We start from the raw sequence: 72,089 nt of genomic DNA, 5'->3' as shown, positions 1-72,089 counted from the left end.
GCACGCATAACAAAAAAATTAAGTGGAAACTTTCAAGCGGGGCGAGAAAACGTTGAATGTAAAACCGCAACACCGTACGTAGAGAACCGAGCTGAGCGGGTCTTCACAGCCCAATAGAGTGGAAGAAAATTTTTAGCTGATAGGGGGCGCGAGAGTGGCACCAGCTGCGTCAGCATCAGCTACATGGCGGAGGCCTAGGAGCGTTTTTTGGAAAGGTTTATAGTCGAGCAATAGAGTTGCGTGAACTGCCGGTGCGGCACAGCACGGGAGCTCGGCCGTTCGGCCGCTGCCCAGAGCGATGAGCGAAGATTGTGGAATCACGACTGCGGAAGCGGCGTCTATCGCCGGAGTTCAGTCAGCGAGCAAAGTGAGCAAACGAGAAAGCCAGCAGATAAGAAAAAACGAGCCTGCGCACTGCGCCGTTCTCTGCAGCAGGTGGCGCGCCGTCAGGCAGCGCGGCGATGGGATTCGGTCTAGAGTTCCTGTTAAAACATTTTCATATTCCTGCGCATGGGCGCTGCCATCTTGGAATCACGTGACGGGGCAGCGATGAGGTTACGTCAACTTGCTGCCCCACTCTGCCCTCCGCGCCTTGGCGGATGCGTTGTATTCATGTTTTTCGTCGCCTTTCACCGCCCTTTCCCGCTTTTCTTCGGAAGCGGTAGTCCGATACGTCCACTCGATGACTAAGAGATCACGAGGGTTCAAATGTCTTTATGACCACTGAGATTTGTTTACTAATAGTAGCGGAACATTCTCAGTAAGTAGCGCGTATATTTATATCGCGCATGTAGGATAGGAAGGCGTCAGGAATAGTCAGCACAAGGAGACCATCCGTATTTCCTGAAAATATCGTTCTTTGTATTCATAATATATCGAAAACAATTTCCTTTGATTATGTGAGAAAACCCGCGGAGGAGATAGGCAACGAACGCTCCGCTTGTATTTTATCTGGGGCTAGAAGTATGTCAACTTCAGGCGATTTGCTTGTTCATGATATCAAGCTTACATGTGTTTGATGTTCTCATGCATTTTTTTTTTCGGAACGTAAACATTTAGTTGGTCGGTTCACCTCTGAAGTTTAGGGTATTGCAAAAATTGCTTGCTGCCATTTCGACAGCATCTTCAGTGATTTATTGATTATATTTAGATAAGCATTGTCATCCACTTTCTTTATTTTAACACAATGATTCGGTGTTCGCGCGTAAGCAACTGCCACAGACACTTAACAGTACCAAGTATTAAAGTAGCGTGCACAAAGACATAACATATTGTTCTATTTGCAAATCCAGAGCGCGGTTCGGGTTCGGCGCATGCGCAATAATAACAACACGTTTTTTAGTTGTTTTTCTGCATACGCTGCTTTAATTTTTGCAGTATCTGAACTCCGCAATATGTGACGCCCCCTCCGCCCCCCCCCCCCAAAAAAAAAAAAATAAATAAAAATAAAAGAGCCGTCTGCATGACAATTAGATTGTCATGGGCAATCGGTATGTCCAGGATTGTCGATGGCGAATAGGGGTTTACATTTGGTAGCTCACGTCACTAAAATTTACAAAGCGAATTTCTTCAAACAACTAAATATTTTTTGTCACAGGTCAGTCAAATAGTGTGTAGCGCTAGAATTCAGCCAAACGTTCTGAGGTATTTCTCCTCCTGCACCTTTCAATCTTATTTGTCCAATCTTACGGAAGACAAATGCAAGACTTAATTTGATGGGCCTTTCACTTAAACTATATCCTGAGTAAGCAAGCGTTCATATAAAAATAATTTATTTCCTAGGGCCAATATTGCTAAATGCTGCTTATGAGTACTTTAGCAGGGTTGATAATTTACGAACTTTCCGAGTCGGCCTGTCAAAACATGGTCGTGTACTGAATTTAAAAAAAAGGGGCCGATACGATACTACTTTTTTTTATCAGTTATCTGCATCCTTACACGATACGTTTTTAGCCTGCGAAGTTCACTAAAGTTTGGGTGCCCACGAAAACCAAGCAGTGAGCAGTTAACTCGCCAGCTCATTTGTTCTAGCCGATTCAGTACACTGCTAATCAAGCTGTTAATAGGCTTCTTTACATTCACGTGTTAGTCTCTTCATTAGTTTGTTTTTCTGGAGACTGGTGTCTTCGGGTACGGCCGTAGACGATGGCAATCTGCCCTGCACATTAGTCAGGCTTTTCGCAACTGACGATAATCAGTTGCATCCAAGGAGCTGGTAAAAAAAGCCCGCAATTTAGGGTTACACCTCGTTGTTCTCAAAGTGGCTTAATACCACTGTTTCATTGGTGGTGTACACCAAGCAAAATATCGTAGCACAAAATTAAGCAAAAGCAACGTAAAACAGCAACATAGCAGCGTTCACATTGAAACCGAAACCAACCAAATTGAACCAACCTAATGGGGCCGAAAGGTGAACGCCATCTATTCACCGAAAAAAGACTACAAAAATGAATGGGTCTATACGCCCCCCTACGGGAGTCAGGGTTGCGCGTTATTTCCCGTCGTGCCGTGTTTCCTGAACGGCCTGTTGATCCTGCTCCTCACGTGACTGAATCCGGCGAATAGAGGCGCCGCGCGTTCGAGGCACGCGCACGCTCAAAATCAGGGGAATATACGCCGAGGCGCGTGCAACCTCCACTTTCCTGCGCGGCATTTGATCCGGCTCCTCACGTGATCGGATCTCGGCGAATAGCGGCGCGGCGACACGTGGAAAGCAGACACGCAGCTCTGGCTCCGTGGGGAGCCGATACAGGAAATCTAATTCGGTCTAAATCCACCTAATCGACCCCATAAGTGATGGCGTCAAAACATGGCGCTCCGCTCCAAACAGACCGTTGCTAGGGCCGCTGTTTACGAACAGATACAGAGGGGCTCGACGTGAGGTTAGGAATTGTCCGATAAAAAAGTAGATATTTTTTGTAAGCACTCATCTTGTCAATATTGTCACGGATGACAAGTGACGAGGCGGTGAATGACCGAGTAAACTGAACGTTTAATGGGGGGCGTGGAACCGGCGTCATGTTGGTGCCGCGATTGACAAGCACTTTTCTGCTGACGCAGGCTTTTTGCATCGCTGCGCCGGACTGGGCCTGCTACCACGAGTCGTCCTCTGACGAATTCTACGACGACAACAACTACGAGAATGAAGTGTGCTCAGCATTCGGTTTTGGCAAAAACGATATCGTCCGCTACGAACAATGGAGTGCTCCGAGTGCTGCTCTTGGGGACTACCGTCTACATAAGTCAGCAGGCACCATTTCGGCGCTGGGGCTTGGAACCGGCGTCATGTTGGTGCCGCGATTAACAAGCACTTTTCTGCTGACGCAGGTTGGTTTCTGTCCTGCACGTTTTTATGTCTATGCCTTGGCGGTTCCACCCCATGAGCTGCATGCATCAATGAGTGCTTGTCGAACGACGACCAACTGTGTCAGGCGGCGTTTTCTGTTACTCAGAAATTACGCGTTTTACTTTTTGCTTTTACTTCTTTGCGGCGATATTGAATTGAACCCTGGCCCTCAGGTGCAGCTAAAGGGACTGCTGGATGGGCAATAGCCTCTAATGGCCAAATTAAATCAAATCGAAGCAAACCAGGCATCGGCCGATTCCAGACTGAATGACGTGTGCAACCGTATAGGATCAGTGGAAGCGAAAATTGATAAACTTGACAATATACAGACTGTTCTTCAAGAGTATAAAAAAAAATGTGACGCACAACTTACGCAGATACAAGCTCTGTCATCCCGGGTAGAAACTCTCGAAAATCGTAGCTGCCGCAGTAATCTGATTTTTTATGGATTCCCTGAATCAAATGCGAAAGAAACCGCCGCTGCTTGTGAAGAACTTGTTACGAACCTGTGCCACACTCGTTTAGGTGTAGATGATATTCTTATCGAAAAGGCATACCGGCTAGGCAAGCAGTCTACTGATCGTAACCGACCAATCTTTGCAAGTTTTCGTTTTCTGAAAGATAAGGAAAGAATCATGTTTAATGCTCGCAAACTAAAAGGTAAAAATTTAAGCATCTCGGAAGACCTCTCCGAATCTGTTCGTGTTGTAAGAAAGCAATTATGGGAATACACGAAGGCTCACCGTCGACCGGATAGCAAAGTTGTGCTAAAACATGACTGCTTGCTCCTAGACGGGGTCAAATTCACTTGGGATGATGAGGCAAAGCTGGTGATTCAGCATTGACTACCTAATAACCGCAAAGAATGTCCAATAAACATAACCCTTGTCAACTGTAGAAGTGTGAAAAATAAAGTAGATGAGCTACGGCAGCTTGTAAACATGACTCAGTCACAGGTTGTAATCGGGACGGAGTCGTGGCTGGACGAAAACGTTCTCGATCGAGAGGTTTTCCCTGACAATTACTTATGTTATAGAAAAGATAGAAATTCCCACGGAGGGGGTATTTTTATTCTTGTTCATGAAAGTATTGCTTCCGAAGAAATGCCGATTGCAACTGAAAACGTTGAAAACGTTTGGTGCGAACTTTCCTTGGGTAATGGTGAACGGCTGGCCGTTGGTGCCTTTTACAGGCCACCAGGTACACAGCCGAGCGTTTTATGTTCACTGTCTGAAATTGTTTCTACTATTAGATGCGCTAAAATTATAATTGGAGGTGACTTTAATTTACCTGCAATTAACTGGAAGGCGAATAGTCACAGGACTGGTGCAGGAGGAGAATTATACAACGAGTTTTTCAGTCTTATGGACCTGTGTTCACTTGAACAGCACGTTCTTGAGCCAACGCGAGACGATAAAACAGGCCACATTCTTGATTTACTTTTATCCAATACGCCAGACATTATCTCAAATACGCAAGTCATGACTGGCATCAGCGATCATAAAGTAGTTGTGGCAGATGTTAACCTTGCAAATACCAATGTCGGTCGGTCAAAACCGCGGAAGGTGTTTTTATACAACAAAGCAGATTATGATAGCATGTCAGCTGCACTTGATTCGTATTTTACAACCTTTGAAACGTTGGCTGAGGAACTGAGTATCGAGGATCTCTGGCGTGTTTTTAAGAACAAAATAACTGAATTAACGAACTGCTTTGTTCCTTCTGCTATGCTTACTTCGAAGCGTGCACGTGACAAACCTTGGGTATCTCGCCAGCTCCGTAGCCTTATTCAAAAGAAGCGAAGGGCGTTCCTCAAGTACCGTCGCACTCAACTTGCAGCCCATCTTGCCAAGCTGAGCGAACTAACTGCACACGTAAAAACCAGCATTCATACAGCCAAACAACAATATTTCCAGGCATTTGAAGAGAGGGTGAAGAATAATCCAAAGGAGTTCTGGAGATGCGTGCGCAGCAATGCCAAAAGTGATATCTCCGTTCCGCCGCTTGATCACGATGACAGTGTTGTACAAAGTGATACCGATAAGGCCCAGCTTTTGAATTCATTTTTTTATTCCGTGTTTAACCCGCCTGCACAGCGGGATGTTTCTTTCGATGCGCCCTTCGTGACTAATGAGATGCCTCCGATCACACTCCAAGTGGAAGGGATTAGAAAGCTTTTAAATGAACTTGATGTAAGCAAGGCAACAGGCCCCGACAACATTTCTCCTTGTATTCTGAGGTCATGCTCTGGTGTAGTCTGCCTGTATTTTTATGTTCTTTTTGAAAAATCTTTAGATACATCATCATTGCCGTCAGATTGGAAGCTTGGTCGGGTGGTCCCGATACACAAGGGTGGCCCAAGGAACGTGGTCACAAATTACCGTCCGATTTCACTAACTAGCATCGCTTGTAAGGTAATTGAGCACGTTTTATATACAGGCATAATCCATCATGTAAATGCCTCGGGAATACTACATTCCTCCCAGCACGGCTTTCGTCAAGGCTACTCGTGTGTGACACAGATAACAGAGTTTGTACATGAATTGGCAGGTGCTCTTGATGGCCGTGATAGCGTTGACTGCATTTTTCTTGATTTCAGCAAGGCGTTTGAAGTTGTCTCCCATGACTTGTTAATTGCGAAACTTCACGGATATAAAATTGATAAGAAAGTGGTATATTGGATACGCGAATATTTGTCTCTCCGTAAACAATATGTTGTGCTAAATGGTTGCCAGTCCGAATTTGCTGACGTGACATCAGGAGTCCCGCAAGGGTCCGTCCTTGGGCCGCTGTTGTTTATGCTGTACTTGAATGATATCGTGGGTGTTGTGTCATCACCAATGCGTCTCTTTGCAGACGATTGTGTTGTTTATCGAAAAATACGAGCGAGTGATGACGTCGACATTCTACAGGCAGACATAAATGCAATTACCCATTGGTGCAAACTGTGGGAAATGAATATTAATTTTAAGAAAACTGTCCACATCCCATTTACGAGACGGCGTGTTCCGTCCCTCAGTACTTATACCATTAATGACGAGCCACTCACTGTTGAATACGAATACAAATATCTTGGTGTATTCCTAACCTCGACCCTAAGTTGGAATAAGCACATTGACTATACTGTCCCTAAAGCCTCGAGAATGCTTGGCTTTCTCGCTCGTAATTTTAAGCCTGTACCACGTTCCTTAAAAGAAAGACTTTATTTTTCGCATGTCCGCTCAATTTTAGAATATGCCTGCACTATATGGGATCCTCACACTGCTGTCCAGATAATCAAACTTGAAAAAGTACAAAACCGGGCTGCCCGTTTTGTTTTAAACAATTACGACAGGCGACTTAGTATGACTCGTGCGAAACAGAGCCTATGATGGAAGGAGTTAAGCTTTAGAAGGAAGAACCTTCGACTGAAATTTTTTAATAACATATTTCACTGTAGGACTGGGATAGATAGAAATGCCTACCTTCACCCGCCAGATTACATATCGCAACGAAAGGATCATGTGTATAAGGTCGAGGAATTCCGCTGTAAAAGTGACGTCTAAATGAACTCTATTTTTCCTAAAACAATACGGGATTGGAACGGTTTGCCAGCCTCGTTGGTCAACATTGTTCCTAACGACATGTTTTAGTCAACACTAACCTCGTAGTGTCTAGTTAGTAGTTGAGTAACGTTCGTAGTGTTTAGTAGACCGCATTTTTATTTTTTATGTAGCCTGCACTTTGTTGTGATACTGAAAGATTTATGGCTTGTGAATATTGCTCTTTTAACTTTTATATAACTATTCGTGTTCTTCATTTCCAACTTCTCCCCTCCCCCCCTACTGTAATGCCCCATGGCGCTGTAGGTATCTGAATAAATAAATAAAAAATGGGGCGAACTTGTGCCCGAAAATAAAAGGAAAAAGAAAGATATTAATAGAGCGTCGCGGGCGTCGAAGGCGGCGAAGCAGCACGATCGAACGCTGAGGTGAAAAACTGACTCCGTCTCGCCACGCGGAGTTCCTTATGTACATGCGTGAGCTTCTGGAATAACCGGCGTAGAATGTTCGACACGTAGAATTCTTCGGACCTCGAACAAGCCCCCCAACACGATTCTCGAATTTACCAGAAAACTAAATTGCAAGAATAAACAAAAGGACGCGTGACTCCTGGGAATCGAACCCTGACTTCCCGCGTGGGAGGCACGCGCGATAACCGTTAGGCCACGACCACGCTGCCTACTTGGCGCGCGGCAATATCTAATCACGAAGACTTTTTCTATGGTCTCTGTGCCATAAAGCGATGACAAAATCCGACAACAACGATTCGCAAAAGATTTTGCCTTGCTAACAGACGACTGAATGGCTTCGGGGGTTCAGTGGCTCTCTACGAGGGAGTCCACGGGGTGTGCAGCCAAGACGAGGACGAAGGAGGACAGGACGCAAACGATGCACAACTTCCAACCGATTTTTATTGAAACGCGTTGTGGTATTTGTAGTCAAACCTAATCACAAAACAACACAAAGAACCATCACGGAGCATGTTCAGGGTACAGTATTATCTTGCTCCCAGGTAAGCAAGTACATTTTCAGATAGAGCTATCCAAGGCTTAGCGATACACGTTTCGCCTGAGGATTTACTAGCTTCTACAATTTCACGTGTTATGATAGCCTCGCCTCTTTTAATTCTAATGCATCCATCAAATAGTGGACCACAACCGCATGCCCTGCAGTGCATGTCAAGGAACCCATTGCTGTGTTTTTGCATATTGCTACAGTGCTCGGGAACCCATCATTTAGACATCGCCCCGTCTGCCCGACGTACTGCACGTCACAAGACAGCGAATTTCCATATACCATGAAATGCGTCGCAGACGAAAATATTTGTTCAGTGCTTCTTTTCGCATCCGTTTTTGGAAGCCACGTCAAGTTTTGTTAGTTTCCACAATTTCATGAGCGTATTGGGCGCGGAAAACACTACCTTTACACCTGATTGTAAAGCCATTTTCTTCGAATTGTGCGACGCTTTGTGAATATACGATATAACAAAAACTTTTTCTTTCCGTATCGACTGCTGGCTTTCATTTTTTTCCTTTGAGACAGCGATTTCCGAGAAGGCTTCCAGCAGCCGCAAAAAAAAAAAAAAGTGCTTGGAGTACCCAGCTGCGGCCAACCGCTTTGCGTGCTGCTCAAGACCAGGAAAGGTCAAATGCTCAATGGAATGTTTGAATGCATTCTTAAGACAGAGGCTAACAATACTTATTTTGATCAGCTTAGAGTTGGCTGAATGAAGAGCATGCAGCGGCTTATGCGCACGCGGAAGTCATCGTCAAGATATAAAAACCTGAAGTAAAGAAAATGTATAGTGTTCTTGACCGCAATCTCATCCGTGGCGGCGAGCGTGCAGAGGCATTACTTAAAAGTGGTCATGGTTTTCGCAGTCTGTGCTTCAAAAGCGTTGGTATCGGAACGAGTAAAAATTATGAAATCACCTAAGTATCTGAATCTTCCTTTACTTTGAACCCTTAAAATCGGCTGCTAAGAGTGCTATCAAGTTGTGCTAAAATATATCGCTGAGGACTGGGGCGATGCACTACCCGATACATATGCCCTGTTTTTGCAAGTAATGCTTGCCATCATAGTGAATCAAAGTTTCCAAAGATAACAAACCGAGGACTTCTAAAGAGCCACTTCTAGGAATCCCCAATTTATTTTCAAAGGCTACAACTCAATGCATTGTCATGTTTGGCATGGTGGCCTTTCAAGTATATGTCGGGGATTTTTAGCAGTGGTTTTTCAGAAGTACTCAAATATATTGTATAATTGAGTTTTTACGACACCTTGCTCTTTTAAGCAACCGAAAAATGGTGACCCGGACGCACGGTCTAAGATACATTTAGGTAATGTCTCTCTGCCTGACGCTGGGATCACATTATGTTCGGCGCACAGAGCGCTTCACTCGCACAGGGAGAAATGGTGCCCAATTATGGAATCCCTCCCAAACAGAGCGCTCTGGTTGTTGCTTCCAGCAGTGGTCCCCCCCCCCCTCCCCCCCCCCCCCCCCCCCCGCCCCAGTCCCTCGCTTACCACGTTTTGTTTACTTCACCGCCGCCACGCCTCCACCAAGTCGCCAGAGTGCGTAAAACTGTGTTCAGACGCGATGGTGGTACCTCTGATCGACACTGCACCAAAGCAAGACACAAGGCCAGCCACAAGCCGCGCACGACCACCACCCTATGAAAAAGGCGAGCACTCTAAGCCGCCGACACCGTGGGTCCCGAGGGGGGACCTCATACCCACGATGCTCATACCCACGAGGGGGATGCTCATACCCACGACCCACGAAACACGATCGTGTCACTCCTTCTTCACGGGAAGAGCGGCGAGAGTCATCGCTTAAATGTATTTCTTCCACCGTGCCCGGGCGTGATTTGAACACGCCAGCTTCTCGAGATTGTACATTTTTATATACGATCTTCAGAACCTCTCGCAAGATGCAACCGCAAGAACGAACTAACTTGGACAGAACCAGCCACTGCACAATTATCGGCCATCAAAAAGGCACTCTCGACAGCAATGCTGTTCGCTCACTCTGACATTTATCATGGTTGACGCATCCGAGACCGCAGCAGGTGAAGTTCTACTAGAGTTAGAAGACGACCAAGGGCGTCCAGTGTCGTTCCTCTGAAAACTATATTCGCCAGCAGAAACAAGATACAGTACATTCTGTAGAGAGCTACTTGGACTGTTTCTTGCTGTAAAACAGTTCCGCCGTTTCCTGGCTGGTAGACAATTTGTATTTGGACGAATTACGAGCTTTTTGAGATACGCGTTTGAATCTGACAACTTCAACCATACCTTACGAGACTTACGTCATATTTCCTTCGTGTCCGAAGTAACAACAAACAAACAACTCGTATCGTGCAAAGACAACCCCGTCGCTGTTGCGTTAGCTCGTATGCACATAAACAAGTTCTCTTCAACTCGACAAGTAGACTTTGCAGTTCTCACTCGAGCCAAACAGGGAAACTGTGCACATCTAAAACATCCCTCACCCTTTAAGACGTCAACGTTCCTGACAGCAACAGAACGAACGGTTGCGACGTTTTTACGGGCACCACGGCGACCATACATCTCTACGGAAATCCCACACACTATGTTTCACGCACTGCACACGCTGCCACAGGCTTGTACACGCGCTCCCCAGCGTTTAGTCACATTACGCTGTGTGTGGCCTGGCATCAACGCAGGTGTGAGGCGTCGGTCGCAATCGTGCCCTCAGTGTAAAAAATTGAAAGTCCATCAAAGCACGATCACACCTCACGGCATTTTTCACGAACCTGACACTCGCTTTAGCTATGCACATCAGGACGTCCTGGGACCATAACCATCATCGCAGGGTTTCCAGCAGTGGCGTAGCCAGGACTTTTTTACGGGGGGAGGTCCAGTGAGCGAAAAAGACGCCGGAGACGCCGTGTCTGTGCCCCTGCTTTCTCAACGGTGGTGGATGTTCATTCCGCGCGTTCGTGGTTTCGCTAAGCGTGCTGCGGACAGTGTGTGTGTGTGTCTTTCTGGTGCACCTGCTCGGTTTTATTTGTTGAACTACCCCACATCCAGGAAGTTACGCGGCGACATTGGGAGTACTTTGAGAGAGATTTTTTGCGGCAAACAACTCAATTGTTCCTATTTGGTCTGATGGCTTTTGTCTGCAGCTGCGCAAATTGGTTCACTTGTGTCGATCCCGTGAAATTATGACATTGATCTTTCAGGCCTATATGAACTAGCTATGTTTTAGTTTGTTAGCGAATAGTCCAGCATTTGTTAAACATACACCACCCACAATTCACAGGCTTCTTCCTTTATGCCTTCCGTTGGCGTACGAAAAAATGCACGGTAAGTTCCGCTTAATTGTGGCAAATCAAGTGATTTCTGGTGAATTCTGGCTTTACTGGAAGAGAAGAGAGCCCCATAATTCAGTAAAATAATTTTTTACTGGAAATAAAATTCCAGTAAAAAATCTTTTTCAATAGGCAGTTATGACATTATTCAATAATTTTTAGACAGAAAAATTCACCACGCGTGAATCATGACGAATATGAACTCGGGCCTATTCACACAAAGCAGAAATCTAATGAGGATGATAGGACATGTATTGGTAATACAGAATACAAGTCACACAAAGAGTTAAGCGCAATACATATGAGAAAGCAAAATACTTTTAACGCCGTGCTGAATCAACCTGAAACTGGGGTAGAGAAAACGCATCGAAACGTACGTTTTGATTTTTCTTAACCCGGTCTCCATGAGACTGGGATAGAGAAGACACATCAAAACCTTGAAGAGACAAAAAATTTGAGACGTCTTTCTGTCTATTTTATTTGTCGTCAACATTTTGATCCTTCTTCTCAACCCTGTCTTCCTGAGACTGGGGTAGAGAAGACACGTCAAAACATAGAAGAGACAGAAAATTTGAGACATCGTCCTGTCTATTTTCTGTCTCATGTACGTTTTTCTGTTTGTCCTCAGCCCTCCACCTGCCCCGCCTGCACGCTTACGGTATTTTCCCTTTTAACGCAGTTACACACATATGAAAGTGTGAACTCAGAAGTGTGATGCCGGTGGTGACAATGGGCAATACATATTGGTCTCAACTTTCAGTGGGAATCGACACGGATTCAAAGTGTTTGGTAAGCGTCGCGACGCCATTACTTTGCATGCTCTTATTCTTGCGCCAGTCACCCCGGGTCTGCTGGAAACGGGCCGCTGTCCCGGTGTTTCTGAAAGGACCGCGGCCAGCCGTGTGCAGGTGAGAATGCCTCCGCCAGCCGGATGTGGTCAGCGAACCGTGTTTTGAAAACCCCTGAACTAAACCGTTATAGGGTGATTTCAGATAAGATCGACCAAAGGGTGGCTGGTCGACATTTTTAAATCAACTGATGTTTTTATATGACATTGTCTAGTGTCTGGTATAAACGAATCCACACTTAGTTTTGACCAGAAAAAAAATTTGGAGACAAGAAAAATCGTAAGGCAGGGAGAGGTGGACAGTTGCAATAACGCGCACTGATGGAGGGGGCAAGTTTGAAAGTGAATAATTAAAACAATAAAATTAGGAGAATTTTAAAACTTTTTACAAACAAACTATGGGTACAACTTGCTTGTAATATAAAGTAATAATATTTATTAAAAATTTATTTAGTTTTCTAAAAATTGCCAAACATGCCTGCTCGAACGAACAATGGCAAACTTTGGAAATCTGTATCTCATGAAATAATTTAATCATTATTACATAACTTGCAGACATTATTTTACTAATATATGGCTATTATTGAAAAAATAAATAAGGTATCTGAGTGACACAATAGTTACAATATATTTAGGCGAACATGGGAAAAAAATCAAACAAAGAAAAATTCAATGCGAATAAAAAAAAAACACCACCTTCGATTTTTTTTTAATTTGGGTACCCTGTTATACTCTATTTTGACATTCATTTCTATTAAAAACATGTGGCATCATTGCACTGTGAAAGAAGAAACAACTCCCCAAAGTAGGGTCCTTTTTCAAAGCGTATACACTTAGCAGTGTCCTATACAAGAAGTGACTCTGAGTTCCAGTTTCATGAAACTTGCACAAATCTTTTATATTCATTTATTCAGATGAGGTTTTTGATAAAAAGAGCGATCGGTCACACAGTAAAAGGGAGGAGAAACTATATACAGCATTTTACATAAGCGTACGAAGTGGTATCATATTAGAGACTAATGATTTGAGAAAAGATGATGCAGTGTGAAGTTGTACCTTCCGGTACATTTTACATCTAGAGTAAAATAAATAACTTTACTTCCACACACAAAAACAAAGATATAATAGTAAGGTATTTAGGTTGGCTGTGTATTTACGATTACAAACAATTTCAGGTGACGGATGCCATAGTGCCTAACTGGAGCAGCTTCGATGCTCTCGGTGTATGAATGAATCGTGGCAAGCCGATATATTTTATCCTGCTCGAGGATAACATTTTGGGATTTTTTTTTTATAGTGATCAGATAAAAATTATTAGTAACCACCAACAAAAACAGTAGGTTAAATACCCCGTGAAGAAAAATGTGATAAATAAGATGTCCCTGCATTCAAAATGAGCAGTCCTTGGGAAATCAAATTCGGCACTTTACGCTAAGGTTTTCCTCGCTGTACCCATTTAATAAAGTTGCTTCCAAGCAAATCCGACTGTCCGCGCTACATATACGTCACAGGTCCCTTCTGTTGATGACTTGCTGAGCCGCCACGGGTGCCAAGACTGAATGCCAGGGAAGGCGCGCACCGTCAGCCACTCTTTTTTTTTTTTGTTCACGATACCGAACAACCTCATTTTCGTCCAGATATACAAGATGCACGCCTTTCAGTTTCTTTGATAGAACGCTCACCATTGTCCTGGCCGTCTGAATTGCGCTTACTGAACGTTCTCTCAGGTTGTTCAGCGTGGCCTGGTGCTTCACGAGTCCGCCAACTCCGTCACATGCATTTTTCCCATGTCCAGATGCAGAAAATAACCACTGGGCTTGTGGGCAATCGTCCTTTGCAAATTGGTGAAGCTGGTAGCGATTCTTGAAATGACTGGCGGCGCCGTCACTTACGTACGTCACGTACGAGTATACCGCAACGTTGTCTTCAACCCACTCCTTCACTTTTTCTAGAGCCAAGCAAGCGTGAGCGGCGTCGTGACACAGGTCCTCACTGATGATGGCAAAGCTGTTTGTAGATTTTCTTGTCGTGACTACAACATGTAAATATCGAAACTTGTTTTTTTTTTTTTCAGTGATATGCTTGCACTTCATCAGGAAGCACGATGGTCCAGTTTTCAGCAAAGTCAAAATGAAAGACAATGCTCCCGCGTTGCATGCACTGTTTTTCATCGTAGATCGCTTTACCTTGCGTTTGCCGGATATGGTTGTGAAGTACCCAACTTCCAACCGTCACTTGGGTGACTTTTAGGAAAGTCTCAGGTTCCAAAGTTTTTTTCAGAAGGTCGCCGGACTCCCATGTTGCAAGCACAATCTCTTCATCCTCCGGGATATCAAGTTCCTGGAGTGCAAGAAACTGGCCTTTTGGGCAGTGATCACAGTCTCCTTGAAGGCACGGTTCTGTTGCTGGGTCGCACAGAAATGCCGAGTTCATTTCACCAGTGTTGAATGTTGAGCCTGTAACGTTCTCTAGAGCGGCAATACAGAGATAATAATTGGCGCAGCGCACACAAACGCACACTTCCTGGTGTGGAATATATTGGACCCATCTAGGGCGCAACGAATAAAATTTCGTTAGCCCAACGCCGGAATCGGGATGCTTGTCTTTGTATATACGGAAGGCCTCTCGTATTGAGCGTGTCATGAAGCGCTTTGGCACGAACGTTTTCTCTCCGTTGAGCATGACAGAGATGACGTCCTTCTGGTTGGGACTTTGGCGCGAACATTGTAGCTCGTCTTTCGTGAAGTACTCTAGGGCAGCAGACAGGTTCTCAGGGCTCACCTTGCACCTCGTGTAAGGATCCGGCTCATACCACACGCCATGCTTTTCCTTGAGTTTTCGGGATTTACTGATGAGGTACATTGAGGCCTGTGGAATCATCTTTTGAACCTCATTCTTCATCAGTGTTGACGGCAGGAGTGTAAGCAGTTGACAACGTTCCCGGAGAGAGGTGGCGGTTTCAAAGGCCTGCCGAAAGTTGTCCACCCACTCAGTGCATGTGGAGCATGTTGGTTCGGACGACCCCGATGGTGCGTCCCTGTCGTACGCAATACGTAGCCTTGAGCGTATATTCTTGACAGCAACCTGCTCCAGTTCTGTCTGCTTTCTCTTGACATAGGCAGGCCTGTCCCGACTTCTTACGACGCTTGGTTGTCTCAGCGGCGACACATCTGTAGGTAGTATGCTGCGATTTAGATCTTCAATTGCTTCTTCAGCTGGCACAAATATGTCAGGGCACTGCTCTGAGCTTCGCATCGAGATCTCCTTAGTGATGTGCATGAAGCAATGGTAGCACAGGTAGTCCGTCGCACTCACTTTGGTGGAACAGTCAGGCGGAAGAATTTGCTTCAACGAGTTTAGGTCCAAGCCGCCAACACTTCGAAAATTCCGCTGCTTTGGTATAGTCTTTTTGTGTTTGCAAAAGTAATCTGCACAAAACACTCGTTCGGAGCTCCAGGACGTCTTCATAATGTATACATAAATAATAGAAATTAAACCCCAACTGATGGCATATAATTGCCAAGTGAAAGAACTACTGGGTGCACAAGTGACAAGTCCGAGGCTGAGGAGCTCACTCACTGCAAACGTACTATCGGGGAAAAATGAAACGCGAACAGAGGAGCGCGTGGCTCGCGGTACAGGCTGCGCCGCCTGGAAGCGAGCCTAGGGGCGAGGGTGCGTGGCCTACTCCGATGTGTTCACGCCCTTCGATTGGCGCTCGCCAAGCTTCAGCAGTGCGCCTCTTAGTGCGCTGAAAGCTATCACCGCTATCTTTGCTGGCTCAGCGCGTGCGGTGCAAAGAAGCTCGCCGCACTCGCCGAGCAGGCAAAGATAGCGGTGACAGCTTTCAGCGCACTGAGAGGCGCACTGCCGAAGCTGGGGGAGCGCCAATCGAGGGGCGTGAAGACATCGAAGTAGGCCACGCACCCTCGCCCGTAGGTTCACTTCCAGGCGGCGCAGCCTGTACCGCGAGCCACGCGCTCCTCTGTTCGCATTTCATTTTTCCCCGATAGTACATTTGAAAAGAGAGGTCACAACTGAGGCTGTCGGCAAAGCTTGATCCACGTCAAAGGAAGAAAGAGGGAAAGTCTCCAGACGAAAAATTGTGGTCAGCGGCCTTCGAAAAAGACTTTCCGGAATCGCACTGTCGTCCCTCCACGAGCTGATATGAAAGCACCCGAGCTTCTACCACGTGGTTCATGACACAGCCTGAGCCATGTCGGCGACCGGTTCGCGAGGGGTTGGCGGTGGGGTTACGTTGATGGTCACTCGGATTAGCCCTTGCTGTACTGAGCTACCGCCTGCAGTGCCTTATCGCCGGCTGGTGTCAACAACGAGAACACACACACCCTGTCTACACCAAAACTACAAGCGTTCACCGCACACGCGTCGCCGCCGCTTTTAAGCTTTTGTGAAATTGCTTTCTTTTGCCGCGGAGAACCGCCGTATCTTAACTACGCGCCTGAAATCCTTCCAGGCGGGCGTACACAATATCAAGCGTTTCGAGAAATGCCCGTGGAGTAGAACTATGGGAAAATTCGGAGCCCGCGATGTCGATATCGTCGCCGTTGTGTTAGTACGCCGTCGCGTACTGCAGTCCCCCGTTGGGGGAGGGGGGGGGGCGGTCTTACTACGATAACATGGCGACAGCGTTTACACTCTATGTATTTACGCGAGGCTCGAGTATTTGGGGATAATGCTGCCGGTTGGTGTGCCACTTTGTGCCTGATATTATCGCCCGTGACGCCAGCGAGTGAGATGGCGACAGGCATGACTGCTCAGTAAACAGGCGTCGGCGGCCATGTTTTGCTGGTTGAAGCGAACCCCCTTGTCCTTGACAGCAAGCGGGGAAATGCGAAAAAAAGATTGTATCGGCTGTTTTGCCAGAACTAGCGACGACTGTCGTCTGCGGTTTCCGGCAACTATTTTGCCATAATCGTGAGCTTAGCGAGGAAATGATTTTTGCTAGCCACAGAACACTACCACGCAGAAAGGGAATGCTTGAACATGTTTTTGTTCTGGATATATATCAGGGATATATATGAGAGAGAGAGAGAGAGAGATGAAGGTAGAGCAGAAGAGGGAATAGCATATAGTGTCGCAGGAGAATAAAGTAAACAAAGTTCCTAGTGGTCGATGGCTGCATGATCTTTTCTCGGATCACTAGTCCGTAATATGATACCTCTTTGTACACAGTAGTTTCTCCTTAATTTAAGTATGTGAACGATTTTTTTAGTTATCATTGGCCTCATCTGAATATAAATATATAAAAGATGTCTGTTGGTTTCATGAAACTGGAACTCAGAGTCAGTTCTTGTATAAAACACTGCTAAGTGTAGGCTTTGAAAAAGGACCCTACTTTGGGGAGTTGTATCTTCTTTCTCAATAAAATGATGCAACATGTTTTTAATGGAAATGAATGCCGAAATAGAGTATAACAGGTTACCTAAATTTAAAAAAAATCGAGGGTGGTGTTTTTTTTTATTCGCATCGGAATTTTTCTTTGTTTGATTTTTTTTCCATGTTTGACTAAATATATCCTAACTATTGTATCACACAGATACCTTAGTTATTTTTTAAATATTAGCTATATATTAGTAGAACAATATCTGCAAATTATATCATAATGATTAAATTATTTCATGAGATACAGACCTCCAAAGTTTGCCGTTTGTCGTTCGAGCAGGCATGTTTGTCAATTTTTAGAAAAATAAATAAATTTTAAATAAATATGATTACATTATATTACAAGCAAGCTATACCCATAGTTTGCGCCTAAAACATATTAGAGTTCTCCTAATGTTATCGCTTTAGTTATTCACTCTCAAACGGGCCCCCTCCTTCAGTGCGCGTTAATGCAACTGTCCACCACCTCATGCCTTACGATTTTTCCTGTCCCCAACTATTTTTTCTAGTCAAAACTAAGTTTGGATTCGTTCATACCAGACACTAGACAATAACATATAAAAACATCAGTTGATTTGAAAATGTCGACTAGCCATCCTTTGGTCGATCTTATCTGAAATCACCCTATACCAAAGAAGTCGTGGGGATCCGTCAACTTTGCGTCCAAAGCAATTTCTAAACCCCTCTGACATCTCAATGCCGAAACGTTTGGTGTGGGTATCAAAATAGCACAATACATATTCAAAGGTGACTTTCAATTGTTTAGAAGTGGGTGGTAACATCGGAATCTGAAACCGTATTTTCGCTGCATCCAAACAACTTCATAGTTCAAATGACGTCACACAAGCGCTTTGTATTTGAGGATGAAGGCGGAAGTTCTTGCATCAGCATAAGGGCGTTTAAGTCGCATAAAAGCGCATTTAACACGGACACGCAGCACTTGTGTTTTTCCCAGTTTGGAATCAAAAAACAACCTAGGAGGTCCTTGCCGATATTGAGAGCAATGAATTCACTCTTTCTCATATTCGTATACACCATTGCCTTGCTATACGGTAAGTGAGGAAAACGCCATTAATTAGTGAAGTGATATCCGTTTACTAATCAAGCAGAAAGCAGTGGCGACAAAACATATATTTCTGACTCAAGTCTTACCTTTGCGCTAAGTCTCTCTCAGCATGTGCGTAGAGATAGCGCATGTCTTTTATTTCTTGATTACATAAGCTAATGCGGAGTCACTCAGTTGGAACTAAGCTTAGAATTTCTCACGTTGGTGCTTTCATTGCTTGTCGGGGGGCGTCTATTGACATTAACTTGTTCAAAAAGTAAGTCGGGATTAAAGCCTGGTCAAATATCTATCGTTGCTTCTCTTCATTGTTCCCTTCAAAAAGTTGTGTTCAAACTAAGCTGATTGATATTGATCTGTACAACAATATATTTTGAGAAATGCTCGGAAAAAAAAGTAAAGCAATACAAGTCTATAAGCGTGTGTGAAAAAACTCCTGCAAGACAACTGCATTTCGAAATGGACAGTCAGTGATTAAAAAGGATCATGAACTTCTCTGTCTTTTTACCAATAAAATAACACCCCTCAGAGGCTCCGATACAAACTGACGTGTCTAGGGATATGTAGTTGCCTTTTGCCACCGTCTGGAATTACTTAGTCTTGAAATAAACTTATATTTTTAATAGAACGATGAACCCGCTGTAAATATGCCTGTGTTTCAAATTAAGCCTCATCAGCATATATCTTCACTGAAGAGCACCGGGATTTTGTATACCAATATAAAAACATCAGTTTTACGTTTAGCCTGGAATAGTGTTTTGCACGAATTAGCAGAGTATTAGTTTATGCATAAAAATTCAGGCTTGGTATTCTTTGTACATGTGATAGCTAGTAACGGACATTTCTTTAATACAAAAGATTTTCCTTTGTTTCGCTCTTTCATGTCCAAGTCTAGAATTCACTTCCGTGGTGCTAGAACTAAACCATTCCTCACTCCCGTGGAGAATACGGTTGGCTAGTCACTAAGGCTCATGGCTTTCCTTTGCCTTACCTCTGTCCGTAGACATCTGCAGTGAGCATGGTGAATGTATATTGAAGGTGACGCGATAATCATTCGATTCAACTGTTGATTAGACTACATTGGTTAGAGGTGAATGCTAACATTTGAACCTTGGATTCGCTCTTAACCCTCTGCCGTTAACCGTTAAAGGGGCACTCAAGTGGTTTTTCAGGAAGCTACTTTTTGGTGCGATGGCTTTAAGAAAGTTTAAGTGAATGAGTATCTTCAGTTTTGAAACGCAGAACCGCCTATTAATCACGCAGGAATAAACTACGTGCGGACTCTTTTCTGTTCCTGCGCCGACCAATGAAATTATCGTATGTCTGAACACTTTGGCGGCCTTTGTAAAGTTTCGCTAAAGAAACAATATTCAGTTCATTCAGATAGGTTTTGCATGATAATTTCACAATACGTGAAATAGTTCGTTTAAAATACGCGATACTGCAATTATCGTTTCACAAACAAGGGACTACGTTTCCTCCTTGCCTTCCTCCGCAGAGGGTGAATTTCTCCTTCCCTCGGGATGCGCGGAAGCGGACGTATTATAAACTGTAAACATGGCGTCGGTGGTGATCGTCGACGTGGACGGCGTGTTGAAAGCTCATCGTTCCGCGTAAAAGCGCTAACCTTTGATTGATTGATTGATTGATATTTATTTATTGCGTGCCCAAAAACACCATAATGGTTTTGACATTGGTGCACAGAAGTCAGATTCCTATGAAACATGCAAACATATGGAAACCACAATAGTCATATTAGAACAGTCAGCATAATAAAACAGTCGTAACAAAGTACATAAAATACACATCAGGTGTTAAAGGTAAAATAAGGCATGAAAAAAAAATCGTGCTGGACAAGGAGGTTGCATGATGTCTGAATACGATAGATTGGTTACTCCTTTAATCGCATGTCGGGGTAGAACATGTCGCACTGTCGCGTGAATTTCGTTGGCACACGTAACTTTATGCTGTCCAAAAGGTCAGGTACGTCAATTACACCCTGGATAAGCTTTTGTAGAAAAGCCGCATCTCGGCAATGCCTTCGGTCATCCAAAGTGCTGAGATTCAAAATCTTAAGCAGAGAATGGTGGTCGAAGTAAAGTCTTCTGTGGAAGTATCGATCATAGACTATGCGAACCAAACGCCTTTGCACCGCTTCAATACGTCTAGATTCAGTCTCCGTTAAATGGTTCCACACGACAGAAGCGAATTCGAGCCTGGGCCTGACCAGAGCACAAAATAAACGTAATATGGCCTCAGGTGCTTGGAAGTGCCGAGTCAAACGGGAGATCATACCAAGCATTTTGAACCCGGTACCACAAATAGTAGTTACATGAGAACTGAACGTCAGTTTGCAATCGACTAACACCCCGAGGTCCCTGATCATATCAGTTCGAGTAATAATACAGTTTCCCAACATGTACTTAAAATGTAAGGGATTTTTACGTCTAGTTAGCGAGATGACTTTAGTTTTGTTTATATTCAAAGGCAAACGGTTGGATGAGCACCATTGCAAAATACTCGAAACATCAGACTGTAACGCATCACAATCTTTTTCAGAACAAATACTTGAGAATAACTTAATGTCATCGGCAAATAAAAGCACTTTAGCAAACTTTACACACTTTAAAATATCATTTATAAATACCAGGAACAACAGTGGCCCCAACACTGACCCCTGGGGTACGCCTGAAGTTGGGAAAAACGGATTAGATAAAACAGTATCAACTCGAACAAAATTTTTCCTCGATGACAAGTAACTATAAACCCATTCACAAAGTTTAGGGGCGAAACCATATTGTTTCAATTTATGTACAAGCAAAGCATGGTCAACCTTGTCGAAAGCCTTTGTAAGATCGAAATATACCGAGTCAACCTGCCCTCGGTTTGAAACGACCGGGGCTGCGTTGTGTAGAAAAGTACAAAGGTTAGTTTCGACAGAGCGCCCTTTAATAAAACCATGTTGTTGCAGCGTCAGATACTTAGATAAATGAGAGAAAAGACATTCTTGCATAATGGTTTCAAATACTTTAGCAAAACCACACAGTAGTGACACAGGACGGTAATTTGATACAATACCAGCATCACCAGCTTTATGAATGGGCACAACTATGGCTTCCTTCCATATTGCTGGAAACATACTGGTACGCAAAGATACATTAAAAATATGGGCTAAAATTGGCGCTAGAAGCCCACAGCATCCTTTAATAATAAATGGTGGAATGTCATCAGTGCCCACTGACGATTTCGGCTTGAGCTTTTTAATCGCCTTTTCAACGTCCCGTGTAGCAACACTGAACAGGGAGAGCGAGTCCCCATCACTGGGATCATTGATTAGATCTGACTTCACCGAATGTATGGGCGGTAAGTAGCAGCTGCTAAAAAACGAGGCAAACTCATCAGCGATGTCTTTTGGCGATGTAACATAATGAGTATCACCGTTACTAGATGAGCGCAGAGATGAATGTTGTGAAAACGAATGCGGTTTGGTGATTACGTGTTTCCAGAAAGATTTGGGATCAGAATATAGACTATTTTCAACATGTCTTTCATGGACGTATTTGTCACGTGCAAGCAATATTTTAGCTAAGGAAAGAAAGTTGGAAAACTTTTGGTACCATACTTGTTTACACGTTCTCTTGTATAGACCATGAAAACGAGTCTTTTTACGCAGAGCAGTCTTCAATTCCCTCGAAAACCAGCTCGGAAATTTCCTCGGTTTAACGAGCCTTTTAGGCACATACTCTTCGATAGCTTCCTTCATTACCGAAGTCAATTTTTGTGCTGCAAAATCTGAGTCATTGGAATCATATAGCTCAGACCACGCGTGTGATTCTACATGCCTGTAAATGCTGAAGTAATCTCCCTTTTCGTAACAGTAAATGAATTTCGATAGTTCTCGCGATAAACATGGCAAGTAAAATTCGGCTTCAAAGGGCGGATGATAAGCATCGACCCTCACCAAGGGGTGTGACGAAGACGCTATCGCGCCAACAGGGAAGTTTGATAAAAGCAAGTCAAGTGTATTGCCAGAAGCATTCGTTAGATTATTGTGCTGTGAAAGACCATAAAAGTTGATAAGTGGCAAAAACCAAGAAGCTTTGCTCTCTGTCAGGTAATCACAACAATCAAGTCTGCCAAGGGCCCAGTCTACGCCTGGAAGGTTAAAATCTCCAAAAATTTGCACTTTGTATTCGCTAAAATTGATTAGACTTGTTAAAGTGTCGAAGTGTGAAATAAAAGTTGAGCATTCAAATTTAGGTGGGAAGTAATAGTTTCCGATGAGGTATTTACTACGGTCACGCAATAAAATTTCGAGCCATACGCACTCGTCACAAGTCTCAAGGTCTTGTCTACGGCACGATTTTAACTTGCTCGAGACTGCAATTAACACCCCACCGCCGAAACGTTGACCAGTGGCGCTATAATCACGATCGCGGCGAAACACAGTGTAGTCATTCGCAAAATATTGTGAATCATGTATTTCGGCACATAACCAAGTTTCAGTAAGACAGATTATGTCAAAAGAGGAAAGCGCTAGGTTGGACGAAAATTCATCTGCCTTCGTTCGTAATCCGCGGACGTTTTGATAGTATACCTTAATTGTGTTCTTCGACGCTGCCATTTTGGTCTATTGATTCAGACACCCGCGACGCGTCCAGTTTCCCGAAAAACTGATGAAACAGGCACCCTTCCGGCCAGACTTCAGGGTTATTTAAGGCCTCGAACGTCTCGTCTTCCACAGATATATGAAAAGAAGAATACGAGGTGTATTTTGTCCTAAGTTTAGCACAAGAGGCGATCTTTGCCTTCAGAACAGGCTTGATAATATCGAGCACCTCTGTAACCGATGTGTCCGGATCTAGCCTAGACACAAACAGGGCCTTCGACAGCGCCTTCCGCGGTACAGATTTTACCTTGCAGTTCTTGGACGTTCCACTGGAGGCCTTTGCTTGGCGTCGAGACTTCCACGGCACAAAACCGTCCTCGGTAACGTTCGTTGGGGAGTTGACCCCCGGAACAGGTTGGCCCGCACGGCCCGCGACCGTCGAAGCACACGCAGCCGATGTAGCGGTATCGTAGTTCAAATCCGTCTTGTGACTGCCGATGTCAGGGGCAGTCCAAGCTGACGAAGACTGTCGATCGAGGGTCCCAGACGCAATCGTGGTAGGTGGAGCAGCACTCGCGTTCGCCGACATGACAGCAGCGTAAGGCATTCGTGGCCCAGTCTGCATCGGTCTCGAGCTCGGGAGGCATCCGAGCTCGAGACCGATGAACCTTGACTGCGAATTTTCGTCCTGTGTCGCTATGATAACCCAGCACGTACTAGAAGGGAAGACCCAGCTACTCGTGCGGCGATGTCGTGGCGGCACCCTCAAAACAGCAGAAATGCCCGTGTCGTCATGCTTGTTTACTTCGACTACAGTGGTGCTTTCTAAGCATTTGGGTCCTCGAACATCGCCCGGATTTCTTATTTGGCGCATTTCATGCGTGTGCTCAAGTTCAAGGTATTACTGGCGCGTACCATATAAAAAATGCGAATTTTCACGCATTTTCTTCACCGGAAAAAAGTGATTAGTGTTAGCAATCCTGAACGCTCGCAACGTCTATCCTGATCACGAAATCATATTTCTACGTTGCTATATCGCTGCTAAGATTACATCGTCTTTTATAATCGTAGAAAACGCGTGTGGCGATATTTGTAATATTGGCGAAGTCGTGTATTAGAGTCATGATCGTCCAGGACGGCGTACTGCATCTTTCTCTGGTTTTTCTTCATCCGCTGTACCCTACAAGCCTATCATGAAAAACAAAATAAACCTTTAGGCTATAGAAAACTGTCTGTCTATATTCTGTTACGGCATTGCCGCCGAAACAGCTGACGACCCGCTGCGCTTCTTGCAGTGTTTGCAGTTGTAATGCGCGAAACACATGTACGACGATACCGCCCGATCTGACGTGCGGACTGCCAGAACCACCTTGGAGGGAGAGGGTTGAAAGCCCTCGCCTCCGACCGTGCGGACTGCCAGAACCACCTTGGACGGAGAGCGTTGAAAGCCCTCGCCTCCGACCGTCGTATCGCCTGATCGGACGTCGGATCGGACGATTTCGTCGTACATGTATTTCGCGCTTAAGTAAGCGCGGCGCAGAGCGGTCGTTTCGGTTGCAACGGACGCAGCCGAAGGTAACGCGCTCGTCGCACATGTCTGAGCCAGCCCGCCGTCCTCCCGAGGCGAATGTCAACGTGCCGACATCGTCTGACATCACGTACCAAAGGTTACGCTGCTATGCCAAACGTTGGTTTGGTTACGACTTGCGCCAACCGCAAATCAAAGAACGCCCCAAAAGGTCTGCGTTTCGGCGTCCTCGGAACCCGAACGCGACTCCGAACCGCTGCTATCATCCACATCGCACGTAGGAGTGGCGTCATAGGAAATCATCCTCAGGTCGTCTGTCCGCCGAAGAATGTCAAACTCTAACGGCGTCAGGTCCTCGAGCGTAGAGAACTCCGCAATGATCGAAGCTCGAATGACGAAGAGTTCGGCCGGCCGGTGCGGCTACCCGGCTACCTCGGGATCACTGCGCGACGGAACGTCGTCCAACGCTATTGGCCCGAGATCGTTTTGGTATGCGAGCGGTGACCAATGAGAGTGGTTTCGTTTTCGGATGGATCCGAGGTTTGGCTGCCTTCAATTACATTTTTATTAAAGAAATAATCACCGTATGACTCTATGTTTTGTTTTTTAGGGACACTTAGGGCGTCTAAACTCAGCTGTCATCATCAGAACACGAACTCAAAAACCGCTTGAGTGCCCCTTTAATAATAGTCCTTACCCACATCAGTATGTTAAAGCCTCACCCCTTCCAACTGTCGGACCAATAAAACGCGACACGGCAGAAATTACTTCATCTTTATTTATAGTACACCTGTGCTGTACTCATCACAAATACAGAAATAAGTGTTTGGAGTATCTGTTCCTTCCCGGTACCGCCTGGACGAGTGTTGCGTGTCTAGCGGGCCGCTACAGGTCTTCCCTCTAGCGGGCCGCGGGCCGCTACACGTACTACCGAACGTCCGCGAAATACTCTGATGCTTTTTATTATATAATTGGCCAAAATAATTAGAGGGTACTCTGAGAAAAAAGGTCGTACTATTCAATAACATTTGGTTAGTTACTCTTGTCGCATATGTTGCTAACTTCTTACCAACTACAGCGTGTAGCAGGCGTGCTCTTAACAGTTAATACTTAAAAATGTATTAAAGGGAACTAGTCTCATTAGCAAGACTATGAAAAAACCACTACGTTGGTTCAGAGTGAATGATAGCTTCTGTAAAAGATCTTAGTTCCCACTTAAGGAGAAGCTAGAAGGTGCTAGCTATAGCCCTATTCAAAGGTCCCAAATATTATTTGCATTCCTCGCGCGGATATAATTGCACCGTCTACACTTTATATTGCACAAACATTACGCACGCCATAAATCGGCTGAACGCACCACATACGTAAACAAACGCAGCGCGCAAAAACACGTGCATGATCCCAACTACACCGATCACTTGCTGCGTCGTTTGCTATTTTTACTTTTATACCGGCCTTTCTCAAAGCGCGTCTTTTTTCGGTGACAACCTTCCTACCAAATAATTTAAAAACAATCAGCTTTTTTGACGCGAATATCGTTTCTCGACATTGAATATTAATGAAATAAGATATTAATCTCTTAGTTAACATGCCATTCACGCTGTAAATCTTTGCTCCAGTCGATATTACTACCTGCTCCTCTGAGTTTCACAGCCCATGTTTCCGCCTCTATGTATATTTGTGACTACCGCGACCTATTGGGAATTCAAGTATGGGACAAATATGGCGGTCTAAAACAGATCGTGCAGTACCATGTGCCAGCTCAACGCGCAACGCTGCGCCATCATCAAGCAACCATCTGACTCAAAATGGCTAGCCCCAATTTTTATCTCAACGTTACGAACCTGCAACGATGTGCTGGCGTAACTGAGTTTTCAGGGGCTTAATTTTCTTAGAAAAAGAAAGGAAGAGATAAGCGATGGTCGAATTACTTTACTAAATACATTTCTGAAACTGCGAAAAGTAAATAAATGGCATCACAAATTACCGAAGACTAAAAGTAATTACATTAGAATTACTTCAGAGTAATACAATTACTTTGATATTTATTTTCAATGCATCGAGTCAGTCATTTGTGCTCATTTTATTTACAGTATATGTACCAAAACTCAGGTCTTCCTGTTTACACCTCAAAAGCCCGATGCACCACGAACCGAACGATACTGAACGGTCGTTCTGCTGGCGGACACGACATGAGCGTTAAACAGTATGAATAGCTTCCTCTTTAGATGTGACTAAAAAGAGTCCACTGACGTGTTTTCGGTTCATTCAGCAGGGAACGTTATTAGTTAAAAGGTGCTGTTTCCCTCTTACTCATTGAAAATGACCAAAAACCTGGGTCAGTATGTTAAGTAGGGTCAAGGGGAGCCCGATCTTTCAATAAATTGTTACCTGAAACATTTACCTTACGGAATCTAATCTCATTCTCACAAGAGCACTAGTTGACGTATCCCCGGTCATGCCTCTCAAGGAATATTGTTCCCGAAAACCCGAAAAGCCTAAGTTGTTGCGCGTTGCCACACAAAGGGGTTGAATATTCGCTGGGCGGAAGCGTCGCTACCTAAAGAAATGGATACCTCGAGCTTACTCAAAGTGTGTACTTTCCCATCAAACGGGTAGCGATATATGCTCGCAGGCTTATTTGCGTATAAAGGTCTGAAAGGAAGTCAGTGAGGCATACGGCGAGCGGTTGCTGTTTTGCTCGATTGCAGTTTTTTCCGACTGCGTAAATCACCTTCACTTAACAAGGCTAGGAATACGCATAAAACGTCTGGGGCGTTGACAAGGCGGTTGTTGTTAACTAATTATTCCGGTCGTTACTTCTTCACAATGATCGAAGCTTACGGTTTGACCTTGCTTGACACTCCAGCAAGAAGGCTGGAGATTTATTTGTCCTGTCCTTTCAGGTTTTAAAATGTGCTGACCTCGCTTGCTGTTCATCCCTAAGCGGACAGTGCGGTGGAAGCTACGGAACAGTCAAGCGTCTATATTTCGCCACATAACCGGGCTCTCGCTGAAACCTGCATGCAGAGGAAAGGGCGGGTCAGGCGATGAAACGAAAGTGGTTCATTGGTTCTTGTGAGCTGGTATAGCTCCCACCGCAATGTCAGATTATGTATGAATGAAGTATAATGTCGTGGTGATGACGTAACCGCAGTGAATCTGCTTGCAGTGTTCGTGAGCCGTGGTCTTCCAGTGATGTCTTTGCATGTAAGCTTTTTTCTTTCGCCTTTCCAGCCGCCTTTGTGCGTCTGTCGAGCTCTTCGTACGAGGTTCTGCGCTCTGATGGCTGTCGTTTATTTGCTCCGTTGTCTGCATCACGAAATTTCTCTATAAAAATATTTGTTATGTTATTTTAAGGGCGAAGCTTCTTAAGGGGTATCCACACGAAGGAGAACTCCGCGGACGGATGCCGTGACGTCAACAACCCGGGAAACTCCGTCCCCGGCTCCGCCGCGTGCACCTGCGGAGCTCTCATGCTAAAAGTACGAAGCCTCCGCGCCTCCGCCACGGAGGAGAACGGCGCCACGAGGCGTCAGAGAGGGATGACGTATGTCTCACGTGATGCGCGCTCCGCGGAGGAAAGGGACGAATTTCTCCTTCGTGTGGATACCCCTTTAGGGGTTTCCACACGAAGGAGAACTCCGCGGACGGATGTCGTGACGTAAACAACCCGGAAAACTCCGTCCCCGGCTCCGCCGCGTGCACCTGCAGAGCTTTCGTGCTGATAGAACGAAGCCTTCGCGCCTCCGCCACGGAGGAGAACGGCGCCGCGAGGCGTCAGAAAGGAATGACGTATGTCTCACGTGATGCGCGCTCCGCGGAGGAAAGGGGCGGATTTCTCCTTCGTGTGGATACCCCATTAGGGGCTAGCCATGTCCGTATGTCCGTCCGACGTCCGGCTTCTGGTGCTCATGCTCACGAGCACGTGAGCACGTGCTCCCGTGCTCTTGTAGGCAAAAAGAAAAAAAGAACAACCGCATCTCCACGTGGTGAATGATGTTGATTGGGACAAAGCTCTGGTGGTGCTTGTCTGCGTAGACGGTGAGCCGCAGCATGCCGAGCTTTTCGATCAATTTCATCCATGTCAGAAAGAGAATGTGGGCCATGGAACGTGGTTATATACGCATTTGAGCATTTGAACGCAGCGGATGAAAACGAACGAAAGGCTCGGCATGCTGCGGCTCAGCGTCAACGCAGAAAAGCACCACCGGAGCTTCGCAACAATCAACATGATTCACCCCGTGGCGGTGCGTTTTTTTATAAGGTTGGCCACTGGGCTTTCTTATTTGGGAAAAAAGTAATTTCAAAATTAACGAGTATTTTTTTTTTAATTTACTGACCGAAAGTAATTCATTGCACTACTCAATCGGCAGCCTATAAGAGCTATACATTAGATTACTCATTAGCAAAACAATTAATTTGATTATTGTAAATTTGTTACTGCAATTTCTTTAAATTAATTTTATTACTGCCACCTCACGAAAGGACTGCCTACTGTCCTTCCACGGCGCTATGAATGATGAAAATGTGGAATGGCTGGTTCACGCGGTGGTGTAGGTTGCGTTAAAGGGTAACTGGAGAGAAAAAAAAAAAAGATTTTTTTTAAACAGCCTAATTGGGACGGGTGGTTCTCATTTGAACCCGTTCGCATTTCTACCTTCTCGTTTTTACCTTCTCATTTCAACCCAGCGCAAAACAACTTCCGCGTTTCTCCCTTTCTCATTTAAACCGTTCTCAAAACAATCTTTCGGGTTTTGACCCTTCTCAAAATGACTTTTCTCATTTTAACCTTTCTCATTTCATATTTTCTCAAAACATACTTTCTGGTTTTGACCATTGTCAAAAAGACTTTTCTCATTTTAGCCTCTCTCATTTCGAACCCAAATTAATCCAACATCACGATCTCGCAGTCTTTCTGTGGTATTTATGGTGAATTCGGGTTATTAATTGCCTTCGAGCCCTTGCCTGTGGCACCGGCGACCAAAAACGCGCCAGCGGCGCACCACGTGACCCTCTCCACCCGAATGCAAAGCACAATGAACTGGTGTTTTTATTTGACTGGGTCGCGAGTGAGCTCTGTTGACTTCTTCTTCGATCATTCTATGGTACCATGAGCACGCTGCATACGCCAACAACATATATTACGACTCTTTGAGATGTGTGCAAAGAAAAGCGGCTTCACAAAACTTTTCAAAATATTGGCATTACAACAGTCCGTACAGCTGACAGAATATGAAAATATAAAATCAATGAAAGAGCAGATGTATAAATCAGTGTGGTGCTGCCCGCACGCGCGTCAAATTTCAATAAACTTCGTTTGGATTTTCGATTAACTGTTGCCACGGAGGCTTGCAAGCGTCGCTTTTCATATTCTGTTATCTGTTAGTAGAGAGTTTTAGTAGATCGTTCCCATCACTCCGATAACGATACCCGATACTCCGAAACCGCCTCCCTTACGCATGCATAGTATCGTTATCGGGGCTATCGGGGGTATCGGAACGATCTACTAAAACTCTCTAGTACCTTTCTTGGAATCCTCAGTCTTCTCATTGCAGCCACCCTCCTTGAAATTGTAATGCCTGTTCAAGTTTCAAACTGCATCACTATGCATACTTTTTTTTTCAGCGGTGTAATAACTTGATATTACAGAGTTGTAAAATAAAGTGATGTATGATGCCGCCCGTATCTCAGAGCAAACATAACTTGCTCAGGCTGGATAAAATTTTCCAAAAATGTTGACTTTCTTTGAAGCATAAATTATCTTTCTCTTCGTTGTTTTTGCTATCTTGTCTCAGCTCAAAATGGTGCCTGTCTCGATGGCTTCGTTTGCCACTCGAACCCGCTATTTGCCGCCTTTGCGAGCATTGTTTCGTTGGGTTCCCTATCTTGATTTGAATGTGACGATACCGGATACAGTCTGGCAGACAAGCTGCCCGACCTCTTGAATCTCGGGAAATCTTCTGCTGGTAAATTGCCGGTACACGCCTGAGAAGCGCAACCCGAAAAGCTTGCACCCGCGAGCCTTTGACCACGCGAACGCCCTTGCCGAAGAAAACGTTTTTTCAGGGAAAATGACCACCCGAATTGGCCATTACAAGCAATAGCACACGACTAGCACAACGATCCATCCGCTCCACACGACGACATCTTAACGACATACAGCGACAGAAGAGAAATGAAGTACCGAATCTGCGCTAGCACTTTTGAAACCACGTCACCATGTGACCACGTAGCTACGTCAACAGACTCGGGGTGGACGCAGGCATAAGGAAAATTGTTTCATGTGCTATGCAAGAGATGGTGCCGCTTCGCTTCATCTTCAACCTTCATCCTCAACTGTTTTTCCTTCTTTCTATACCTCATACGGTGTTCAAATGACAACGGGTTCAAATGAGAAAGGGTCGAAACGGGAAAGGTTAAAACGCAAAGGGCGTTTTGCGAATGGGTTCAGACGAGAAGGGTTCAAACGAGAATGGGTTCAAATGAGACGGGTATAAGTAAGAAAGGGTCGAAACGCGGATGGTTAAAACGATAAGGGCGTTTTGCGAATGGGTTCAAACGAGAAGAGTTCAAATAAGAATGGGTTGTTTCGAGATACACCCATTGGGACAATCGTGTCAAAAAACAATTTTTCCGCGAGAAAAAAAATTGTTACAGCAATATTTATTGCGTGAGACTGATTTTAGTTTGCGGTTATTTCGCCCGTTTTAAATCGCGCGCCACGAAGTTGGGATTCCGTGACGTTAATCCCAATCGGCTCTCATTGGCCAAGAGTTTGATTGACAGCTTAGAGCTTGGTTGTTAAACCTTTGTTATTTGTTGCAATTTTCTTTTGAGCGGCATATATTTACGTTTAAAGAATAACCCGTGTGATGAGAGTTATTATTCTTTAGAAAAGGTTTACAAGACGGGCACTTCCGTTTGGATTCATACCATAACAAGCAAAAGCTTAGCCATTCTTTCATGGCCGCCGAAGTCTCTGCTCCCGCCTGTCTCGCGTACCTCGACTAATCGTTTCGCCAAAGTGATCAGTGTTTCGTCGTTTCGTGCTGACCCAGGTGCTTGAGTGAGACTTCTTGAAGTGAAGTAGTGTGTGTTTAGCAGCTGTCGCAGGTGTTAGTGATAGGAAGCGACGCGGGGTTTTGGCTTTCATAGCGCGGTTCTTTCGTTTTCCTCTTTGCTTGCTTAGCGTGCTTTTTTGTATTTGTTTTTCGGAGATGTCAGATGCGTGATCCCGATAGTGAGCCTTCCAGCAGCCATGTCGCCCCGAAAGGAATGCTATTTGGCTGGAGGCAATCGTCCGTTCGCGTAGCGACAAGCGTGTCCAGTTACGTTCTCGTCATATCGCTCCGGAGGCCATCGAGATTCGCACCGGGTGCACCTAACGTCCACAACTAGACACACAAAATAAGAAAAAGCACCATGTTCACTACGTAAAAAGTGGTCTCAGTTCATGCATCTGTAGACAGGTACGAAATCTTGCCCATATTTATTCACCGCACGACGAGCGCAACACGTCGCTGTGCAAACGCAGACCAACAACACGAAGCATAAAAACGGCAGATTTAGGATAACAATTCGGAGTCCATTGTTCAATTAAAACGACGTAATTCATTTGAAAACGCCCGCAGCTCTTTACTCACGGTATGCGTCCGGAATCTTCCACATTTTGAAACAGAACGAAGGAAGATTTACTTTTAAAAACGCTCGCTGCCTCCCCCCGGGCCAGTTTTACTGGATCGGCTGACGACGACGGGACTGGACCCGTTGTACGTCAACCCCGCATAACACACATAGCACCGCATTACACACACCACGAACGTTTCAGCTCTGTCGCACCGCCGTGTTGCACAAAACAGAACGAGATCACCGAAACCAACGCAGCGCTGTCGTGAACCTTGGCTTGTGGTTGCGCACTCCGTGACTACCTTCGCTTTCAAAGCACGCACGACGATTACGAACGATACCTTCCGTCTTCCGGGAACATCACAGGGGCACTTCGGTCACGTATTCGCTATATGTGCTCGAAAACCGCGTCAAACCAAAACAATACCGCTGCCTGGCGTAGTTGCCAGATCTTGCCGGAAGTCGAGACGCTGCGTCGTTCAACTCCGCAACGCAAGGAGAGTGAGGGGCGGGGCGTACTCCTCTTCCGCGGGGGGTCGAAAGAGCGGGAGTTTCAAATGTGGAGAGGTTCTGACTCTACTAAATTACGTCCTGTAGCGTAAATATTGATAAAAAAATCATTTTTTTCGCGGAACATTTGTTTTGTGGCATGCGTTTCCCAATTAGGCTGTTTAAAAACAAACTTTTTTTCTTTGCAGTTACCCTTTAAGAGCAGCCTAGTTAAAAAGATGATACTATATTTGCTACAGAGCCACCGGGACAACTGTTTCATCGTGCAAACCACCAACAAAATGTAATCAAGGAAGCCAGAAGAGACGAGCAGAAATCGCGAAAAAACCTGTTCCGTCTAGTTCACGTTTTCTCACTAAGTGACGTCCGTTTCGTTGGAGTCGCGAATACTCAAACACAACCTTATGTCGCAATGGAACCAAAGCTACAGACCCGCAGCACGCCGTCTCAAAGCGCAGCTGAATATAGTCCAACCAAAATATTGTCTTAAGTGCAACTATATATATATATATATATATATATATATATATATATATATTAGTCTCAATTTTGCTATATAGTAATTATATTTGTCAAAATGAGCCAATATTATCCCATTTTTTTTTAGATCTTTCGCGTTTTCTTGGTTTAATTTATCTGCAGATTTTCTAGTTCCCTGCAAAACGAATATGGCGTCTCTTTCGTGCGCGTCGGTGGAAACTTCAATATAGTTTATCGTCTGTACCTTTTGTGATCTGGCCCTGTATTCGCTCCGTAGGCTTTTCCCAAAGTTTGGCAACAAACAAATTGTCAAAACAAACCCAGTAGGTGATATGCAACGTGCACGAACTAGTGAGAGAGAGGAAAGCGGGACTCTCCTTTATTACTGTACACCGGTTCGTTAGCGAGTCGGCCGGCGTAAGTTAGCTGGGGTGGGTATTGAGCCCGTGATCTTTGCCCTATTGCAAAGACCAGTTCAAGCTGGTACCAGTTTCAAACCTCGTTATTGCTCCAGTTCGACCAGTTTCATAACGGTTTAACTGGTCAAGGTGGTTCGAACTGGTTACAATGGTCGACTGGTCATGGCGGTTGAACTCGTCATACTAAATGAGGGGTCATGATGGTTGAACTGGTCATGGTGGTTGAACTGATCACACTGGTTGACTTGTCCCGTCGGTTCCACAAAAAAAATATTTTCAGTTGTTCACGTCACCGCCGCGCTTCGGATATCTTTACTATACAGAAATGTAGACAAAATATGCCTATTACGAGCATCAGCTGGGCATACATTAAGCGCATACGCACACATGGCACATGCAAACATCAATACAACCGCACTCTAGCCGGGCAGTCAGTCAGTCAGTCAGAGTTTTGGGAGCAAGGAAATCGAAGGAAGTGTTGCTACTTCCGGGCTCTGCGTTTCCGCCTTTTACACGGGCCGTTTTGAACGTCCGCCATTTCTCGGTGACCGCCTAAGCAATAAAAAATATTCTCAGCGTGTTGATTTTTTCCAGCAATGTCATTCCTCTGAGAGTATTTTGAAGGGCTCAGGGGATGAATCTGTTAGTAAAAGGTAAACGTTAGTTCATGCCGTGTTTATTTGAAAGCCAATAAATCAAAGTGAAAAAGCCAAAAAATAAAGTGAAAAAGAAGGATCAAACTGGTAACCAGTTAATCCCGGTAGGCCAATCAGGTGACCAGTTTGGTCAATCTGGTTACCAATTGGACAAGTTCGGCCAGGCTGGTGACCAGTTCGGCGTCTGGTGACCAGTTCGGCCAGTCTCGTGACCAGTTCGGCCAATCTGGTGACCAGTTAGGCCAACATGGTGACCAGTCAGGCCAATCTGGTGGCCAGTTAGAAGGCAATCTGGTGACCAATTAGATCAATAGGGTTACCAGTTAGACCAGTCTGGCTACCAGTTGCACCAGTTTGATTTCTTGTTAGACCGATCTGACCAGTCCAAATACCAGTTTGACCAGTTAGATTTTCAAACTGGTCTCTCCAATAGGGTGGGTTCCGCTGCGCGAGCTTTCGCTCTACGTGTTCCGAGCAGAGGTGCGCCACCGCCTCTTTTGTAGGGCCAGCGTTAACTGAGCACGATACAGATAGAACTTGACATCGCTTCGTAGCGTCTGCGTATTCCCATTCTGAAGTATCGCGCCCGCGCTATGATTTTTCATCAACGGAAGAGTTTACGCATCAATAACCCCAAAGCACTGCAGCGCAGATAAAATTAACACCATCACTTAAATCATTGTGGCATACCTGCGTCTGTCGCAAGACAAACAAAATTTGAGGTGATCTAACATGGTGTAATTTACCTTTTGATACTGTCCGAGTGGTTCAGCGAAAGCATCGGCTGGTGTTTAAAAACAAATAAAGCATTATAAAAGGGACTCCAATACGCTTGCGTGCTCGGCAATCACAACTCAGAAACCTCAACCGTGATCCTCATACGAAAAGATGAACTGTAGCATAGGCGTGTGTTTCACAGCAATACCCAAGCTGAAACCGAAACAATAAAAGTCGAAACCTGTTTGGAGCGATAACAGAAAAGGCAGTTCGCTTTCAAACCGCATCCGCCGCCGCTTCACAAGTGCAGCTCAACCTCAAGAGCGAGGGCGCCACTAGGGCTGAGAACGTCACACTTCATAAATAGAGTATGAAACACGAATTTCTGTTTTCGCCTACACCTCGAGGTGAAGTAGAGCAGGCAAGCAGACGTTCAGGCATCGTCGACGTAGACGGTCGCTATCAAGCTGTTAGATAAATACTAGCTTGAAAAAAGTTGTGGTTCATCATCACGGAGAGCCGGATTACACTGTACTGCCCCTTGAATTATCACAATATATATATATATATATATATATATATATATATATATATATATATATATTTATATATATATATATATATAGGTTTTTTCTTCAAGCTTAACAGGTTTGTTTCCAAAAAGCCGCGAAAGTTACACTTATGCCGCTTGTGAAGATGAGTTATACGGCTAGGGGGACATATTATAGGGGACTAATCGTAGCGATCAGTAGTATAATTAATTAAAATTCGTTAATTAACTTTTTAATAATAAAAATAGACACATGGTTTCAATTAGGAACTTGCTCAGCGTCATCGAAAACCACTAAATCAGTCATTTTCAGAGAGACTTTCGGCGCGTGAGAAGCGTGGTATTGTACTAAAGTTACCACTCGTGGAGCAGGTACAAGGCTGGGGCTGGATGAGAGATGGAAAAATCGCGCGGGCGCCTTATCGCAACCGCTAGCTTTGTACCTGCTCCACGAGTGGTAACTTTAGTGCACTACTACGCTTCTCACGCGCTCAAAGCCTTTCTGAAAATGACTGATTTAGTGGTTTTCGATGACGCTTAGCAAGTTTTGTAATTAGAACCATGTGTCTATTTTCATTAATTAAAAAGTTAATTAACAATATTAGAGCTCAGCTCTTAGGCGCTCGTTGCAGGCTTGAGCGGCGTCGGCGTCGCCGTCGCCGTCGGCGTCGGCGTAACCGCGCGGTGCATTATGGGTAAATTTCCCCGCTAAATCTAGCGGAGAAATTCTCCCTCTAAATCTAGCGGAAAAATTTCTCCGCTAAATCTACCGGAACAATTTACCCGCTAAATCGAGCGGAAAAATTTCTCCGCTATATCTAGCGGACAATTTTCCCCGCTAATTCTAGACGAAATATTTCCCCGCTAACTCTAGCGGAAAAATTTCCCCGCTAAATCTAGCGGAAAAATTCTCCCTCTAAATCTAGCGGAAAAATTTCTCCGCTAAATCTACCGGAACACTTTACCCGCTAAATCTAGCGGAAAATTTTCTCCGCTATAACTAGCGGACAATTTTCCCCGCTAATTCTAGCGGAAAAATTTCCCCGCTATATCTAGCGGAAAAATTTCCCCGCTAGATCCAGCTAGATTAAGCGGGAAATTTTTCCGCTTAATCTTAAGGAAACCCGAGATGGAGGCTACAAAGAGGGGACAGACACGAGACGTCTCGATTGAGACGTCTAGTGTTTGTCTCCTCTTTGTAGCTCCGGTTTTGAGTTTTAGAAATGTTTACGTAGGAATGGACATTTTTCTCCAGCCTGAAATAGAGGAGCCTGGAAGGAACCTGCCGATATTGAGAACATTATACTTACGGTTTATTATCTTACATACGACTTCATATATACTACTTGTTGAGTGACAAAAACATAATTATTAGCGAAGTGATAATAATTAACAAATTTAGTCAAACACATTAATAACACAAAGTTTTGACTCCGTGGTTACCTTTGCTCTAAGTCTCACCCAACACGCGTGTAGAGATCGCGCATATGTCTCATATCATTTGATTACATAATCTAATAGGCAGTTACTCAGTCACAACTAGCATTATTCTTTCTCACGATAATGCATTCGTTGCTTCTCGAGAAATTTGTATTCACTTTAACTCGTTCCAAAACCGAATCGAGACTCAAATCAGATCCAATATATATTTCTACATTTAGGGGCTGCTCCGCCAATACCAGTCTTGAACATTACAGACTTATATTGATCTCGACAACATTGTATGTTGAGAAAACGATCGTATAAAAACAAAGCGCTACAAGGAAATAAGCATGTGAGAAAACTTCTCCAAGGGAGCTGCATTTTGAAGAGGACAGTCAGTGATTAAAATGATAATAAACTTTCCACTCTTTTTACAAATCAAACAATCCCCCTCAGAGGCTCCAATAAAGGTTGACGTTTCTATGGATATACAGCTGTGTTTTGCCACCTTCTGAAATTACCCAGCCTTGAAAGAAAAATTTGTCTTGTAGAACATCAAAAACGTTGTATCTGTTTTAATTAAAATTAATTTAGCATATACCTTTACTTCGGCGTGATATACTTCTTCGCTCTTTTCACGGTATGTAGACCATAAGAATTTTAAATACCAATTTAAAAGAAATGCTTGTGTTAATCCTGGAATCAGGTTTCATTCGAAATAGCAGACTCGTCATTGTGAATAAACCTGGAGACAAATAACGAAAACTAGGGACAACCACAACACTCTCTCTAATTTAGGGACGGTGTTGTTGTTCCCTTCTTTCGTTTCTTGTCTCGAGGTTTTTTTTCACTTTGATCATACAACAGCTCGCCTGTCAGTTAATCTCATTTTAGCAGACTCTTAGTTTACGAGTCAAAATGCAGGCTTTATAAGCTTGGTGCATGTGTTAACTAATGACAAACATTACTGTAAATTTTTTTTTTGTTCAGGTCCAGGTTTAAAAAGCCCTTCTGTAGTTTTTTGGGAACACGACTTTCCGCACTCCCGTTGAGAATATGGTTTGCTAATCAGTGAAGTGCATGACTTCCCGTTACCTCATCTCTGTTTGTACACATCTGCACCGAGCACGGGTGGTGAGTCGTGACCAATAAACAAGAAATAAACATAAATAAATAAACGTTTAATGTGGCGAACTTGTGCCAAAAATAAAGAAGGAAACAGAAGAAAGCAGAGCGTCGCGGGCGTCGAAGTCGGCGTGTCAGCAGAATCGAGCGCTGGGGCGAGACTGACTCGACAAGGTCGCGGGCGGCCTCTTATCTAGAGTGAGTCAGTATCTCGAAGATTCGGCGGAGAAGGTTCGAGCGTAGCGCGCTCGGGGCGAGAATGAACAAGCACTTTCTAGAACAACAAAAACAGGGATGAACGATAGTTATGTCCGCAGCAAGAGTGAACGAGAACTTTCTACAAGTCCGTGACCCTGCGCGCGGCATTATCCCCCCCTTTAAAAAGTGCATCGTCCCGATGCAGCACAAAACGAAAAACAACAAACAAAAACAAATCCAAAACAAAAAGGCAGCAGAATCGCGAGCCACAGTTCACAGTTCACCCGTCGACGAGAGTGGAAAGTTCTATCGTTCGTAATACGGCTTCAGCCGGACGACGTGCACCACCTCGGGTCGCGGCTGACGTCTTGCAGATGGGCGCGTTCCGTCGGGGAGGACTTCGTAGTTAAGATCACCGAGGCGACGAAGCACTTTGTAGGGTCCAAAGTATCGTTTCAGCAATTTCTCACTGAGGCCGCGGCGACGGATGGGCGTCCATACCCACACCCTATCTCCGGGCTGGAAGTGGACGTCCCTGCGACGAAGGTTGCAGCGGCCGGCGTCGACGCGTTGCTGGTCTTGAATCAGGAGTCGGGCGAGCTGGCGAACTTCTTCGGCGCGTTGAGCAACCGCCTGGGCGTCGTCGCTCTCGTTGTCAGATGGCTCATGGGGCAGCATAGCGTCCAGCATGGTCGTTACCTTCCGACCATGTACCAGCTGGAAAGGGGTGAATCCAGTGGTCTCTTGAACCGCCGTATTGTAGGCGAACGTGACGTAGGGCAGCACCTCGTCCCACGTCTTGTGCTCTACGTTGACGTACATAGAGATCATATCGGCGATTGTCTTGTTGAGTCGCTCCGTCAGCCCGTTGGTCTGCGGGTGGTACGCAGTTGTACGACGATGGCTGGTGTGACTGAGTCGGAGGATTTCTTGGGTCAGTTGTGCCATGAACGATGATCCGCGATCTGTAATCAGAACTTCTGGAGCGCCGTGCCGGAGGACGATGGACTCAATGAAAAACTTGGCAACTTCCACAGCAGTCCCCGAAGGAAGAGCTTTCGTTTCGGCGTACCGCGTGAGATAACCTGTGGCGACGATGATCCAGCGGTTCCCCGACGTCGAAGGCGGAAAAGGACCAAGTAGATCCATTCCGATCTGCTGGAAGGGTGCAGTTGGAGGAGAAATAGGCTGCAGGAGTCCGGCCGGCCTCGTCGGAGGTTTCTTGCGTCGCTGGCACTCGTGGCATGATCGTGTGTACAGGTGGACGGTATTGGGGAGCTTGGGCCAGTAATACTTTTCACGAATACGGGCCAGTGTCCGGCTCTATCCAAGGTGTCCGGACGTCGGGTCGTCGTGACATGCTTGAAAGATCTCCCCTCGAAGGTCGGTCGGTATTACCAGCAGCCACGGCGAGTTGTTGTTCCCGAAGTTCTCTTTGTAGAGTACACCTTGCCGAATGGTGAAGGTCGGCACGGCTCGTGAGAAAACACGGGGTACGGTACCGCCCCGCCCTTTCAGGTGCTCGATTAAGGCTCGCAGCTCCGGATCGTCTCGTTGACGTCGTGCCATGTCATCGGTGTTCACTGCCCCTAGAAAGCACTCGTCATCATCGTCGTCGCTGCTGCCGGAAGGTGTTTCGACAGGGGCCCTGGACAGGCAGTCAGCGTCGCTGTGCTTGTGTCCTGACTTGTAAACCACAGTCATGTTGAACTCTTGTAGCCGGAGGCTCCATCGAGCGAGGCGTCCTGACGGGTCCTTGAGGTTCGCAAGCCAGCAGAGCGAGTGGTGGTCCGTGACTACGCGGAACGGGCTTCCGTACAAGTACGGACGAAACTTCGTGATTGCCCAGACGACCGCAAGGCATTCTTTCTCAGTCGTGGAGTAATTTCTCTCTGCCTTGGACAGTGTCCGACTTGCGTAGGCGATGACTCGTTCGGTGCCTTCTTGTACTTGAACTAGTACCGCGCCAAGTCCTGCGTTACTTGCGTCAGTGTGAATCTCGGTGTCCGCATCCTGATCGAAATGTCCAAGAACCGGAGGCGTCTGGAGTCGTCGCTTCAGCTCGTCGAATGCCTGCTGCTGTTCTTCGGCCCATTCGAACCTCTCGGCGTCCTTCGTGAGGTTTGTGAGCGGTGCGGAAATCCGTGCGAAATCCCGAACGAAGCGACGATAGTAGGCGCAAAGTCCGAGGAATCTTCGCACGGCCTTTTTGTCTGTCGGCACTGGAAATGACGCGACGGCACGAGTCTTCTCAGGGTCTGGGCGCACGCCTTTGTTGCTAACCACGTGACCTAGAAACTTCAGTTCGTCATAGGCGAACCGACACTTTGACGGCTTGAGGGTGAGTCCAGCGGTCCGTATGGCTTGAAGAACAGCTCGGAGTCGTCGCAAGTGCTCGTCGAAGTCGCTGGAAAACACCACGACGTCATCGAGGTAGACCAGACAGCTCTGCCACTTCAGTCCTGCCAGTACGGTGTCCATAACACGCTGGAAAGTTGCTGGCGCCGTACATAGTCCGAAGGGCATTACCTTGAACTCGTACAGCCCATCCGGCGTGACGAAAGCTGTCTTCTCTCGGTCCCGTTCGTCGACTTCGATCTGCCAGTAGCCCCTCTTCAGGTCCATCGATGAGAAGTATCGAGAGCGGCGCAGCCGGTCTAACGTGTCGTCGATTCGGGGGAGTGGGTAGACGTCTTTCTTCGTCACCGCGTTCAGCTGCCGGTAGTCCACGCAGAACCGAAGCGTTCCGTCCTTCTTCTTAACCAGTACGACTGGAGAGGCCCACGGACTGCTTGATGGCTGGATTATGTCGTCGTTCAGCATCTCTTGAACTTGCTCCTGGATCACCTCCCTTTCTTTAACGGAGACTCTGTACGGTGATCGATGCACAGGGCGCGCGTCGTCCTCGGTAATGATGCGGTGCTTCGCAACGGCTGTTTGGCGTACCTTCGACGACGTCGCAAAGCAGTCACGGTATTCGGCGAGGAGGTTCATCAGCTGCGGTCGTTTTGGGTCCGGAAGCTTAGGGTCGACGTCGAGTTGCGCTGGCGACGTACCGTCTTGCTGAGGTGGCGAGGATTCATCAGTAATGGCGGCGATTTTGGCGGAGTTTCGGAGATCCTCGACGTGGCCAACGGCTGCACCTTTCGTGAGGTGTTGCGTTTCATTCCGGAAGTTCGTCACGAGGACCACAGTGCGGCCATCCTGAAGTTCAGCTACTCCTCGTGCGACGCCTATTCCTCTTCCCAGGAGCAACTGGAGGTTACCTTCCAGAAGAACTTCGCTACGGGGAGCTGCATCGGTCACGACAGGTACGACAACACTTGATCGCGGCGGCAGATTCACGTGGTCGGCAGCGACTCGGAGGGCGGCTGACGCAGTTTAGAGTTTCTCTGAAGGCGGAACAGGTGTCCGCAGCGTCAATCTGTTTTCTCCAAGGTCCAACGTCTCTGGAACAGTCTTGTAGAATGACGAATTTCACAGGACACGTCTCGCCGTGAATTTCGACGCGAGCGGTGCACCTTCCGACAGGCGTGATGAGGTGTCCTCCGGCGGTTCGTATCTGCGGTCCATCCCACGGCGTCGTGACTTTTCGAAGGTGGCGAGAGAGCCTCCCACTCAATACTGAGTAGTCTGGCCCGGTGTCAACGAGTGCCGATGCGTTTTGGCCATCGATAACAACGTTTAGGTTGTTGGACACCGTTGCAGGCGCGTCGGTGCAATGCGGGGCGTCGAGAGAGTGGGAGCGCTCCGGCGTTCTTGGAGGCTGTTTGCTTCCGTCGTTTTCGGCAACGTCACCTCCAGGCGTTGCCGCACTCAGTTTTCCCGACGACGCAGGGGAGACAGGCTCTCTCGGCGGGATCGTGGCGCTGGGGAGGCTGAACGTCGTAGCGATGGGGAGCGGGCTTCACGGCGGAGTGACGACACTGGGGAGGGGGAACGTCGGAGGTACTCCTCGATGTCGTGAGGGCGTTCGCCGTACCTCGGGCGTGGGTCGTTCGGGTGGAACCCACGCAGGCCCATTTGCCGGTAGGGACAACGACGGTAGATATGGTCGGCCTCCCCGCAGTGGTAGCACAACGGGCGTCGATCGGCCGTCCTCCACACGTCGGTCTTTCGTGGAGCAGCTTGTTCTGGGCGGACGTACGCCCGATCTTCATGGCGTCGTGAATACTGCGGCGCTAGAGGTTCACGTCGAGGTGGCGCCGTATACGGGTGAGCAGGGGGCGGTGGTCGTCGGGTAGCTGCGGCGTAGCTCAGCTTCGGTGGTTCAGGAGCGGCGCTGGCGAGAACTTCTGGCTGCAGCGCCTGCTGAAGTTCTTCCCGGACAATCTCGGCGACTGAAGGCGTATCCAGGCTTGTGGCAGCAGGTAGCAACTTCTTCAACTCCTCCCGGACGGCTTCACGGATAAGGTCACGGATGTCGGGGAGGGTGGTGCCCAGGTCGGATCCAGATGTCGCTAGAGTAGTTACGCCAGGGTGTCGTTGGTAGTGTCTGGCGCGGGCTAGCAAGGCCCGTTCCATATTTGTCGCCTCCGTGATGGACTCGTCGACTGTTGTTGGGGGATTCCGGATGAGACCGCCGAAAATCTCGCTTTTCACACCCCTCATCAGGTGGTGCAGCTTCTTCTCCTCGGTAGCCTAAGGATCGGCGCGGGCGCTTAGGCGGAGAACATCCTCCACGAAGCCGGTGATGCTCTCGTTGGGGCCTTGAGTCCTGGTACGCAGTAAGTCTTCGGCTCTCTCTCGGCGGTGCTGGTTGACAAATGTCGCCTTCAGCTGGCTCTTGAAAATGTCCCAGGATGTCAATGAAGACTCGTGATTTTCGTACCAGCTTCTGGCAGTCCCCTCAAGCGAGAAATACACGTTTTGCAGCCGTTGCTCGTTGGTCCAGCTGTTGTGGCGGGCGACGCGTTCGAATTGGTCGATCCAATCATCAACGTCTTCGTGGAGTTCGCCGTGGAACGGAGCCGGTGTCCGAGAAGCGACGGGTAGGTAGACGACGGCAGGAGCGGCGGGGGCCTGCGACTGGTTGTCCATCGTCGTCTTCTTCGGCTTGGGTTTATCCAGGAGCAAACCGTACTCCGGATCCTCTCCCTTGGTGCGGCGGCTGGTCCGAGTTTCAGGTTCCGCGCTGAGTGGTCTTCTCAGCGAGCTTGGAGTCGGGCTTGCACTGCGGGTCCTGGGAGGGGAACGCTGCACGGGCATGCGGTACCCCGCACCTCCACCAGAATGTCACGGGTGGTGAGTCGTGACCAATAAACAAGAAATAAACATAAATAAATAAACGTTTAATGTGGCGAACTTGTGCCAAAAATAAAGAAGGAAACAGAAGAAAGCAGAGCGTCGCGGGCGTCGAAGTCGGCGTGTCAGCAGAATCGAGCGCTGGGGCGAGACTGACTCGACAAGGTCGCGGGCGGCCTCTTATCTAGAGTGAGTCAGTATCTCGAAGATTCGGCGGAGAAGGTTCGAGCGTAGCGCGCTCGGGGCGAGAATGAACAAGCACTTTCTAGAACAACAAAAACAGGGATGAACGATAGTTATGTCCGCAGCAAGAGTGAACGAGAACTTTCTACAAGTCCGTGACCCTGCGCGCGGCAGGTGAAGGTTCGTTGAAGGAGACGCTACAATCATACGATTCAACTGTCGGCGTGGTTTGCACCGTTAAGTTGGTGTCACATTGCTTATACATATACAAAACGCAGTCTGCATTCCTATTCTAACGCGAGTCACCGCGAGATTCGTGCTTCAAATTTCACATGGCAATGCATTCAAGAAAACATTTGGCACGCGGCATTCATAACAAGGGTAATGCGGTAACTCGTGTTTGCAAGCTTTTTTTTTTATAATGCATGAGCAGTGTCACTCTGATTTTAGAGTCGTTCTTAAGTTTCCGCCGTTGTCCCTTATAAAAGCCCTTCATACTGATTTCAGCATATTAAAACATCATCCTTTGCATGCGTCGAGCTTATAAAACGAGAAACCGCATGAATTATTTGCTCTTTGTTGGTCGTAAAACTGCGATGTTCTCATAAGAAACATTTACTTGGTCAAAGGTTTCATCCGGGGTTCCAGCTTGACGATTAGACATTTGTGCTGCTTAAAGGGATGCTGAACCGAAATCTGGATTCCCCAAAACACGCGGCAAGAGCGTGCAACGGGTTGCTACAAACAACAAAACATCACTCATACAGAGATATCTCGAACGGATGACCGTATTTAAAAAAAAAAAAGAGGTGCATTTGGCAGGAATGTTGACGTCATGTTTCTCCGAGAAGGAGAGGGAACGGCCACGCGTCTTCTCCGCCTCGCGGCCTTGGGGGAGCGAAGCGAAGAGAGGAGAAACTAGGTATCTTGACGTCACGCGCCTCGTCGGTCTGGTTCAATCTCGACTTCTTTTTCCAAAAATACGGCCGTCCATTTGAGATATCGCCTTACTAGTAGTGTTGTAGGGATTGTAGCGTCCCGCCTACACCTCCCGCATTGTTTTTTTGAAATCCGAATTTCGGTTCACCATCCCTTTAATGCCCTGCGTCAACAAAAAACGCTGATTCTGTTTTCGTTATCCTTTTGGGCAGCGTAATTAAAAGGTACTAACAAAAATAAGTCGCAGCGCTTACTAACTTTCGGTTCGTAACTGCTTCTCACATATCTTACTAAACTTTAGCCACACCTAGTAACAGGTGTTTCCTTAACAGTTACTAACCAAGAAACTTAGTGAAGGCAAATAGTCTCATCTGTAAGACCAAGTAGAAACCACTACATTGGTTTAGAATCAAAATGGAAGTCCTGTAAAATATATGGCTGCCACTTAGCTCAAGAATCTAGGTGGTGCAAGGTATTACCCAGTTCAAACGACACAAATATATTTGCATTGTTCGCGCAGTTAGCTCCATATCTCCTTCACTTTATACTGCACAAATATTACAAAGATCATCAATCGGCTGGACGCATCACAGGCATGCAGACTTCTACACGCCACTAAAAAAATGTCAGCAATGACATATACATTTACCCAACGCAAAATTGTAACTAATTGCTCTTATAATTACTCTTACATAGAAGTAAGTGTTCGTTACTTCAAGGAGTAATATGTTAGTCTCGTAGAGTTACTTTAACTTTACGTCGTAGGGTGAATAAAAATAGAATATCAATGTGAAGTCCAAAACGAGTGTAGCACGGGTCGGCCGTCCCGCAGCGCAGGGTTCTTTAGCCAGATGTCTGGTGAGGAAACGGCAGCGCAGCGTCCCTCCATTGCGTGAACCAACGACTAGGATGCATTCAGCGGATGCACGGAAAGGGTGACAGGAATGTGGGCAACTTGAAGCTTCTTGAAGGATAGGTAAAAAATAGAACAAAATTAAATAAACATTTGCATTTCCAAAATATGAAAGCTGCTCTTTCATCATTTTGAGCAACCTGCCAGTTACGGCCGTTTTCAGTCAATTTCGGTGTTGAACGGTATTTCAGCGAAATACGGAACTTCCACTCTTGTTGTGACATTATGCTAACTCTCGTAGTTACTATACCCGAAGAAGTCATTGTTAATTGTCTCGAGCTTTTGGAAGGTGCGCAATCGTTGGATATCCTCTTCTCTGTGTGTTCGAAAGCAAAGAAAGAGTGAAGTGGAAAATATAACAGACCCGCAGAGACCTTCAGTACAAACTATCCTGGACTTAGACAGTTCTTGTTTTTTTAGAAGTGAACGTTTCGATATTGTTAGATTTTGGAGTATTGTTGGAACGGAGAGCCGAGGTTTTATATAACTTCGCTTTCCTCTTTTCTTGTGGGCGAGCAAGCTGCAGCTTGCAAACAAAATAGCAAAAAAAAAAAATGAATCTAGGTGTTAGGCGACCTGAAGAAAGGCTTTGAGCCTCTGAAGACTGCCAGGCGCTGCGCTTTATAAGTGCAAGTGATAATGTGATTTAGGTAATGCTCCTCTTACAAAATAAAATGAACAAATTTGTTTGGTGTTGATATTCCCACTTTTTTTTACGTGAATAAAAACGAAAATATGACGGATTAAACCATTCGCTTACCTATATATCTAATGCGATTACTTTACAATTGTTCTGTAAAATATGTAAATATTGCCTTACACAATTACTTATAAATATAATGAAATAGATGTAAGTTCGTTACTTGTAACGGGTTACGTAAACGTCCACATACAGAAATCACATGCACAAACCGAGCTCACAAAAACAAGTACATCAATGCTCGCTACACAAATCACTGGCTCTCTCGACAGTTTTTTTTTTTTTTTTACTTTCATACCTTCCTTTCTGAAAGCAGATTTACCTCAGTGATAATCGCAGCAATCAATAATTTTACAAAAAAAACTATTTTTTAAACTAAGGTTTTCTTTTCTCGACATTGATTTTAAATGGTACAAGGGATACATACTTTAGTAAATATAATATTCCCGCTGTAATAATTTGCGATGGCCAATGTAACTACCTGATCCTCTGAACTTCAGAGCCCTGTTGCCACCTTTTTGTATGGACAACTTAATGTAGCAATGAATCAACAGCTACAGAGCGGCAGCACGTCGTTGCACTACACGACTAAATATGGTTATAAGTAAATAATTTGTTGGGCGTAACATAACAAAATAAAAAAGTATATATCATTACCATTTTTGCACTAATTCGAAAATGCATAATATTATTCAAGATGATCCAAACGTATAGCATTTATTTTTTAGCTCTTTTGGGTTTTCTTAATTTAAGTTCACCGGAGGTCTTCTAGTTCCACGCAAAACAAACACGGTGTCTTTTTCCTGTTCGTCGTTATGTGCCATCGGTATTGTGTATCGTCGGTGCCTTCTGTGAGCTCGCCCGCTGTTCGCCCATAGGATTTTCACAATGTTTGTCCACCAAAAGTCGTCACAGCAAACCAAGAAATTGGTGGGCAACGTGTACGCATAAGTGAGTCACAGGGAACCTTGACCCTTTAAGGCCGGTTCTCACATGCAGCGAAGCGCTGATGTAGCGCTCCTCACGTGCCATCAGCTACTTATCGTATGCCATGAGCAACAGTTTTGACGGTGCGATACAAAGCTGGTGAACGCTGCCGTCAGCACGCGCTTAGCGCGAGGTTAGCGCTATGCTTGTAGCGCTCCGCTGCATGTGTGAACGGGCCTTTATTCTTCAAGGATACCGGCAGCGAGGCCACCGGCCTAAATGAGAAGGAATGGGCATTGCGCCCGCCGATCTCTGGGTTCTGCTAATAGAGGTTTCGCTATGCGTATTCTGAGCTGAGGTGCGCTAACACCCCCCCCCCCCCCTCCCCTCGTGCGCCTAGCGGAAACTCAACACTATCCAAGTAGAGTTTGACTTCGCGCCGCAGACTGCGCGTGCTCGTATTCTTGTATTTCGCTCCGCGCTGTGATTTTTCAGCAACAGAAGTGTTTCCCCATTTATGACCTCAAAGCAGCGCAGCGCTGATCAAATTCAAGGCATTACTTAAATTGTTGTCTTATATCTGTGTCGGTCGCAAGACAAATAAAATTCGACGTGATCTAACACGGTCTAAATTACCTTGTCATACTGTCCGAGCACCTCAGTCAAACCGTTGGCTTCAGTTTAAAAACGAATGAAACATTGGGAAACAGACGCCACTATGCTTGCATACTCGATCGGCGATCGAAACTCAGCGACCTCAACTGCCATTCTCATACGAAATGAGTAACAGGAGCAGATGCGTGTCAGTCACGCCAAAATCCAAACTGAAACCAAAACCAAGGAAGGCTCGTCCTAATTGGCGCGGTTATACAAACGTCAGTTCTGCCCCCCCCCCCCCCCCCCCCCCCCCCCCCCCCCCCCGCATAGCTTTCTCTCTTTGCCGCAGAGAGACGTCCCCGAGCATAGCCCATCATTTTCGTGGCGGTTTTGAAGTGAAGAGTTCTCGTTCGCGGCTTCGATCGGCGTTCAAGTAGCTCGCGGAACTACGCACTTCAAAAGAGCGCTGCGGCCTCCTCATTTTGCGACCCGGACGACCACTGTCAGCCAGAAAGTTCTGTGAAACTTCTAAGCTGTTGAAAGCCGGTCAGCGATACTCCCCACCTGTATTGGTCTTTAGGAGTTTGCCGGATATTTTTGAAAGTTCTAATTTATTTGTCTGTTCAGGATGCTTGCCCTTTTTGGTATTATCTTCCTCTGTGAGAACCAGAGAATACCAGGTCTCGTCGACGGCTCGGCCTTCGCAGCATGCCGACGAGGATAGTGAGCATCAAACAGTTCGCGACGCGGGCCATCCGATGTTCTTCGATGATTGATTCAGTATTTATTTATTTATTTATTTAGTATACCCTCAGGGCCAAAGGCATTAGAGAGGGGAGTGGTTACAATCAAGAAGAAATTACACAAACAGAGTGCAGCAAAAAGTGGTAATACAAATAAACAAAAAATGGCATATAATCATACAATGTTAGCTAAGGCGTTCTTGAAGTGATGGGAGTCTTCGATAGTGGCTATTGAAGCAGGAAGGCGATTCCACTCGTCAGATGTGCGTGGCAGAAATGACTGAAAGAAAGCGTTAGTTCTGGCTGGTGGAATTCCAACCTTATCAGCATGATCAAACCGAGATGAGATGTACTGAGGAGGTAAAATAAGTTCGTCGTGCAGATGTGAATGGTAAAACAATTTATGAAAGCGACTGAGACGAAAAGCTTTACGGCGAGATGCGAGAGATGGCAGGCTGAGGCTAGACTTCATTGAACTTATGCTCGCGGTTCGGTTATAGTTAGAAAGTATAAGACGAACATAATTATTTTGGACCATTTCGAGTGAGTTTATTAGGTTTTCTTGGCTGGGATCCCAAACTGACGCGGCGTATTCCAATTTAGAGCGAATTAGTGTGGTGCAAAGCAGTAGTTTTAATGACGAAGATGCTCGGGCAAAGTTACGTCGAAGGTATCCCAACATCCGGTTAGCATTATTAATCACGTATGTGGTATGGGCGGTCCAAGTCAGATCATGTGAAATATGAATGCCAAGATACTTGTATGAGGATACAGGGTCAAGGGGTATGTTATTAAGGCAGTATTTTGGCAATTGGCAAGGTTTTCTGGACACATGCATTAGTTTACACTTGTTAATATTTAATTCCATGCGCCATGCTTCGCACCAGACAGAGATAGCGTTAAGGTCAGATTGAAGGCAGATTATGTCATTATCGCAAGTTATTTCACAAAAAAGTACGCAGTCATCAGCAAACAAGTGAATGTGGGAGGAAACAGTTGACGCGAGATCATTAATGTAAATAAGAAAAAGAAGAGGACCAAGCACCGAGCCTTGCGGTACACCAGAGTGGACACTGCGCGGCTCGGATGTTAGATCGTTAGCTGAAACAAATTGTGAACGGTTAATAAGAAAGAATTCAAGCCACGTGAGAAGTTTGTGATCAAGGTTTAGTTGACGCAGTTTATAGAGCAGCAGCTTATGACAGACCTTATCGAATGCTTTGGAAAAATCTAAAAATATGCAATCTGCTGATGATGAGTGGTCGAGGATGATATTCATTTTATGCATGAAGCACACCAGTTGCGTTTCACAGGAGTAAGTTTTTCGAAAACCATGTTGCGCGAATGTAAAAAATGAATTCGATTCGAGAAAGTTAGGAAGATTGGAAAACAGAATATGTTCAAGAATTTTACAGGGGATACTGGTGAGTGATATGGGTCGGTAGTTGAGTGCAGAGGTCTTGTTACCTGATTTGTGGAGTGGAATCACCTTCCCGACTTTGCATTCCGCGGGTAGAAAACCATTGTCGAGTGACTGCTGAAAGATCTTTGTTAGTATGATAGAGGAATAAACACTTGTGTTTTTTAAGAATTTTGGATTAACTAGATCGCAACCAGGGGCAGAAGAAGGCTTTAATGATCTAAGTAGGTGTTCTACCCCAGCTGGCTCAATCAACATGGGAAACATTACTGCGTAATCGTACGAATGAACGAAGGGTAGAGAGGGATCCGCAGATTCTGAAAAGTTGCGTATAAAACATTCATTAAGAGTGGACGCGCACAGGTTAGATGGGATTACATTATCAGTATCGTCGATGAGGATTATTTTATTATCATCTTTCGGATTTATAACGCGCCAGAACTTTTTAGTGTCGGTTGTTAGCATTAAAGGTAACGTTTGCTGTTGAAATTCTTCCTTGGCTTTTTTTACTGCTGAGACATATTCGTCGGCAGCCTGTTTGTAAGGTATCCAGCGGTCATCATTTGAATATCGCTTGGCTGATTTAAAAAGACGTTTTTTTTTTTTTGTTTGACAAACGCTTGATGTGAAGATTGTACCATGGTGCGTTACGATTATGACGAACAGTATAAGTAGGGATGTATTTATTGGTTAGCTCGTTAACTTTCGCCAAATATAGATTCCAGTTAGCTTGTACGCTACGAAGATTGAAATCCTCCAAAAATATGTCAAGGAAAGCTGATAGTTCCTTATTGATAGCTTCAAAATTAGCTTTTTTATAGTTTCGAAAAGTTTTCGACTTTTTAGGAGCTAAAGGTCTCGACAGGTTAACGTGAAATGAAAGGAGGGCATGGTCGCTTAAACCAGGCAAATAAGTAATGTCCGAAATGAAATCAGATCTAGAGGACAATACGAGGTCAAGGGTGTTAGCTGCCGACTGGGTGATTCTCGTAGGCTGCTTGACAACTTGTGTAAATGAAAAAACAGAGCAAAAGTCTAAAAACTCCTTCGCTAGAGAGAAGACAGGGTGCATCAGGGGTGGTTCACTGTTCCATGTTATGTTCGGGATGTTAAAATCGCCAAGCAAAAATAAAGGCAACGTGGGAAAGCGCGATGAAACAATGTTTGTTGCGTCTTGAAGCTCATTCACAAATGTGGAGGAATAAGTGGGGGGACGATAACACGCACCAACAATTAATTTTTGATGAGTTAGCTCAATGAGAGCCCACACAATTTCAAGGTTACTGGAAATATGAATGCATTGCGATGGGAAGTCTTTGGAAATGGCCAGAAGGACGCCACCGCCCTGACGAAAGGTGCGGTCGCAACGATAAATGAAAAAAATATTAGCGCTCGAAAAAATTTCACAATCCCGAACATACGAGTGCAGCCACGTCTCGGTTAAAACTATTACGTCAGCATTGCAGGTGTCTATGGCAGAGGTTAAGGAATCGTGCTTGTTAACAATGCTGCGAACGTTAGAAAAAAGAAATGATACAGACGCTAAGTTTTGTCCACTGCCCCGCGCGTTTCCCTACGTGGTGGCACGTGCCGCGGTGCTTGGATGACGGTTCACTTGTACCAGTAGTGGCGCATGCTCGATTACGCTATCACTCAGCAGATGGTAGACGTAATGCTTGTTGTTGATGATAACTTTGTTGTAACGCAGCTGGAAGGTGGGTGCGCCCGGTTGGTTTTTCGCAAACGCGATTAGCTTCTTACGCGCGTGTCGCGTGGCGGGCGAGAAGTCTTCACTGACCGTTACGTTTGTTGCTTTCAATTTTGTACGCGCGGAAAGTATATTCCCCTTTATTTTATAACTTGAAAATTTGACTATGATAGGACGGCATTTACTCGGCGAGTGGGTACCGAGACGATGAGCCCGTTCGATTACATTGTCAGGTAGGACGTCAAATAGGCATGTTAAACCGCTTTTTATCTTCGCCTCAGACTGTTCCCATGACTCATGAGAATCAGGAATACCCCAAAAAAGCAGGTTGTCTCGCCGTGATTGGTCCTCCAGCTCATCGAGGCGTGATTGCAAAAGGTTCTGCTGAGTGGTCATGGTCTCCACTGAACCATGGAAGCTGGACATATTTTGGCCAAAATCGTCAAAGGCGTTAGTTTTTTCTTCAACGGCATCTAGTCGTTGCTGAATGCAGCCAATTTTGGTTTCAATATTTTTTTGGCCAGCCTTAATTGACTTTACGTCCGCAACCAACTCAGCTTGACTCTTTGCAGATTGCACTGAGCGCGCGTGAAGGTCTTTCAGAAGGTGAAAAAGAACAGCCATTTGTTCTGAGGGCTCATCAGGCAACGAATCTAACTCAAGCAAAGCCTCAGAACGGGTGACGGGTCCCGGGTTCATCTCTACGTCCCCAGAGCACAGTAACAATAACATCATTGAGTAACATTCGCCTAGAGTTTCACACATGACCCGTGGGCACGGGAGCAGAAATAAAAAACGGTTGTCGTTTTTTTTAGCGAAAAGTGGAAAGCATTTACAAACCTGCGAAATGCAAAAGCAGGGCATGTGAGCCATGCTGTCGTTGTTGCTGCTTCCGTGCCCACTGAAGAAACGGTCGGTCTTCTGACAGTTTAAATTGGCTGCAGGAATTGATGTCGCTGTCGTTGATGCCGTCGTAGTGAAAAGGGGCTGATCCAGACGCGGCAAGTCCGAAAACGCACCGCTGACGGAGCACTGGTATCCACCACAATCTGGTGATTGCAGAAAAAGCGCCGGGTAGCTTGCTGACGCGTTCGTGCAGGGCGATGACCACAGCAAGAGGAGCGCCAGGAATGCCTGCGAAATGCAAAAGCAGGGCATGTGAGCCATGCTGTCGTTGTTGCTGCTTCCGTGCCCACTCAGTAGAGATAATCTTCGAAATGTTTTCCCACCTATGTTTTCTTTCGTCGCAACACATAGCTGTTGGGTCCAGGGTTAATTGGGGAACAAATAAATCCCTTTTTTTCATGCAAAAAAAAAACACTTTTTATAAAAATCCCTAAAATAAACCGCATTCCGTCCCAATGCCGTGAAGTCGACTCTATATATTGGATCTGCCGTGTTATCTGAGATCTTTCTTAAATAAACCTTGTTTCGGGTCACGCGGCACCGTACGGTACGTGCAACATATTGTTCGATTGATGAGACTTGTAGGATGTTATGTTGTGACCGAGAAATACCAATGACTCTCGGTTTTCTTGAGTGGAAAAATATTTTCGGCAGTTGATAGCTTTGTAGGTCGACACGGCTGAGTGTAGGGCATCTTGAAAATCTGCATAAAATACAACAAATATTCCACCTGTCTTTGATTTTGTACAGGGCGACCAAAAATAGCTTTCATTTGTTTTGTTTTTCAAGGACTTATACATTGCTTTTCTTTAAGCATGGAAAAATTGTATTCGCCAGAAGACACAAACAATGAAATAAAACGGATCAATTTGGCCACAACCAGTGTCCGGAATTTCGCTTACGCAGGCTGCTACTCCTTTTTGAAGAACTCACAGCCCAGCGCAGTCGGCCAACACAGACCTACTCTCTCAAACCCGGGAGCACGCGGTGTAAACCACTGTATTCGAAAATTTCGCTAGAAAGGCCAATAGAATTGAGTGCGCAGACACATAAAGTCGTAATAGAGAGCTTTCGATGATTTATCCCATACCTAGAATACCCCTGATAACGACCAGTTGCTTGGGAAAAAACAGCAACGGTGTATCGGGCATTGCTGTCGGAGTCATCGGAACGATCTACTAAAACTCTCTAATGATCACTTTCCCGATTTGCTTAACTTGTATGGCAACCGAATTTAATGTCCGTGGAATATTTGAGGTGAAAGAGCTAGTGAAAAAGCAGTAATGGCCATAGATGCAGCTACAACTCGCTTTTTGTTAGACTGTAGAACTATAATTTTTTCGGTATGCAAAGAAGAACAGTCCCTGTTTCGCGATGAGTTTTAATGCATTACAGAAAACGACTCCCTGCTTCTTTATCCTGGCACTTTACGACCTTAAACCCAAAACTATCCCTGCCTTATCTCAGGTAGGATACACTCTGCAACGATGTTGCCAATTTGTAGAAAACAAAATTGTGCATTCCAAAATCGAATATTAAAGAAGTGCACACATTCACTTTTTTTGCAATCACGCTTTTCAACGCAAATTGTGTGTTTGAATGTGCACTCGCCAACTGAATGGTTACAGAGTCTGCAAGTCTAGCACGCACAGACGAAAATGATACGCAGTATAAGTGCGGAAAGCGCCAAAAAGTAAAACATATTTCTGCAAGAATCATCAATGGTACCGAGGCTCTCCCGGAACACTGGCCCTGGATGGTCGCAATCTATAATTCAAACGATACCTTTGTATGCGGAGGGGTCTTAATTGGCGAGGAACATATAGTAACGGCAACACATTGTTTTCGGTAAGTGATTTTTCTTTTCAAATTTAATGTAAATATGTATTTTTATTTGTTTTCATATAATACTTATTTGCTGTCTCGCATATTCCTAGTCCGTTCTTCGTTAGTTTGAAGGGTTATTCAGCCACTCCTTGTGCAGTGCGGTTTGAGGCATGAAGCAACACACGCGTTTCTGCTTTTTGCAGCGTGAAATTCGCATTTGATGGCGGCACATAATTAGACAAGACACCCGATAATCAAATTTTATTTAAAGTTTAAACAATTATCGTGTGTCAGGCATTCCGTTTACACGTGGTGAGAAAATTGGACTTTGAACTCCAATATGAATTTCTAACTTGAGGCCAATAAACGATATTGTACCTGTCGAAGGGGTAGAACGCAGGTTCTGTCTCAGATCTATTAACTAAATTTGTATATGATTTGTAAATGTAAAACTAAAAAAAATGGTTGTGTGCAACCATTGTTTTCTCTAGCGGTATTTATGTTTACCGCCCACCCTGCTTGGACCTCGAAAGATCCACAGTATGTACAAAAAAAAATAAATAGATAAATAAAACTTACTAAATTCGGTAAAAGTAACTGTCTCTGCTTTTTCTTTATGATTAAAGAAACCAAGGCGCTCATGAGTTTTCAGTTCGTCTTGGAACCACACTCAGAACCGATGTTTCTCAATGTAACACTCCACAAGATTCTAATATACAAGAAAAGAAAACCAGAAATGCGGAAGTATCTCCAAAATTAGATCAAGAATACAATGAGGATTCTGAAAGCCAGGTGATCTGTGTTGAAGTTGAAAGCATCTGCACCCCTATACAAGACAACTGTCACCTTTTCATGGTACGTAAAGAGCAACGGTCCTTACACCTTTAAATGTTGTGCATCATGCGTTTTTCTGTATTACTTTCACAGAAAGACATTGCTGTTGTAAAATTAAAAACAAAAGTCAACTACACTGACTATATTCAGCCAATCTGCCTTCCTAAAAACTGTGTCGATCCCCCTGCAAGCAGTGCATCCTATGTTGCTGGCTGGGGACAGATATACGGTAAATGGCCTGATTTTAATATTTACTACAGACGCGATTCATTATAAAATACAACTCCGCAACTTTTAATGATTTCGTAATTTATTTATTAAACTGGTAATTAAAAAGCTATTCTTATGCGTTCTGTGACATATAGCTTATACGTTGATCAGACTGTGGTTGGTGTTTCACACATGCTGGCATACCAATAAGCCCCTGGAATGTACAATCATTCATATGGCCTTTATTAATATTTCAAATAAATATTTGTTTTACTCCCAGAGTATATCAGTCTAGATGAATATGAAGATTATTTTGAAGTCGAAGACGAAATAGACGACCCTGAGATTCAGAAACCCATAAACAAAACATCAAGAGAAGTAGTTAGCGCCGAATCACAAACGGAACCAGGAGGATTCGGTTGGTTTCGAGGCGCAAACACACTGATGGCACGAAAATTAGATCTCATGGATCAAAATCAATGTTCTGCCCAAATGAAAAACGAAGTTCCTGGCTACATCATTTGCACGAATGGAGGAGAATGTCGTGTGAGTACAGAAAACCCTTGAACTGTGCTTCCTATAACACTCAAATATCATATAATAAATGTTATTTCTTCTTGCATCGAAGTTTATAAAGCCTGCAGTTCATTTTAGTGTAACCCTTTAGTCCTAAATGTTTGTCCAGCCGATCGTCCGTCCGTTCGTGTCATTATTTCACCGCCGTTTAGCGAGGAAATCGACGTTGCCTGTCCTCTCACGTTAAAAAAAAAATTAGTTCCTCCGCTAAATTGAGCAGGAAAATCGGAATTACGTTACCTGAGCACCAATCTAGTTTTTTAGTTAAATATGAAAACAAAATTGATGTCGAGTGATTTAAAAACCGATTTAAAGATATTGCAATTGTTAAAGAAGAAAATTACATCACGTGACTTGTCAGGTGGTCTTCACGGTAATATAGATTTCCCGCTAAATTTAACACGAAAATATTTGTTTCCCCGCTAAATTTAGCAAGGAAATATCTGTCACGAGACCTTTACACCAATTAATTTTTTCTCTAACTTTACGGAGGAAATGATTCAGCATTGATTCTCCTTCTCTCCCGAAAGGCTTTGACGTTTTCTTATCAAACTGAGACGAGTGTATCTTAAATAGTGTATCCCATGCATTGCAGGAGTTTGGAAGTAAATGCCGCTCTGTTCATCTGGTGAAAAACTAAGTTTGTCTCAAGCATCTTGATTGGTCTAGAAGTTTTGAAGGATATTTATATTTATCTGAGGCATCTTCAATTTGCTTGTGTGACTTAAACTACGTTATCAACATGATATGGCAACTTGATTGCACATCAATACATTTTACTCAAAGAAAGGACACGTTCTGGGCCATAATCGGCGTTACCTTTCTTAACGAGCTCTGGAGATCGAAAAGACATATCTCCTCCATATGCACGTGAAACCCACCACGATCACCTATATCCCTGTACGTACATTCAATCCGCCGGCGAGCAAGAGCAATCCAACTAGTAGCGAAGGGATAAATACTTTTTACTATAGATATTATTAATTACAGGCAGTGAGGAATATCGTCCAGTCGTGATATTCGGCCCGGTGAACAAATAAACGCTCTGTAGATGGACATTCCGCCGCAGATAAACGAAAACATGGCGGAGTATTGTTCGAGACACACGATTAAGCATGAGCTTTGAGAACTGCTGCGGGTCGAATAACATGAAAATACATGCAGAGCAACGCTGGACGCGGGTGCGCCAGAGCGAAATCGAAAAAGATGACCGCGGGAGGGTGCACATTTGGCCTAGACGCCGCGGGAGCATTAGATGAGGCGTGGGTGGGTAGCGGTTCGCTGTACGATGCAAGGCGGACGCTGCCGTTAGTGGCGCTGTCAATCAGCTTCGAAACCAGAGCTGCGCGCCAGATTTAGGTAATAATAATAATAATAGCTTCTTCGCAGATCCGAATCAAGGCACAAAAAAAAACCGTCGCACCAATGCACTTTTGTGCTTGTGCGTGAGAACGGGCAGTCCATTCAAATTATCTTTTTACGGGGGTACTCGGTTTTCAAAATCGTACAAACATTTTCTTCAAAAACTATTCAGTGTTGAGGCACAAGAGAAACAAAACGAAGACAAAATGTGTTCGTTACACTTTAGATATCACGTACAATTACTAGGGAAATTGCAGTGTGGCCAATTTGCCAAATACTCACAAACAACAAAAAAAACAGTCATAATTCCAACAAACGACAAAACGAGGATGAGGTATCCCAATTGGAAATACACAATGGCGACTAATTAACCAACGCGCTTTGTCAAGGTATCTGGTGGAAATCTACAAGTAACTCTAATACTGTACTTAGGGAATTGGAGAACGCATGAAGATTTCGCTTCATTTTTAATCTTGTACTAGGCCAAGGTACGCAGGAGAGTATAAAAAAAGAGCTCGGGAGAACGACTAGTTAAGCTTCAGTTTCCTGTATACACCATTTCCTAGTTTCCTTTTTTCACAGATTTTAAGGAGTGGAGGGTGTGAAATTTTTAAGGAAGTTGGTTGACATATGCAAGCACATAAAATATGCGGAGCGTAGTTCCATAGTTAGTCTACATTTTTGGTATTTGAAGCTTTTCCGCGTTTCTCAGTTGCCTTTCTTTGATGGTGTTTATTTTGAATTCGAATGTGAAGTAATGATTCGATAGATTCACAAATTTGCGCAGTTTATTCACTTTCAATAGGTCAGGTTCTGACAGGTGATCTTCAAACACCATATTTTCAAGTTTTGCTTCATAGGCGATGTTCCGCACCATCCTTTTTATTAACTTAGTTATTCTTTGTGTTCTGAAGTCAAGATCCATAAATAATAATTCCATATCTTAGTTTTGACTCTGCTAACATTTGCTAAATTAATCGTCATAGCCAAATGTCCGCGGGCTTCCGCAATCTGTATAAGTAGGATGATATTGTTTGTAAGTGATTTATTAGATGATCTTCATGAAAATTTAACGATAGATGCTCGTCAAATTACGTGCCTAGATATTTAGTGTTTGTGGTAAATGAAAATGGGGCGTACAGTTGCGCTGATTGCATTGAGTTGTATGTAAAAAGGGTAGTTTTTTAGGGTTAGCACCCCTTTGGTGCGTTCGAAGGCACATAAGGTGTGTTTTTTTTCATTGTTGTCAAATATAGAGTTTTCAGAAAGCTAGTTCATTATATTATTGAAATCAATTTGCGGGCTTTTGACGGTATTATATTAATTTTTATTTGCCAGGACTAATGCTGTATCGTCAGCGTATTGATAGAGGTTAGATTTTAGAGGGAGTTCGGCAAGACCGTTCATGTAGATGTTAAAAAAAGCATAGGGTCTATAACAGATCCCTGAGCCACACCACAAGTTGTGTGCACAGAGTCATTGAAGCATTTTTCTTTCCTAGCTCGTTGCGTCTGTTTGGAAAAGTAATTTTTAAACAAATCTACAAAGTTCGTCTGAAAGCCAACGTTTTCATTGTTATGTCGTAATATAGAATAGTCAATTGTGTCGAATGCTTTTGCCAGGTCAAGAAGTATTGGAAGTACTACTACATCATTAAAATCGATTTTTAGTTCATGTAATATTTCACGGCTTCACTTAAAAACGTAGTACAAAATGTTTGCCGAAAGCCTTACGGTGTGGGGTGTTGGTAATTAGTGAATATTGCTAACAAAAGTGGGTCATGATTTTTAAAACAACTCTTTCCTTTACCTTCGCGATGACGGACATTAGTGCGGTGGGCCTGCAGTTGCCTAATTCATTTTTCCCTCATTTGTTTTATAAACACGTCCGGCTCTCGCAACCTGAAGGTTATCGGGTATAATACCGCCAGCAAAGCATGTTTTAAGTTGTTATAGTTCACTTTTATGTCTGATGGTCTTAGTTGATCCTATCCCGCTGGTTCTATGATTGGAATACTGTTAATTATATTATTCTTGATCTGTATTTGTCATTTCTGGTATCGGTATGCCGAGTAATGTACATTCGACAGTGGCATTCCAGTGTCTGTGTATTGTTTACTGGCTCGTGCAAATTTTGTACAACTTTAGTGATGTTGTTATTGAAGTTGTTACTGAGAATATAGTAATCGGTTACTCCAACGTTTTTCTTAATACATTCCTGAATCCTGTCTTCAGATGGTTTTTCCATCATTTGATTCACAATATTCCGCGTTTTCCTTAGGTTTTTCCTACAATTCTGGAGTTGCGTCACAATGAATATCTTTTTTGCGAGTCTAATCTTCTCCGTCACGCAATTCCGTACCTGCCTGAACTCCTCCTTTAGTGTTGCATCTTTGGAGTTTTGCTTATATCTATTCCGAGATATATTTTTTTCATAACTTAGTTCTAGTATTTTGTCATTAATCCAGACAGCCCCGGCTTCCGCTGTTCCAGTCTGATTGTTTTAACAGAGCTGTCATATATTCCTTTGAATATGGATATCTCTCTTTTGAAAAGGTTTAGGTCGTCTAGGTTATACATTTTATTACAGCTGTCTATTTTTTTGTTATCCAGAATGTCCTTGAATCGTTTTCCCGACGGGCTTTTAGTTTCGGCCTCACGCATAATTTTAGAGCGACAAAGTAGTGATCTGCTACTTTTTTTTCATTATTGCCGCTATAAAATGTTCGGTACAAGTACGCAATATTTAATGCTCGATACAAGTTTTTGTCACTTTATCACCTAGGTATTCTTCACGTGTATAGCCATCAATCATATTCCCCAATTCGAAGTTTTACAATACATCAAGATTTTCTTTTACTCCGGTTTTGCTGCGGCACATGACATCGATGTTGAAAACGCCTGCTATTACGACATGGTCATTGTGATTAAAAGTATTCAAGAGTTTTATGAACTCATAGGAGAATAAGTTTCGTTTACCACTGGGTGGTCCATAGAACGCAGCCATCGTAAATGACACTTCAGGCCTACGAACAGTAAAGACAAGAACTTCTGCATGATATATAAACACCTCCGCACGGTCCGAAAAACAATCAATTTTATGTAAGCTACTATTCTTCCTTCTTTCTGCCATCTAGATGTATTGAAATTGAAAAGAATTTATCTATATGAAATGGTAAGGGTTATTTTAGCCCCCATGTTTTCTTCAGTCAGTAATATTTCATCGATATCTTCGAGCGAACTAGCAAGGTATACGTTAGGTTCATCCCAATGTTTTTTAATGCTTCTGATGTTAATTTGAACGACATGCAGGAGCTGTACTTCCTCCTATCCTCTTTTGCTAATATATTTTTTTTACATATCTATTCCAGTCGTTAAGTATGCTACACGTGGCCATTTTATCGAATTTTGTTCAGGTCATCTTCCTTGTCGATACGTATCACTGCCGATCCTTCGCTTTGCCTGACCAGTATTTTTCCATTTTTCATTCAAACAAAGCTGTAGCCCCCTTTGCTTGCACATTGCTTTGCGTTCCTGAACAACCATTTCTTCAGCTTTGTCAACTTCTCATTGATGAAGATATGATTCACTGTTAGCGCTTTGCACTTGGTGACTTACCGGTCTCTTTCCGATCTTTCGTTGAACGGGACAATGATCGAAGCATTCTTATAATCTCTCGCTCTTAGTCTGTGCGTGGCCTCGACCTCATCTGGATCTGGGAAAGGTAGGTCTACCCTCGTTGCTAGATTTTCCAGAATTGTTGACAGCTCTTCGTGTACGTTTGGGACAATCCCATGGATGGCAATGTTTCTCCTTGGTTCATATTGGTTCATATTTTCAACTGCCCACTCTAGGTCTTTTATTCGGGCATCATTGTCAAATGTAAGCTGTTGGATCTCCTTTGTTTTTTTCCTGAGGTCGTTCGTGACAGTTGTTAGTGAGGCGATTAGTTTTAGCAAATCGTCGTACTGTTTAGATAGCAAGTTCGCCGATTTTTAATAGATTCAATGGTTTTCTCCTGATCATCCAGTTTTTTTTATTTTAGTGTCGTGTTGCACAGACTACAGATTCAGCTTCTTTTCGATGTTTTCAATCGTAGTCAAAACCGCGGTCATCTTTTTGTTTTTCTGCACTTTTTGCGCCAGTATAGCCGCTTGTCCGTGTTCCGAACTTTCGGCAGTGTCCTGAACAATCTGGTCATCTCCGTGCTGTTCTTGACGTTGGGTGTTCAGTTTACAGGTTGTACAGAGCCAAGTCAGCCGATTTGCCGCTTTTTCGGCTTTTTATGTGACGCCCGAGAACTTCCCAATATGGTAGAGGCTGTTGCATTTTGTGCATTTTAACACTTGACTATCATCCATCACTTCTTTCATACATGCTAAGCAAACATACTTAGATTGTGGAAACCAGCTGAACTTACAGAAAAGGGTGAGGAGAGAAAGGAGAAAAGGCATCCGATCGCTGGACTACCAACTATTTATTAACCCTCGGCTTCTTCTTCTACTTGTCTGGTGGCTGTCCTTTTCACGTAGAAGAAGAAGCCGAGGGTTAATAAATAGTTGGTAGTCCAGCGATCGGATGCCTTTTCTCCTCTCTCTCCTCATTCTTTTCTGTAAGTTCAGCTGGTTTCCACAATCTAAGTATGTACAACCAACTAGCTCAGCTCCTTCCCATTGTAAGCAAACATTTTCTTTGGTATAAAAAATGGCTCAGTACGGGAGAGCGCAGTCCAGCGAAGTGTGCGGTGCGAAAAGAAAGAAGAAAAAAAGAAGCACCCACCTGAGGAGCAGAAAGAAAATGTTACGTTCCGCTCAGTCACTCCGCCGGACTGCGTAGGTTCCCAATCCGCTGTTTGCTCATAAGCGCTATATCCCGCGTTGTCTGATAGGCGTTCCGGGTTATCTGCTTTGTGTCTTCCTGGTCGGGCGGGGTGTCGTACGGGTGTGGTGATGTTGCAGCCACAGTGAATCGCCTGGCCTGCTTTCTTTGTTTTTCTGGGCAGCAACAAGGGAAACACGGCTCCTATACTTATCATACATCCTCTCCGATACTGCTGTGAGATTACAGATCCCCAAGGCACACGCTCCCCACAATTAAATTCTTTATCTAGTCGTGTAACAGCAGCGATTGGACAGAAACCGCAACCCAAATGTCTGCTAAGGTTTCGATGGTAGCCGGTCCCATGTTCAAGTGATCATGGTGTGCTCCTGTCTATTCGATGAACTCTATTCAACAAACGTCGCCCATGGGCGACGTTGCCCATGGTGCCAAACGTTGCCCATGTTTATCGCGCGTTCCTTTTGGCAACGTCAACCAGCTCTGAAAAGGAAAGTTTCAAAGAAATAGTTCCTAAGATTACACCGCGATAAACATACTTTTGCCTCTGTAGAATTATTTGTGAGTTCGGCTGCGTTTCATTTGTGAAACATGTTTGTGTGAAATGCTGGACACTTTAACTCAATATTGTTTTGTGACCACAATAATCAGACCGCACTCTCATTGCGTTACTAAGGGAAACCCGTAGTTATTCACTGAAAGCACCCGCTAATGAAAGAGTTAGCACCATGGATGAGCTGTATATTTTTTTCGCTTGCATATCTCATAAAACAAAGTACCATGACGTCTTGTTATGTCCAGAAGTGCGCCTTGCTTGCGATCTAGATGGTAACGTTCTTGTACGCTCAGTTAGATTCTACACTGTTCTGCACGACTAAATTTACGAGCTTATTCTTTTCCAAAACTTTGTAGAACAGCTCCCCATTAGAAATACTAGAAACGTACTTATCTGAAAAAGTTTTTACATCCTCTTGTTTATGTTTTATTGCTATCAAGGGAACTATTTGGAGAGCCAACATTTGTGCAGCTTAGTATGTATCAATGTCGTTAAGGTTGAGTCTCAGTGCTGTGTCTACGAATATCAAGGCTCGTCAATATATTGAAAGTTTATGTGAATAACGGCGGATATGTACTGCTCTTACAATAGAAGCATTGAGAGATATAACCATATCCGACCTTTGTGGTCAACAAGAGAATTTCTCAAATAGATGCTTTCAATTTACAAGCAACACCTTGATGTCTGTTATTTTGTTCGTTCTGGGTATTTGTGTCTCTTACAGTAGAACGTTGGAATCATTAACGCTTATGCGGAACAACATGAAAACCTGCAAAACGCTGTAACATTAGCAGTAGTACTGCTAGTAAATCACGCGGAGAAACGTGTTAGGTTTCATAAACACATATTTCGAATCTTTCTGTTTAGTATAAAACATCGAATTCTGTCTAATAATTTCTTACGCTTTATTTTCAGGGAGACAGCGGAGGACCCTTGATGTACGAAGATAACGGTCGGTGGACTCTTATTGGTGTGGTTTCTGACGGGCCAGATAACTGCCTTTACCCGGAGAGACCTTCACTCTTTGTGAAGGTCTCGCACTTCGTGGACTCGCTTATTTCGAAATTTATAGAGCATGGAAGTCATAGTGACAAAAATGCCACGTGTGCTACGGAGGATGCCCGTAAAGAGTGTGTAAAGAGGTTCTTTCAGTTCTACAACCAGTCTGTAGAACCATAAGACTTCCTGAAGGATAACCTTCGAGTTAATAAAAAATTTAAGAAAAAATGTTTACGCCTATGTACAGTTTTATTTGCCTACATTTATGATCTTACATGCTTCGTGCAAATATGCCGGATTGCTCTCGATGAACACTGGTAATGAAAATACGGTGAGTGAGCAGGAAAGCTGGTGGAGGTGGCCTCTACTGTTACTTTTTCTACCACTATCAACTGAATTTTCTTCGTCTCGCGCAGTCACCGGTTAAATTCATAATGAAAACTGTCTTTGCTTCGGCTATACTCGTGCTCAAAATGCAATGAAATAACCTTTTTCTTTTGTTTTTAGCAAGAATTTTTTTTTTCGTAGTTTCGAGATGACATTTCTGGTCACTGAAGTGATATTTCCTTTCCCTGCAGAGTTATTCCGAACACTCCTTGGAAATACCATTAGCTAGTTGACTAAACTAAAATGTTCAGAAATGCTTCTCTTAAAAATCATAATTCGCGGGATGCAGCACTTATCGGAGCGATCGATTAAATTTGTTTAAAAGGCAGTAAACGTCACGTAACATTATGTTGTCAGGGCGGTCTGCCATGTGATACCATATAATTAACGGTCTTCGCGTCACGTGACGTGGTCGCGAGACGCCTTTACGTCACGCGAACTTACGTCACGCGACATGGACATGTGACCTGACATCACTCTACGCCGTCACGTTTCGTGAATTTCGGACATCAATTCGTTGTCTTCGTAATACCGTAGCATCACGTGACCTGGTAGAAGTAACAAAGATGTGCAGGCCAGCTAGTGAACTTTTAAAGGCGATAGGAGGTCTCCACAGCGGCGAAGCGCGGACGTGACCAGTTGGGGTACCCATGTGAAACCGCAGTGGGTCCCACCTCGGCTCTGCAGGGTCGAAATTTACGAAGATGGGGGCTCCATTGCAGCAAAACGAGGGACATGCACAGCTTAGACTATCCATTTAAAACCCCCGTAGGCCCTACCTCGCCCCCGCGGGGGCGAAGTTGCCACAATGCTGGATCAACGGCGGCAAAACGTGGGCGTTCTCGAGTTGGGCTATCATGTAAAATCCCTGTGGGTCCCACCTCGGCATTGCGGCAGCCAAATTAGCGACAGTGTGGGCTTCAGGGCGGCAAAGCGTTGGCGTGCACCCGACTAGGGCTCCCCATGTAAAGCCGCCGTGGGTCCTACCTAGACTGTGCGTGGATCATGTTAGAAATGGTGCGGGCTCCACATGGCAAAGTATATGGGTATTATCGACCTGAGCTGCATAACTAAAAGCGTCGTGTGTCCCAACTGGTCTCTGCGCGGGCCATGGTAGCAATGGCGGGGGGGGGGGGGGGGGGGGGGCTCCGTAGTGGCAAAGCTTGGGCATATCCGACTTGCTTGGTCTACCAATGCAAAAACTCCCTGGGTCGCACGTGGACCGTGCATACCCCACGTTAGCGATGGTGCGGGCTCTATGGGGGCAAAGTGTAGCATACCGAACTTGGACGGCCTAAGTAAAACCCCCATCGGTCCCACCACAGCTGTTCAGGAGCCAAGTTAGCAATGATGTGGGCGCCACTGTGGCAAAACGTGGGCGTATGCCCAACTTGAACCGCCCGTGCAATGCCACCGTGGGTCCCACCTTTGTTATGCGGAGGCAGAGTTAGCAGAAATGTATGCTTCTAGCCCATTGGCAGTGCAGATTGGGCATGTCCTATCTGCACTGCCGATGCGATGCGCCCGTGGGTTCCACTTCGGCTATGAAAGGGGGGGGGGGGGGGTGGAGGGCAGAGATATTTCAAAAGTGGGCTCTACGGGAGCATGCGCAACTTGGGGTGCCCATGCAATTCCCCCTGCGTCCTACCTCGATTATAGGGGGCACGGTTAGCAGAGATGTGAGCTTCAAGGGGGCAAAGCGTGGGCATGCCTAACTTGGTCTACTTGTACAACTCCCAATTGCTAATATTAAAAATATTTGCTGAACGTTGTATATATTCATCATAGCAGATTGGCTTACTATTATACCAAATCACTTAGGATTGTAATTTCAAGCCTGAGTGAGTAATTTTATGCTTGCTAAACGTTAGTAATAACTTACTACTTGGCCTGTATAGACGAGTGTCCGAAATCCTTGCCCCCAACGACAAATATGTGGTTATAATAATCTTAAACGCAGGCTCTTGTAAAAAAAAAAGGGGCCACGCATTCAACAACATTTATGATTGTTACAGCACTATCTGCATGGATGTTTTTCTTGGAGCTTCGTGACTATGCTTGTTTATACGTTCTTGAACCACTATATGTGTGAAGGTTTCAAATGAAACGGAGTCTTCCAAAACCGTAGCCCCCTGCTTTTCCATTGCATGGGCAAAAACAAACGTGCCGGCGCCCACGAAACAGAGCAGACACTGGTCTGTGTTGAGAAGGCCATTTTACGTGGGGTGGATTTTTTTACGGATTTTTATATTTAAAAGTGAATTCAAAACACGCTCGTCATAATGTCGTATCTCTTTTTAATTTCGGTGCCTTTAGATAGATCAAGCTGGCTATCTATCTGGCGTGCCTTCCTGGCAGTATTTTATATTAAAATGTACACAGGATGTTTTTTTTTTTTCTATTTTGTGCACTTGAATTGCCCAATCTTTATGAGCTTGCTTCAAGACGTTCATTAATCTACAAAAAATTGTATTATTTTGGTCAGCAATCGTACCCGCAAGGGGGCATATGTAAAAGCCGGTGCTTGGGGACTAGCCTCACCGCGGACCCCAGCCACGTGGGCTCTACTCGCACGTAGGGAGCACCTGCTTTAGTAGGTGCTTGGTGAGTGGCGTTACGACGAACCCCGAGCCATGCTGGTTTCGCCCACCCACGCCTGGTTGAGCGTGACTTAACCCCTGTCCGGGAAAAAAGGGGAGACTGGTGGTTGAGCTGAGCTCGGGGTACCTTTGGACCCTTTGAGGATCACCGGGCACGGTTTAAGTCACACTCAGTCAGGCGTGGGTGGGCGAAACCACCATGAATCGGGGTTCGTAGTGACGCCGCTTCTCGTATACGGGTTTACTGGCTTGGCCCGACAAGAATGATTCAGTCAATCGCCTCTCCTACTCTCTTCCTTCCTTCATTTTTCATTCAACATCTTTCTTATTTATTCTATACTCTTTTCCTTACTTTTTCATCTTCTTAGGCGGCAAGGACCAACCTTGGGTGGAAACAGGTCCTGTCCATGCAACCACACTTGGGTATAGTGCCCGAGTAGCACTGGTAGATTTATTGTGCCAGCCAAGCCTTTCTTGCTAAGAGTCATTTTCTACACCCCTGTTGGGCTCCATGGTGGGCGGTGCACCCGGGCTCTGACGTTTTTCTCATATCTATGGGTTCCAAAACTAAAACACATGATCGGGCCCTTAAAAGCTCCCGCATCAAAGTGCTATCACATTTCTCTCCGCGAACAATGCAAACGACAATTTTACAAAATTTTGTGTTCTCCACTTTTATGATGTATCAAAACTACTCTCAAAACTTTCTCCGTTTCTAGTCGCCAAAGTGCCTCAAGGCACATCAGAAGCGAAGTATGAAGCCAAAAATCTCTTCTCAGGCGGCCTTCTTGCGGAGCTTTATGAGAAATACCAAGCTACGGCTTTGATGAATCTCCAAACGATCCATGACCTCAAGTTGGCAGTGTCTGCTCATCGAACACTGAACATCATCAGTGGCGGGATCTCGGAAGATAATTTAATAGGCAGTACCGAGAAAAAAATCCCAAGAAATTGTAGCTGCAAATCGCAGCACAATCCGACGAGATGGTGAGGAACGAACCATCAAAGAGGTTGTTTTGACCTTCGAGAGGCACACTTTGCCTCCCTCTATTAACGAAGGCTACTTGAAATGCAAGGAGCGACCTTGCGTCCCAAATCCGCCTCGCTGCTTTCGGTGCCAGCGGTACGTCAAGGGTCGCGCACTTGCCGAGTTCGTGAGACGTGGGCCAAGTGGAGGGTCAGAAACCGTACCGCTGATTGCTTGAAAACAGATAAGAAATTTGTCAATTGCAGCGCAACCATCCTGCATACTCTGGAGCTTGTGAACACTTCAAGAGGGAAAATAAATTCTTCCCTTCAAATTTGAAGAGAACGTAACCTACCAAGATGCAAAGCGTCGCCTTTCCACTTTCCGGGGGGGTTGTTTTGGCGAGGCGGTGTCCGGCACATGACCTGCACCGTCCAAGATATCAGTGGCAACCCAGGTTTCTCTTGCGAACCCTGGGAAATCACTCTAGTCCTCTATGCCCAAGTTGATGATTTCTCTCCCTGGGCATTCCCTCTTTGGATGCAAGGCAGCCGAGGCACCCAGTCAAGCTAAAGACTTGGGCGCCAATGAGGCAACGGAGGTGACTCCATTGCGCAAACCTCGCAGGTCGCCCTCTGAAGAGAGCGAGCGAGCCTCTCGCTCCTCTCACAATAAGACTACTCACAGATGTAACCTTTAGCTTCGAGCGGGTGGGGGGGAGCACACCAGCTGATTCCTAGTGTTAGAACAGGCAGGCAATGCCTGTCTGTACTTTGAGGACTCCCTCTGGTGAGGAGCGGAACTCTCGCCTAAGGTCGCTGGAGAGGGCCTCCAGATCCAAAGGGCAGCATCGAGCTGCCCCTTCAGGATTTCAGGGGCAGGAACAGAGGGACTCGGGCAATATCACGGTGGGTTTCTTACAAGTTAAAAAAAAATTCAGATTTTCGAGAATCGATAATCGAAAAAAAAGGTATCATCGACCGATGATCGTTCATAATCGACCTACGGTCGACCCGTTGCTAGTCGCAATGTCTGTGACCTCTTGCCACGTGACATTTGCGAATTTTATTATTCCAAAGAATATACTTTTGGCTCTCGTCCATCGGCTGGCGTCGAAACAGCGACCTTCCATTCGACAGTCTGACGCGGTACCTCTCCACCACGGATGCTTCTTTTTTGTCTATATTGTCAGGCTTGGACAGTCAACCAATCTGAACACTAAAAACACCACCCGCCGGATTTCGACTGGCGGAGTAAAATGTTAAAATTTCCAAATCGCTTTCAGCTTCTCGAAGATTTGTAGCAATTCTTTGTGCGGTTACATTTTCTGGTACACAGGTTTCAGTTTACATTCTTGATGTAGTAGAGGCTCACCGGCGGGCATCCAGATTAGCATGGCGGACCGCCATCCGGCTTTTCCGTACGGCATGTAGACCCAATAGCATCACAAGGTCGTAAGGAAGATAGTGTTCCATACCGATAAGAACCGGATTCCTCGAGCCGTTAGTGGCAATACTTTCTTAAGCATGCCTTGGGGCACGTACCAAAACAGGAAGGGGTCCCAACAGCCGAGGAACACGTGCTCCAAAGTCTCCGGTGTCTTTCAGAAACAACAATCATCACCCAATGGTAAAACATGCCTTTTCCGGCCAAACCGGCCACGGATGCAAGCGTGTCTGTCGTGCTTAGACGGTGTGTGCAATCGTGGGAAGTGCGTGGGCTCGCCGCTCTCTGATGCTATGTCAAGTTCAGATTAAAATGTGTGATACATCTACAAGTTGGCGCTTGAGATGTACTAGTGGGAAAGTTTTGGGACATGTCGCTAAATGGCAGTATGTGCGGTTTGGATATATTTGGTGACATTCCCATAAGGTGTCGGTTGGGATGTACTCATGAGAATGTGCGGGTACAAGCTGCTGGATGTCGCCATGCCCAGTTTGGAATAGATGTTGATATTCCCACAAGGTGTTGTTTGAGATGTACTCGCGGGAAAATGTGGGGACACGCCGCTGGGTGTCGCCGTGTCAAGTTAGGAATAGTAGGTAATTTTCCCATAAGGTGTTGCTTGAGATGTACTCGTGGGAAAGTGCCGGGACATACCACTGGGTGTTGCCATGTCCAGTTTGGAATAGCTGGTAATATTCCCATGAGGGGTCGCTTGAGCTGTACTCGTTGTGAAATTTGGGGACACGCCGCTGGGTGTCCCCATGTCCAGTTTGGAATATTTGGTAATATTCCCACAAGATGTCTCTTTTTTGTGCATGTCCTTGGGGTATCCATGAACGGGCGAACGGACGGACGGGTTGACCAATTTTGGGGATTAGGGTGTTTAGTTATTGAGCATTCCATATATTAAAACGTGTTGTATAGATACATTGATTCCATAAATGTTTTTGTGGGGCTACTATAGCTTTTAAAAAAGCGATTTTGGTAGTAAATTGCAACCGATAATCTGGAGTTCTTATTCTGCCTCCCCCGATGGTGGTTGCTTGAAGAAAGTCGAGTGAGAAGCCGAGTTTAATTCATTACATCTGAGTATGGAGCTTCAAGAGTGCTCCATTTGTGACAAAGCTGTCGTCTGTTCACTTAGTCAATGGCTGTTCCCATGTCCCCCGTCAAAAAACAGGTGGACCATATGCCCTTAAAGTTGATGGCCTATTAACCTTTAAACAGACGCACGTTGTGTTGCTCTCAAAAAGATCCGGGCAAATTCCTTGTGTTTTGTAATACGTATAAAATATTTAAAAAGAACGATCGGTTTTTGAGTTCTAAAAAAACTTAAACAACATTCAATCTTTTATTTACTTCCATGTCATTGAAACCCAGTGATCTTTCAAACATAAATTTTCTGCCACCTTGCTCTAAAGACGATGGTTTTGTAGAAACAGTTATTTCCTACCCCTGTTTAACTGTAGACATATCTATAGCTCAAAGTGCAGCGCATTAAGCTACACACTTTAAAAAAAAGCAGTCCACAGGGAGTCGCTGCTTCCATGACTCTTTTCGCTGCCGCCATGACTCCCTTTGACACTTCACGACTCTCTTAGAACATTAATGATTTGTGTGACTCTGTTTTGACTCTTCCCCTTCTCAACGGGAGTCACAGTCAGCTGCATTTGCCCTACCGAAAAAAAAAAACAGATGCCAGAGGCACAATGTTTAGCAAACTGGGTACTACTCGACATTCACAAAATGTAATTAAAAGTTCAAACGAGATTTAGCCACAAAAAAAAAAAAAAAAAAAATGTACGTTCGAATTTGTAATCTTTGCAATTTGCCTGCAAAAAATACAACCAATTTTGAGGAATCAGTCTAAATGTAAGTCGGATAAAGCCCTAGCAAACAGTTTCCGGTTAGTCCAGCCCAGAGTTTGAGCAATCCGCCTAATAGGCAAGTCGGATAAAGTCTGGGCCAACAGTCTCTGAGTTTGTGGCTGCTCATTACACACATATTAACCCCCCTCCCCCGTAAACGCTGTTTCGCGGCGTCCAGCCGGAAAGCCAAGCCCCGCCGTTTCCCTATATATGCACCTCTAGAAAGGGAGTCCCATACCGTTCAGTTCAAAGTTTCGTTGACATTTCTTTTTTGAATAATACCGTGCAAAAAAAAGGAAAGGAAAAAAAAGTATGCACGAAGTTTCGTCGACATTCATTTTTCTCAATAATAAACGTAAAAAACAAAAAGAAGAAAAAAAAAAAAAAAAAAAAAAACACGTACGTTTATATTTTGCATCGAACCTGGGTTCGCTCCGTATGAAGCGGACATCTTTCCATATAGCTACACCTGCGAGTGCTCGTTTTGAAAATTCGTTTTATACGAGATCCAACAAGTTTCGCGTCGTGCGTGTTATTTTAAACCGAATCCTGCGTCTGCATTTTACATATTTCTAGAACTGTCGTGGGGTGCGTCTCCGGGAGTGAGTGAAGGTGTAGCAGCTTATTCAAGACTATACTCCGTTTCATACAGAGTATGCAACGCAGTCAAAGCTAGCGCACCGGCTTGCATCGCCGACCGTGTCTACGTTCACCCCATTAAATAGTGCGTCCCCTGCAAAAACATTTTTAAAGAAGTCGAAAAATGGGCCTCCTTGGAGCTAGTAACTGGTAGTGGCGTTATGATTTCGACGGAGCACAAGTTTTTTTTTCAATAAAAAGTAAAAGATAATGTAAACTACTTTAAATTGTTTTCGTTTTCGTCCGTGAGGCAGCCGCTGCGGGTTATCGGGTTGTGCGGCATTGGCTGGTTTTGAGAAGATGGCGTCTTAGCAGCAAG

General features: G+C 45.0%; 1 protein-coding gene across 1 annotated transcript; it reads left to right on the top strand.

The window, feature by feature from the left end:
• The first annotated feature begins 18,481 nt into the window (after positions 1-18,481).
• Positions 18,482-64,043, top strand: LOC115322537 (enteropeptidase-like). Its single transcript, XM_029982901.3, has 6 exons — positions 18,482-18,530; positions 54,293-54,512; positions 55,118-55,346; positions 55,419-55,554; positions 55,816-56,081; positions 63,780-64,043. The coding sequence occupies exons 1-6, from the start codon at positions 18,482-18,484 to the stop codon at positions 64,041-64,043; spliced, it is 1,164 nt and encodes a 387-aa protein (XP_029838761.2).
• Positions 64,044-72,089: the final 8,046 nt, after the last annotated feature.

This window comes from Ixodes scapularis, unplaced genomic scaffold (assembly GCF_016920785.2).
Source record: "Ixodes scapularis isolate PalLabHiFi unplaced genomic scaffold, ASM1692078v2 PGA_scaffold1__304_contigs__length_218370807, whole genome shotgun sequence".
Classification (NCBI taxonomy): Eukaryota; Metazoa; Arthropoda; class Arachnida; order Ixodida; family Ixodidae; genus Ixodes; species Ixodes scapularis.
This window is presented reverse-complemented; position numbering and strand designations above follow the sequence as displayed.

Excerpts from the sequence above, each read along its gene's own strand:
- LOC115322537 (XM_029982901.3), top strand. The coding sequence starts at position 18,482 with ATGAATTCACTCTTTCTCATATTCGTATACACCATTGCCTTGCTATAC. Across the intron at positions 54,513-55,117 it reads ACGGCAACACATTGTTTTCG|AAACCAAGGCGCTCATGAGT; the intron begins GTAAGTGATTTT and ends TTATGATTAAAG. Across the intron at positions 56,082-63,779 it reads CGAATGGAGGAGAATGTCGT|GGAGACAGCGGAGGACCCTT; the intron begins GTGAGTACAGAA and ends CTTTATTTTCAG.